This window comes from Notothenia rossii (assembly GCF_949606895.1).
Source record: "Notothenia rossii genome assembly, chromosome: 3".
In the NCBI taxonomy this organism is placed as follows: domain Eukaryota; kingdom Metazoa; phylum Chordata; class Actinopteri; order Perciformes; family Nototheniidae; genus Notothenia; species Notothenia rossii.
In genome coordinates this window covers 53,897,811-53,958,758 of record NC_136901.1, presented here as the reverse complement: position 1 = coordinate 53,958,758, position 60,948 = coordinate 53,897,811, and the positions used below count along the sequence as shown (strand labels likewise).

The 60,948-nt window shown below is 42.5% G+C and overlaps 1 long non-coding RNA gene across 1 annotated transcript; it reads left to right on the top strand.

Moving 5' to 3' along the window:
- Positions 1-9,587: 9,587 nt before the first annotated feature.
- On the top strand, positions 9,588-11,297 carry LOC307033568. The gene is made up of 3 exons (XR_013806556.1): positions 9,588-9,831; positions 9,984-10,155; positions 10,373-11,297. It is a non-coding gene; the product is annotated as an uncharacterized lncRNA (long non-coding RNA).
- The last annotated feature ends 49,651 nt before the right edge of the window (positions 11,298-60,948 follow it).

Below are 60,948 nucleotides of genomic sequence, written 5' to 3'. Positions count from 1 at the left end.
CAGTACTGAGCTGCAGACGCCACATGCGCATGTAGGCAGCCAAGATGCCCATGTCCTGGTTGAGACCCTGTTCCACCGCTGACCATGTTGGTTGACGCAGCATGATGGCCAGATCATCCGCGTAACCATATTTACTGGATGTTATCTCCGGGAGGTCGTGGATATAGATGTTAAACAGCAGTGGTGAGAGGACAGACCCCTGTGGCACCCCGTTCCTCAATCTTCTCAGTCTGCTTCGCTGGCCATCGCTGGTCCGAAGGATGAAGCTGCGGTTGGACAGCATCTCCATTAGGAACTTCACCATATGCCGGTCTGGGATTGTCCTCAGCAGCTTCAGGTGAAGTCCACGGTGCCAGACGGTGTCATATGCGGCCGTTAGGTCGAGCAACACTACCCCAGCTTTGTCTTTGGCCTGAAAGCTGTCCTCGATGTCCTGGGTGAGCAGGGTTACTTGATCTACTGTTGATCTGCCCCGCCGGAAACCAGCCTGTTCCCTTGGAAGCTGTGGGTCTACTACTGGCTCTATGCGGCTGAGGATCATCCTCTCCAGAATCTTTAATGGGACGCAGAGCAGCGAGATGGGTCTGTAGGCCTTGGGGTCTTCCGCAGTTTTGCCTGGTTTCAGCAGAGCGATAACAGCAGCACGGCGCCAGGTCTTTGGCAGTTTGGACCTCTGGAAGCAGGATGTAAAAAAGGAGCAGAGCCAGGCAGATGTTGTCTCACTCTGGTGGGTCATGAACTCCGGATGGATATTATCATGCCCCGGGGACTTGCCTTGCCTAAGGTTGCTAATGGCCGCCCTAAGTTCAGCTGTTGTAAATTCCCCGGAGATGTCAGCATCAACACTGGGTGCCCTAGAGATGGAAGATACCTCGCGCAGCGTAAAGCGGGCGAAGTTCTTGTCTGCACCTTGGAATTGGCTGTTCTTCAGGAGCTGGGCTGCAATGGCATCTGCTGTCACAGGGCACTTGGGGGTTGTTGTTTTCCTGCCAGTGAGCTGGTTAATAATCTGCCACGCCTTACGGCTGGAATGGGTGAAATCGATTGAGAGAGCGCGTTGATGGTTTGGTTTATGGCCCGGCTGACTGATGGTTGCGATTTTCCTAAATCGTCAGCATTGCAAAGTTGCATTTTCCCTGTTGCTAAATATCGTAGTGTTGCCAAACATTTTATTTCCGGACTAATCGGGTTATTCCTGTTAGTCGGGGATGTTATTGCATCCCGCACTAATTCCACAACAAGTTTGATAGCCTCAAGATTTAGCCTATATCTCTTGATCAATTCACAGTCTTCCATTGTCTCCAAAACATTTCGTCTCGCAGCCATTTTCCGATTCTTTGTGAATAGGTCTTACTGAGTTAGGAGTCCTCTCGAGGACTTTTAAGCTCTCCTAAACTTAGGTGCTACTTTTAAGCCTAAAATACTTTATGAATTGCTCTTAGTGAATACAATTAGGAGTCCTAAATTTAAGACTGACATGCCCATTATGTTTAGGAGTTTCTTCTAAATTCGCCAGTTAGGAGCTACTTTTAGCCCTAAGATCCTTTGTGAATACGGCCCCTGGAATGCATGTCCAGATTGGTTAGGGCCTGTGGTTAATTATGTAATTAATAGCAAGGCCAGACCTATACAACTAATTGCTGACCTGACCAAACCATTGAGTTGGAAAGGTGGACAAAAAGGGGCCTAATTTTACATCTGCTGAGACCCATACACTGCTGCAGAGTTTAAGGAAAAATTAAGACTCCAGAATTGGTAGCTTTAACAGATAGGGTGGAGCGACTAAAGTGAAGAGCGGAATATGGATGGAGGTGACAGACAATGTGAATGCCACAGGATCTGGACAAAAGAGGAAGGTGGACCAAGTGAGGTTGAGGTGGAAGAATTTGAAGCAGCAAGCTACCAAAGACCACAGCCAGGCAAAGAACCCACAGACGGGTAACAAAGCGTATAAAAGGGGACAATATACAGATGTGGTACTTCATATAATTGGTGGTCAGCAGTCACCATCTTTACATGGAATACCAAACGTTGTACTGGACTACAATTATTATCTTGTATAATTGCTATTTTCATAGAACTAAAGTATATTGATAACTTTCATTTCAGGTCGTCAATGCACCTGATGTGACACACACCATTGAAGATGAGGTCCTCCTAACCCATGTGGATCCAGAACCTTCCGCCAGGCCTGATGACACACAGCAAGAGCCACCTCGAAAGAGAAAATGCAAGCGCACCAGAAAACCAGAGCAGAGGGATGATGCCTAAGAGACACTGCTGAGCCGTGACACGGAGAGGGCAGAGATTCAGATCCGTCTGGCAGAAGAACAAATACAGCTGTGCCGGCTTCAGCAAACTGAAACCTCACTGAGAATTCAGCTCCTCAAAGCATGCCTGAATGATCCAGCTGCCTTTGAATTAATGTTTTATTGTTGTTACCCTAGTGGGAGTATTTTTTTAAATTACAATTCCATTATGATTTGATGTCCTTTATGTATTTAAAAATATAATTAAACATTATAGAGGTCTCTGCAATGTGGTCTCTTGTCTTCCTTGTATTATTTTTCATATCCACTAGATGGAGATCGGTCGGATTAAAGCACTGATATTCAGGATCTAGTAGTCTTGAAAAGTCTGAATCTGGATAAGGGTGATCCTATCCTGAATTGCTTTGAACTACAGCAGGGATTGGCAAATGGCGGCCCGGGGGCCGCATGCGGCCCCCACCTCCTCTTTTTGCGGCCCTCAGATTAATTTATAAACAACTTAATTAATACAAAAATATATATATTTTAAATTGTTTTACTTGTAGTACTGATACCGTCCACTAAACTCATAGTTACGTCGCGAGCTGCGCACATGATTTCAAATACCGCAAATTAATCTCTGACGCATTTAGGTGTATTGTGTTTGTTTCCCAGGGAAACCCTCACAAGAAACACCGGCTGTTGTTATGCCTGATGTGACGTTAAATTGCCTTTGTAATTGTAATTATGCCTTTACAAGCTTCAAAGTTGTATTTATCATCTGAATTTGGCAAAACAAGTTTAATATTCTAAAAACCAAGACTTTGTTTATTTGAAATCAGATGAAAACAAACTGTCACGGACCCTGCTCTGTTATCTATGATTACTACGCTTTTCATTCATAATTTCAACGGGAGGGAGGGAAAGCGGCGCTGAGGAACAGCAGAGTGCGAGTGGACAGGTGTCTGTGTGGACACTCCCCTTATTGTGCGTCAGCAGAGACAGGCTACAAGTGTCTTAGGTTCAAGTTAGACAACTAATGTCTGGGTTACTGTTCATGACTTCATGTTTATGTCATCTTAATGGTTAATCTCAATACACACACATTTTCCGTGCTTTCCAATAGTTTAAAAATAGTTGTATTCCACTGTTTAATAACCTGTTCAATACACACATGCCACTTACAATACAATTACTTACATACAATTTCTGTGAACTGATATTTGTTTAGTGAGTTTAGGAGATGTTCCCTTTGATTGTAAAATGTCAATGAAGATGTCAGACTTAGTATATTTGTTAATAATTAAATACAACACATGGAATTTTTGTGTGCGTGTCTTCCAAGTGAATCTGCGGCCCCCTGGTGGCCAGTACATGAATTATGTGGCCCCCATCACCATCAAAGTTGCCCATCCCTAAACTACAGGGACAAAATATGTCCGAGTTGTCTGATCCTGGATCACAAAAAATGGGACTTCAAAATCTGATCGGATCTGATTGAAATTAAAAGTTTTGAACTCCTGGGCCCTGGATATGTTTGAGTTATCCGGCTTTACCTAATCCAAAACAAACGCACTCTCGCTAAACTGTCCAATGACGCTGGTTATCAACTCGTTAACTCAAGCCAGGGTTTCTCTGTCCGGCTGATTGCGCGTTCACATTAAAGTTGCGGGGTTAGCAACATTTGACCAATTACAAACATGGAGAAGCGTACTGACAGGGAGAACCTCTACTCCGCGCCGTTCCTATATGAGCGGGTTTTAAAAGAAGGAAAAGTCAAAGCACCAGGATAAGGGTTAAACAATAATCTGTTTTAATGGTAAAACCAACACAATACATCACCTAATAACCTAATCACGAAGCACTCTGCAATAGCAGCTTCAAAATGCAGAATGCTCCGGGCCCAAGTTCTACCACCGCGTGAGACACGTCTCAGGAACGGGCAGTCAAAAACAAGAGCACGATCTTCAAAATAATCACAACATTTATACACAGGTGGGGAGGAGTTTTATCGCTTGCTCCTCCCTAGCTATTTGTTATTGGCGGGTTCACTTCTGAGCAAGCTAGCCAGTGAGTTGGCAGTGTTCCATTGGTCGGTTTCACTTCTGGGCGGGACCCCAGGCAGTGAGTCAGCAGTTTGTTGATTCCATCTGTTTCGCTCCTGCGCGTGTGTGTGTTTGTCCCTCTGCCCTTAGGCAGATCCCCCAATCAATGATTTGGAGTCATGACAGAAGACTCTTTGACAGGACACATACTCATTCCCCCTAAACATCTTCAACACACACACACACACACACACACACACACACACACACACACACACACACACACACACACACACACACACACACACACACACACACATCCTATCATGTATCTTATCACACAACAGTCACCTTTTTTTCTTTATGAAAGCCATATTTGTAAATATCCAAACGTCATCGTCTCATGACATCTTTAGGATTAGGTAAATAACAAAGCTTAAACGGCTTACGAAATGCTTTTAGCACCTGTTAGTGGGCTTAGTATATGATAGAGGTTGCATTTGTATTGTGAAATGTGCCATATGTTTTCTTATTATTGATGTATTTTTTTATAAATCACGATTATAACAGCATACAAATGTTGTCAGTTAGTAACGATCGTTCGTAGCTCTGGAAACAACAACTTCGGTCATTTCCGGCGGTGACGTCATGAGTAGAACACAGCTGAGCAGAACACAGCTGAGTCACCATTGTTTAAATGCCTTGAAGCGGCAAATATTAAAACAAAGGATGCACAACAACAAAACGCGAAGAATAATCGGCAAGCGATGTGTGGTATGGGGATGTGGGGCCGTCTCCAAATCTGGCTATGGGATTTTTTTGTGGCCAAAACATTATCAAATGTCGCGTATATGGACCAAACAAGTGCGTCGTACGAGGGCGGACTTTGCTGGTCCAGGTAACCCGGGGTCGATGAAACCTACAATTTGTGGGCAGCACTTTGAAAGATCGTGTTTCGACCAGTCCACAATGCTCGCTAAGGAAATTGGATTAAAAAAGAATTTCAAACTGAACAAAGATGCTGTTCCAACAATACTGCCAAGACCCCAAATGCCAGCACAAGCCACCACGCCGATTCCTACACGTCCCCCGATGCAGAGTCCTCCACTAAAGAGACGGCGAAATGCATTCGCCAAAAGGGAGAGAGCGAAGGTAAGCCGCGCTACTTGCTTTAAGCATAAAGCCTGAATCAAAATGACATGTCAAATCTCACACATTTATGAGTTGATGAAGTCATGATGCCATATATGATGGCATGCACTTTGCCCACAGCATTTATAGTAAAAGTATACCTCATAGGCCTACAACCGCTTCAAATTATGAAAAATGTCAATATTATTACATAGGTATTGGAAACTTTGTTCAATGAAGCCACTGACAGAACTGAGGATAGCGACAATCTATTGGACATCCACACTGGGGAGGAAGCTGTGTCTACACCAGTAAGTATACAGAACGGACTTTGTAAAAATACAATTTGTATCTTCATCACATGTATGTACATAATTCATATATTTAATTGTTTGATTTTATAGCATTGCTCTCTCAATCATTTCAACCACATGTTGTATTATGAATGCTATTAGATATTATATTATGTATAAACTTGTGTTACCTTATTTACTAACGGTATCTCCGTAGTAAAACCGTAGTTTCAGGTTTCTGACTTGGCTCGTTGTCAGCCGGTGACCAGCTGCCCAGATATTTAGAGGGGAAAAAGCATGAAAACGGGGCTTCGGGTGCCGTGGGAAGAACCTCTGTGTATTCACGTTCTTCACAGTAATCAGTTACATTGACACTGTATTGGATAGGCCTACAGACCAGCACCATATAGATAGAATAAAGACTACGGGGCTATTGATAGGTTGTCAATCTTATGTTTTTCAAAGTAGGCTAATACATTAACTGAAGGGGCTGGGCCGGGAGAGGGGGAGGCCTGCGTCAGAGATCCACTCATCAGACAAGCTCCCTGAGAAAACCGTCATGAAAAGGTTTAGCAATGTTACGACTAGCATAATTTGCCCATGGCTGTGATTGACAACCTGGACAGCCAGTTAGAAGCTAGAATGCCAACCTAGAGAGCCAATCAGAACCTAGAACGGGCTGCAGGGCTGGCCAGACTATTATGTTGTGCATAAAGTTAGATGCATTAGGATAGTCATATGCTCATGATATTCCAAGTTAAATTATATAATATTATCATTTTAAATAATAATATTAAATAATATTAAATAATAAGGACAGAGATTTGTGGCCAATTCACTATTGCATTTATTTTATAGGCCTGAATTAGACAAGCAGTTCCTTTCCGAATTTTGATATTGATATAATATTGGTAATTTAATTGATTGCTGATGTTCTTCTTATGCAGTTGACCCTGAGGAGAGTGAGACAGCTGCAGTTATGGCTTGACTCTGGGGAATCTAGCCATAACAGTATATTAGCATGGATGTATAATTTATCTGTAGGCTACAAGGGTGGTCCGCACGCGTGGGCCGGTGCGTCTGAACGTCCCGGGCTGAATTTGTGTCCCAGTCCGCCCATGCTTTCGTATCTCTCTTCATACCTTCGCACTTCGCCTTGGCCATCACATTTTACACACACACAGACTCCAAAACCCACAACCCCTTGCGGCTGCTACTCTTGAAGTGACAGGCCAAGCCTGTAACACTTTCAATACAATTTCAAGCTAGTTTCAAAAATGTATTTGTAAAGTTGTGCTGTGTTTTGTACATTTCAGAATGAAATTGATGTGCAAATGGACCCCCGTCCACGAATACACCACAAGTCCATGCAGGCACGACCAAGTTTCAGGTCAGCAAGTTCGAATCCATGTTGGTTGTTCCAAAGGTCAGTTTCATAATATTTAAATATTGATATGTAAGATACAAATACACATACATGTAACATGCGTATATATATCATTATATAATATTATATATAATATTTTCAGGAATGGAAGTCAAACCAACTGGGCTTACTGTTGGGACACAAACACATGATGACACAAGTACTGTGGATGCTAGGATTCAGTGCAACCTGCAGCTAAACCTCCCTGAAAGGGACATAATTGATGAGGAAAAAGAGCTTGAGGCCGACAATAGCCAACATGAAGAGGATAATCAAAATGATCATCTTTATAGCCCATCAGATGTGGAATCTGATTCGTCAACTGATGAGTATTGTCTTGTCATGTTTTTTAAATGTTGCTACATTATCATTATGCAGGGTCGGATCCAGCCATTTATTGCAGACTTGATCATTTAACTCTTTGTCCATTTCACAGGGACAGTGACAACCAGGACGACAATGATCCTCTTAGGAGTAAGCTTCTGGTTGTGTTCATGTCTTCCCTGATGTCACTATTCACCCATTGTCGGATGTGTAAAGAGAACTCGCCAGGTCGCCTTCGGAGAACAATGGGCACATTTGTGGAAATCGATCAAAACTGCAAACATTGTGGTTTTCAAAGCTAATATTTTTAAATGATGACCATGCGAAATATGTATTCGAGAATGATATTTGTGGCCATGATTGACAGGTGGTCCTATTCATGAGATACTCATACAGGTTGTATAGTATGATAGAACATTTAATGAATATATTTATTTCACCGGTCATGGCAGAATCAACCTTTAATTGATAAAACTCCTGATGGAAATCTGCTGTTGTCAGCAGGAATTCTTTTTGCGGGTACATCACCAACAAAAGTGCTGAGGGTACTGAAATCCATCAACTGCTACACCATCACAACAAGGACATTTCTGAATCATCAGAACAAATTCATTCAACCTGCAATCAAGACAGTCTGGACCAAGAATCGGCACAACATTGTGCAATCAATCAATCAATCAATCAATCAATCAATGTTTATTTATATAGCTCAATATCACAAATGTTACATTTGTCTCAGTGGACTTCACAGTTTGTACAGAATATCAGTATGACAATACGACACCCTCTGTCCTTAGACCCTCACATCGTACAAGGAAAAACTTCCAGAGAAAACCCACAGTTTAAAGGGAAAAATGGGAGAAACCTCAGGGAGAGCAACAAAGGAGGGATCCCTCTCCCAGGACGGACAGACGTGCAATAGATGCCGTGTATAAATTGAAAAGATAATACATTTGCAACATAGGTAGTCCAAATGTTTGGAAATGCATGTGTGTATAATAGGAAGATGAATCCACGAGGATATCCATCCAGGACTTATGATCCAGGACCACAGCCACGACTCAAGATCCAGGACTCGCAATCCATGACACAGGACCGCAGGATCATCCATGACTCCGGATCCCAGCGTATATAGACACCGAAAAGAAAGACATTTGGGGAAGCTGGGTTAATCGGAACATGAGAGTACACAGGTATAGACAGAGAGAAGGAATAAGTAAGATGTCCCCCGACAAACTAAGCCTATATCAGCAAAACTAGGGGCTGAATCTAATCAGCCCTAACTATAAGCTTTATCAAAAAGGAAGGTCTTAAGCGCACTCTTAAAAACGGATAGGGTGTCTGCCGTCCGAACACAAACTGGAAGCTGATTCCACAAAAGTGGAGCTTGATAAGAAAAGGCTCTGGCTCCCATTGTACTTTTAGAGACTCTAGGATAGGAAACTGAAGGAGATGAACAAACACAAAGAACTGGTGTTAGGAGGGGATGGACGCTGTGATAGCCCTGGTCACTGTGCCAAGTATGGATCCTATACCATACAATACCTCACACTAAACAAGGTGTTGGATGTTCAATTAGTGCAGGTCAGTATTAGTGAATGTATCCTATGTTATGAATAGCCTCCTCCAAATACTTTATAGCCAAACACAGCTAAGAATATTTTCTATCGAACCCAAGACAATATAATTTCAGGAGTGTTTTTTTTTGGCCGATGCATTTCAAGCTCAAAGCATTAACCATGTTCACAAATATGACCGCTGAAAATCAAATGCTCTATAATAGCCATCTTTATAAAATATTATGTGTGTTCTGAATGTATTTCCAGAGTAATGAAGTCCCTTCAAGTGTCCACATGGAAAAAGAGGGGCTTGTGCGATATGTCCAGTTCTTGGAGAGTGAAAACCTCGTCATGAAGACAATTGTGACAGACAGACACACACAGATCAACAAATGGCTGAAGGAAAACCAAGAACATGTGGACCATCGGTTCGACGTTTGGAACCTTGCAAAAGTAGGTTAATTTTTTGAACTATAGTAGAATTATAATTCTCCAATTCACTCCAATTAAAAAAAAAATAAAATACTGAACTTTCTATTTTATAGACCTAAAAAAAAAACTGGTAAAGCTTGCAAAGGACAAGCAATGTACATATTGGGGAATGGATACAATCCATTCTGAACCATTTGTATTGGTGTGCCGTATCAACCCCGGATGGAAATGGAGAAATTATTGCTGAAAAATGGCCGTCCCTCAACAACCACATTATAAACATTCACACTAAACATGGCAGAGTGTTCGAGAAATGTGCCCATGGTCGGCTGCCTGCAGCTCAGAACCGCAAGAAAAAATGGCTCAAAGCAGGTAATAATATTTTCTACGACAATGGACCACTCATCAAATGTTGTGTTGGAATGTTTTTGTGTCTTCAGTAAAGAAAAATTATGTGCAGTGAAGAACTGATATGTTTTCTATTATCGTATATCCTATATCCTTTTTTGATTGTGTATTTTCAGATTCAGTGCCAGCACTAAAGCTGAATAAAGTTGTCAGGCAGAAAGCTTTTGTCAGAGATGTCAAGAAGATGTCACCTTCACAGCAAACCTACGGGGTGGAAGTATACCACAGTATTGTCAACCTGTTTGCCCCAAAGATGTATGCATACTCGTACACTGGCATATATTGCAGGTAAAGTATAATATGAATCTCATCAGAAAATACTAGAGACTTCAACTTTATTTGCTTATTTATCTATTTGCCAAGTTCTTCTTTTTGGGGGGTTTCCCCTCTCCTGTAGTGAGATCTATGGGTTTGTGTGCATGTAAATGGCCTGCAAACGCTAAAATCCCTATGAAATCTCTCTCTCTCTTTCTCTCTCTATACAATAAATGTATTTATTTTGTAGGTTGATCCTAGCAGCACTGCACTACAATGAGAACTCTGGCAGGAAGCATGCCAAAACCAGTAGAGGACAACTCCAATACACTGTGAAATTCCCCAAAGCAAAGAAAGGTGGTCATGTAGTTAGACGTGTGAATACAGCAGCTACATATGGTAAGAAAGTGAAAGTCAGAGAATAATAACATTAATTATACCGTTTTACCAAATTAATGAAAAACATTCAATCTTGGACAACATTATTGTGTAAATATTGAAAATTGAGCTATGTGAGAATGGAGTGTACAGTTTCAACTACAATGATTAATTATACAAAGTGCCTCAGGGCATGCTTTGCTTAATTGGGGGACTAGAAAATATAGTATATCATTCTTGATTATAAAACATATTTTTTGCAGAGTATGTTATGAAGGATTAAGTTGAATTATTTGAAGTATTAAAGTAACGTGTTATGGCAGGAAAGTTCAATCTGGTATATTCATTTTAATGTCACCTTATATATATTCATGTGTGTTAAATTTGAAGGGACAAAGTATATTTTCCCTCCCCAATATATTGAGGTGAAGTCTTTGTGTTCAGAGAGGGATGGGAGCAGGGGACATCCTAATTTGGGGATAGCTCCAAGACTCTGGAATGTTCCCCTCATAAAAGAAGAGGGTGCGTTACACATGCTTGGGGCAAATGTGTGTGTTTTCATTGCAGTAAATATATGTGCTGCGTGATTACTGTTCAACTATACCTCTGTTCTTATTCTTTCATGTGTGGGTACTAAATGGCTACAAACATTGTGGAGAAATTAGCTTAAATATGTTTTATTACTCTATATGAAATGGAAGCAGCTTTTATGACAGGGACGAGAGAGTTGGGGGAGGGGACATTCTTCTTAAGATTTTCAGCATGTCAAATGATCAGGGAAATCTACTTGTTTTAAATAGATGTGTGTGGTTAATTACTTTGTATAAATAATAACAGTATGTGTAAAGGAAGCTGGAAATATACAATGTGAAACCTTTTATTTGAAGTAAAGATGTGAACAATAGCTCAAACAAATGGAAGGGCTGTAGGACAAATGAGTGTGTTCTCTATATTAGGCCTGTGTGAAGTTTGACTATTTGAAAAGCATCTCTAATACTGCTTAAGAGCATAGGTAATGTGTTCCTCGTTATTATTGATATGAAAGTGATTTACATTTATTACGTATATTTAGCCAACTATAACAACTATATCTTAAAACATACTTTTAACTTGTGTGTGGCAGCCTGAGGCGGGAAGATGGACTCAGGGACAAAGGGCCATAAAGGGGATGTGTGTGTGCTGGCTACAAGATGTGAAATAAGATAAGGAAACTTGTTGTTTAGAGCAGGTTCGTACCAGACACCAAAAGGTGTCTGGTCTTCGTCAAACTGAAAGAGACTTTTTGTTTCCGGGTTTCTTCTGCTGTGTCGCACTGATTGGGGGCGACAGGCCATGTGTTGGTCTCTCCCAATAAGATAACCTCTGGGGGAAAGCACGCACACACCTCCTCCTGTGTTTTTAGTATGAAACACTGTGTTTTCCTTTGGTTCGCGCTCTTGTTTTTGACCGGCCGTTCCTGAGACCTGTCTCACACGTGGTAGAACCTGAGCCCGGAGTACTCTGAAGAGTGCTTCGTGATTCCTTTGTATTTGTATTGTTACCTTGTATCATTAAAACAAGATTATTGTTTCACTTGCATTCTGGTGTTTCTTAATCCCTTCCTTTTTACGAATTTACCCAGCTTATCAAACGACACGCGGAGACGAGGTTGGTTTTAAACATCCTCCAAATCTCCAACAGTTACCGAACTCTTGACCGAGACTCTACGCTTGTGCGAAAACAATGTCGATGAGGAACCTTTCGATGTCCCAGATCCACTCAGCAGTCGATGGGAAAAACCAGACAAGAGAGAGGCTGTTGCGCTGTTTAGAAGCAGATGTGATCACTGAACTGACAATCAGTTTTGTTATTGACTCCAATCAAGTGCTGGATACTTGAACGACGTGTAGATGTCAGATGGAAACGTTGCCTGGATCTTTTTAATGGCACATGATGGCAGTGGGATTCTGTGGTTCTTACTGTTAAATATGTTCTTTATTCTCGCGTCCAGGAGAGAAGCTTTAAAATGAGACTAAATGGAGTCTCTGAGAAGATTCAAATGGGATACTTTAATTTAAAAAAGCCACGGTAGTGTTACAGACAGAATATTGTTCAGGCAGAAAACAGCTGTGATCTGGCTCTCATGAGCAAGAGAAGAGAGCGAATCCCTCGTCCGGTGCTGCTATATATATCCTCTGCTGGCTCCTCCCCGCCAGCCGGCTCGCCTCGTCTCTAATGTCCGTTGTTGTATTTCAACAGAGGATTGGTACTTTTCCCATTCAATATATGCTTAACCCGCCTTTTCTCCTCATACAGATAGAGCGATTCATTTCGGACAGTTTGAAACGCGAGGGCCGTGATTGGTACGTGATCTGCCCTCGCTCAAGGGAAAACCTCCAGCTTGACTTGAGACCGCCCCCGTGATAGATAAATGTATTTATAATGAAGCCAGCTGCAATGGATCATTGATCCACCAGGAGGTGCAGTGGGGTTCCACACTGGAGCTCATGTGAAATAAAGTCAGATACAGTACGCTGGATGTACAGCGGAACTTTGTTAAGATCCATATGTCACGGATATCATACTCTGTGCTAAATAAGAGACATGTAATCATTTACAAAACATCAACATGTTGTTATTTAACAAAATAATTTTGTTATTCGAAAAAAACGAACGGGAGGAAATGCAGCCCGGCTCTCGATTTTTAATCCTAATTTAATCATCATCTTCACCACGATCATTTATGTTTATGTTCACCGAATTGACATGAAATCACTGACACATAAGAATATACTGTATTCAACTTCATTAAAACGTTATTAACGTGCCTAAACTCAGTAATTCACCAAAAATATGTATATTTTAATGGAGTTTCGTCGGTCGATCAGGGTCCCAAAGTGTAGCGGAGGGATCCTCATTTGGATGAAGAGTGTTATTTTCCCCATAAAGAACAAGTCGCTGCAAATTATCCCGCTTATTACATGGCCACATTCTCAACAAAGTAACGACATGACTCCCAATATTAATTGAAATGCTTTTATGGATTTAGAAAATGTTTTTATTGATTTAAATTCACATGCATCCGCTAAAAAAAATAGTCCGTTGTTACAGTTTTTTAAACGGTCTGAATGAAACGGCAGCTCTCAGCTGTGTATTTACACAACTAATGGCCCATCAACCACAGCTCTCTCCCCCCCTCCCCCCCCCTGATCTTTCTTCTCCAGCAGCTAAATTAACAGTAGGTTACTCTGAGTGACCATAGACTGTATGTGACAAGCTTACAGTTAGTGACGTAACAACACCATAAAAGCTGGTGGGTTGAAAGCAATACGGGAGGTAAAAATAACTACAATAATTGTGACTTATTTATTGTGGCTTTTATGTTTTTAGGTATAACATTTTATGTAATTCAGGCTTATAGTTCACCCTTCTCTAAAAGCCTTCAACAATGACAATATTCATTGTAATTTAATAAATCCTTCCAACACACATTGTAAAAAATAGCCTACTGTAAGTTAAGAAATCCTTTCAATATGTACATCTTCTGATGTAACAACAATAACATTATAAATAGTAACATAGCTGAACATGGTATTGCACATTTAGCTTTGAGTGTTACTGACCTGAGATGTTTTTATTACATGAATTAAGGTGACTGAGGCTTTTTAACATACAGGGATGCAAACTCATCAGGTATGAAAAAGGTGACAAGGATCCGAGCCCCCGGCTCCCCCACCCCACGGAATGACAGAGGATTTTAGCAGTCAGAACAACTAAAGCAGCAGTGTTAATAATAACAGAAACGCCAAAGAGTCACATCTAATAGAAATATATAAAAGCATTTATTTTAATTGTGTAGCAGTCAGTTTATAATTTTGGCAGCACTGTTGAGCATTTTGAAAATGTATTTTCATGCCTCTGTGCAAGGCTTAAGTCTTTTTATCTTTATAGCCACATGGTGTAAAGTAACTAAGTTCATAAACTCAACAAGTACTATACTTGGGCACAATTTTGAGATACTTGTACTTTATTTAAGTATTTCAATGTTTTGCTACTTTGTTCTTCTACTCCACTACAGTTCAGAGGTACATGCTGTACTTTGACTCCACTACATGTATTTAATACCTTTAGTTACTTTACAGATGTGGATGAATGATGTGAAATATAATCACGTGTTAAATCAGACTTTAGTTCCACCTGGAGTAAATCCACAAGCTACCCTGCAGTATACAAAGTCATTCAAACTAGCTGCACCTTTACCAGCTTTGAGAACACTTTCATGATCAATCATTATAAAACATATCATATCTATTATTCTGAAATGGACCAATCTGCACAATGACTACTTTTACTGTCGCTACTTTCACTATATTTTGATGATAATACTTTTCTACTTTTACTTGAGGAACATTTTGAATGCAGGACTTTTACTGTAACAGAGTATTCCTACACTCTGGGACTATTACTTTTACTCAAGTACAAGATCTGAGTACTTCTACTTTTACTCAAGTACAATATATATACTTATACCACCTCTGTTTATAGCCTATGAAAAAAACTATTAGAAATAGAAGGCTAAAGCTAACGTTAGCAGATAGTGACAATGTATGCTAGCTAGCTAGCTCAACGATTCCTTAAATAATATTGCCACAGAAAAACTGTTCAGTTCACATCACGCTCTGCCGCTCCGACAGGGAGCTCTGCTCTGAACACCTGAACGGCCCGTTCTAACAGCTGTTCACCAGCGGTCCAGTCTGTGCCACAGTGACTCCGGACGCACAGTTAATATTAACGAACGCACCCGTAGGTAATGTAGCTGCTGAAGCTAGACCATCATCTCGGAGCAGCAGAGCCTTATTATACATCCATGAGCAGAGCCGACAGGCAGGAAGACTCGAGCACACAGCTCGTACTTAATTATAATATATAAAAAAAGAACACCATGCGTGTCATGATGGCAAATAACAGCTCACGGCCGCAGATTACTCCGGGTCCCAGCCCCCCCCATACCCCAAAAATATTTTTATTGCAGATCTACATGAATCACACAAACGACTTATTTTGGATTCAAAACGGCGAATTTCGCCGAAAGGTGACAAGTTTGCATCACTGAACATAGACAGAGCACAACTGAAACATAACATCTGAAACGATGTAACAACATAATACACTTGTGGGGATGCTTGGGATGTGAGGAGTGAGGGACACGGCTTAGAACGGGCGTGTCGCCTGGCAGGACAGGAGAGTGTGTGCACCAGTCTGCCTTGATCTATGAATTCATGTCCGTGACACTCACTGCTGCCCACAGCTGTTTTATAGAAGGAAATTCCTTCACTTCATGAAAGTGTTTTAACCACACACACCTCTACACACACATGATGGGTGTTATTTTCCCCATAAGGAACAAGTCGCTGCAAATTATCCCGCTTATTACACGGCCAAATTCTCAACAAAGTAACGACATGACTCCCAATATTAATTGAAATGCTTTTATGGATTTAGAAAATGTTTTTATTGATTTAAAAAATAGTTGTATGTATTGATTTAAAAAATAGTCGTATGTATTGATTTAAATTGACATGCATCCGCAAAGAAAAATAGTCCGTTGTTACATTTTTTTAAACAGTCTGAATGAAACGGCAGCTCTCAGCTGTGTATTTACACAACTAATGGCCCATCAACCACAGCTCTCTCCCCCCCTCCCCCCTTGATCTTTCTTCTCCAGCAGCTAAATTAACGGTAGGTTACTCTGAGTGACAAGCTTACAGTTAGACACAACACTGTCATTGCAAGTGACCCTCAGTTAGTTGACTTTTATGTTCAACTGCTAAATTCGTTACTGATAAAAAAGGGCTTCTACTGTACCTAATTACCTTAATACTAGAACCGCCAGAGGTTTTTGTATAGGCCTACCTAAACCTGTCAAATCCCGCTATTAGAATGCAATTTTTAACAACATAGGGTGCTACATAACACACTTTCAGGAAAAGAGACTTTAATATTTTATTGGAAAAAAGTTACATTGCACACACACAACACACATCACACAAATTGACCCAATTGGCCGTTCTAGTATTAAATAAACTCACTAATTAATGAAACCAGTTCAATACGCATTATTCTTATTCTTATCATTCTTTATGAGCGCAGAAATAGTCTTAAAATCAGATCTGTTTTTTGAAATCTGACGGCAGGCAGTTAGCTCTGATCACCTATGACAAATGCGCCGCACCTAATCGCTGGCCATTCAGCCACAGACACTGTTCGAAATGGGGGGGAGCTAGGAGGAGCTTGGCTCCCCCGAAGAGGGATGGAGCTCCCCTGAAGGCTGACTTTGAGATAAATAGGGGGAGCCCAAAACAGTCGTGCATATTTGTGTCACACAGATTAGAAATGTTGAGTTTCTGTAAATAACAGTTCTTGAAATAAATAATAGTTATTGTTCATTACAGTTTCTGAATATTTGTTTTATATTTGTGAATAAGTCTGGGTGTTGCCATCTGTATGTGGCGGCGCTGCATTCTTACTTACGTTGCTATGATTATGGCGGTTATGCCGGCGCGGTATTTGAAATGTTCATATTGATTATTTTTTTAACTCTGGCTGTGTAATAAAAAAATATGGCAAAACGAAAACAGCCAAGCGTCACAGCTTTTGGATTCACAAGCAAAGAAGCAAAGGAGTCTAAAAATGACAACGTGAACGAAAAACAACTTTTAGTTGGCCGGCTGTAAGCGGCGTTAGGGTCGAGTTTGACAGCTCCACACCGAGGGAGAGGCCTGCCGATGCGGAGCCTGAAGAGGCTTCAACAACGGCCACATCCGCCGGCATAGTGACACCGTCTGTATTAGTAGAAGAGTGTTTTTATAGCAATTGATCGCATCCGCGCTGCTGTGCCAGTCAACAGAGCGTGCGTGTGACATATTTAGTAGCAGGATGTGCTCTGAAAAATAGGGCTCCCCGAAAGCAAATGGGTAATTCGAAAACTGAAAGAGCTCCCTCTATACAAATCAAACTGTAGAAGGTGTGAAAGCACCTATTGTTTTAAATAATGGTCGGAATGTGACCTGTGAGCCTTCTGAATTACCGTGGGACAGCACATTCTAAACTAAAATGTTCAATCAATAAAGTAACATCTTATCTTATCTTAATAATATCTTCAAATTAATAATAATAATAAATCATACAGTATGTGTCCGAAAGGGAGCAGGAGGAAGCAAACACTAAAATATACTGCATATTAAAGCAAACGATTGTAAAGGTTAAAGTATGAGCATAACAAATAAAGAAGTGTAATGTAAACATTTACATTATAATTATGATTATTTAATATATAAAGACTATATATTATTGAATTACAAGATTAGATATACTTTAGTTGATCTAAAATATTGATGTGTTAAAATGCTCTTCAAAACACAACTGAAAGTCCATGAAACTTGTCTTTCTGTATTTGTGAATGAAGCGCCATCTCCTGGTTAAAACCTGAAATTGAAAATCTGGCAACGCCCTCTTGGAAAATAGTGGGAGGGCTTAACATTCCTCTATACTGGTCTTTGGCTGGTGGTAGGCAGGAAGCTGTAAGCTGGAGTCCGAAATTCAGTGCTCCATCTGTATTCTCTTTCATCACTTTTCATGTAACACATTCTAAACGCTGTAATCAATACTCCAAAATATACAGAAAATACTTCACGGCTGGTTTGGTTTCCGGATGTTGTCACATGCTACTCTCGTCTCTAAACAATAATGTATTCAAATAAACTGTACTTTCATTTAATATTCAGCATGGTAGTATCTCGACATCTATAGTTGTAGTGTTAAATCAGTAGGTTTCGGTTTGCACCACTCCATGTCATTTCGCTACTCAATTCACCTCTTTAGGAAATCGTATATTAGCCACATGCTAAATGCTAACCGTAGATGAAGGATTTTCAGAATAAAAGCTTAACTGCTTGTGCACAAAAAATTCTGGTTTTTCAGTATAAAAGAGCGTTTAAACTGACGGTATGTTTAAGCTACATTATACCATCAAAACATTGATTTTAATTTCTAACATTACCAAGTATTCCCCAGCAAAATCTCACTAGCTGGCGGTATGCCACATAGCGATACATTCTGTAAAATACAAGATCATAAATGTCAATGGTAATCACTTCAACCTTATTTGCTTATTTATCTATTTATTCTGTAACTTTGCCAGAGTGACCCAAAAATAATAACCCCAAACAAATGACTTCCCAAAAATACATCAAATTTCTGAGCTCTACAAATTTGTGAACACAAGTAACTTACTCATTACGTGGCTGATCACCTGCTTGTTGTCTGTCCCTCCTTGAATAATGATGGTAGGCTGTCTGCAACACCCAAACATCCAGACAATTTGATTGGAATCCTGGGTGATCTATTACGCAGGTTATGTTTGCACCATCTCCCTCATATTCGTTAAATTCCTCCATTTTGGCCACCATGACATCCTTTTCTTGGCAGCATTGGCACTCTTCAATTGTTTCCATGATTGTACATTTTTCACATGTACACCTAAATGTACAAAAGATAGTTGAGAAATAATTGCATTTTTAGGAGGAGACCTACTTCTGTGGTGAGTTCCAAGCCTAGCAGAGTGTGATGCAGTTACCTGAGCCAAGTGTCTGAATTATAATCAAATGTATACCAGTAAATGGTAAATGGACAGTACTTATATAGCTGCTATTTATTATTATTTATTTACTATATATGAACATCTCTATGAATTATAATCACATGTATACCAGTCTGTGTTCTGTTGCCTGAGCCAAGTGTGCCTGCTATGTATTATTATTTATTTACTATATATGAACATCTCTATGAATTATAATCAAATGTATACCAGTCTGTGTTCTGTTGCCTGAGCCAAGTGTGCCTGCTATGTATTATTATTGATTTACTATATATGAACATCTCTAGGAATTATAATCACATGTATACCAGTCTGTGTTCTGTTGCCTGAGCCAATGTGCCTGCTATGTATTATTATTTATTTACTATATATGAACATCTCTATGAATTATAATCACATGTATACCAGTCTGTGTTCTGTTGCCTGAGCCAAGTGTGCCTGCTATGTATTATTATGTATTTACTATATATGAACATCTCTATGAATTATAATCACATGTATACCAGTCTGTGTTCTGTTGCCTGAGCCAATGTGCCTGCTATGTATTATTATTTATTTTAGACTCTCCCGCATGATCTGATTCCACCACACCGGCATCCTCTTCAATAAAATCCTCCTCTTCTTGAAAGTGCACCGAGTCTATTGACGACTCACTGTCACTCGATGCTGTCGAAATATCCGAGCCAGAGTCCGACATCAGCCATATAGTTAGTGTATTATTCAAAAAGTGTTCTACTCGTGACGTGCGTGACGTCACTAACCGGCGAAAGCTGTTTGGTCCGGAGCGGTCGTGTAACATCGGAAGCGTGCATGGAAAGTTGGAATGAATCACGATTTATAAATACAGCGGGCATATTGTCATTAATGACAAATGATTTCCCATTAATAATAGTATATATGATCCTAATAAGAACAGTGTTGTCCTTCATTTCGTAAGCTCTTTAACTGTTCCCATGGCCTAAGGCTTTCCCTGAACTTCCCTTCACCCCAAAGTCAGCTTACTTTCGAATCAGAAGGACCATTGTCTCTCTAACTTGTGTGTGACCCAATCATCTCCTGATCTGATAAGAGTCTTGCAGGAAACACACATACATTTCAACACCCCAACATCCTTATCGTTTCTTAACTAATGCATGCTGGACATGAATCACTAATTAACAGGACTTTAACTGCATTATATTTGAGGAAAACCCCCTTTGGCTTAATCAATAATAGTTTTAGCAATTAACAGAGGAAGCCAGAGACTCAGGGCCTCTTCAGAGGTCTGGGAACTACAAAGCAGATGTCAGAGGTCATTTGTATTATTCTCAACCACAGATAGCCAAAAAAACACCCTTTTGATGACACATAAAAGTGGAAGAAAAGACTATTGCGCTATATTTATTATTACTAAGTAATGGGATATTGTTTCAGGAATATATGAAAAGCCTCTCTATATTTAAAGAGGAACAATGTACTTTGTCCCTTCAAATTTAACACACACGAGTATATGAGGTGACATTAAAATGAATATACCAGAATTACACCTTCTTGAACTTTCTGTTATAAACACGTTATTGTAATACTTCAACTAATTCAAATAATACTTCACAGCGCAGCGTCATACTTCCTGAATGAAAAGTTAACTATATTATTAGACAAATATGAAGAAGTTAAACTGTAAACATCCATGACTTAAACACTTTATCCAGGATAAAAGCCACATAGCTACACCTGCAAGGTGAATACAGCTGGTAAAAGAAAAAGTGTTTGAATACGTACATTAACAGGTTTATGATATCACTGCCCCGTGTAAGATACGATCTGACTTTAATTACATTTGTCTCGAGTGTTTCGTCAACTTAATGTGTTGCTTAAAATAATACTTCTGCATACAGTATATGACACTGAGTGTTGCACAGACAGATACGGCTCAAGAAGCTGACTCAGAAATCACATTTTCAATCTGTGGTCACTGGACTCCCTTCCTTTGTTTCCTTTATAGCTTCCCGTTGTTCCCACCCAAATTACGTAGAGCTATTCGTTTTACAAAGAAACTACCCATAACATCTACAGTTTGTCTGTGTGGAATTGAATTAGCTGATTTTAGCACAAACTGTTCTCCTCCCTCGATTAAGTAGCTCCAATTAAAGAGAAAAAGCTGAAAGCAAAGGTTAAGCCCTGGCTCAATGAGCACATACAACTAATGAGATGAGAGCACAGAGAAGAATCAGGCAATATGCAACCCAAACCAGATCCCAGCAACACACTCCTGTTTTACATATCAATGACATTAGCTGCCTACAGTGCTATAAGGTGACATGATGGGTCTGCTTTTCTGAAGAAAAGGAGCCGTTTGTATTCCTGTAATGAAGGTAACTTCGTTACTATGGACTGGCGGCTTTGGGGCCTTGTAATATTGCACATGCGGGTTTGCACTTTATATAACAACTTCCTTTGCACGGTAATAATGTCACTCAGCACTTTAGTGAACAGTTTGCACTTTATAAGCGTGATTTGCACAGTACAGTTTGGCATTGCATATTTTTACGTAATGTATACTATTTATTGATGTAGTATTTATTAAATGATTCAACCGTATTCATTGGAATGTCGTCTGGCAGATGCTGGTCGGGTCCTCGGCTCCAACTGAAAGAGAGGGGAGTTAGTGGGAGCTCCGAAAGTCTTTATGATTGTGTAAGAGTGACAGCGGTTGAGATGAATCATTGTGTGCAATAATATGTTTGAGCGTGTATATATCATTACGTTAAAGTTGCTTTAATTGTAAAACGTGAACATTGTGTAAAGGTTACATCTAGTGCTGCATACCGGTACGCCGAGCCGGTACTGGACTTGTAAAAAGTTTCGGTTCAAGTCCGGTTAAAACTGGAACGTCGGGAACCGGTACTTGGACTCGCAAAAAAACTAGCACTTACGTATATTCTCCTTTTTGTTCTAAATCATCTAAAACAGGGGTCACCAAACTTTTTTCTCTGGGGGCCACATTATTGTTCCTGACTGTGATGGGGGGCCGGGGCCGAGTCAGCTCATTGTGTAGAAGAGATTACTAGCCCGGCACAGCCATCCCCACTACTACTTCCACACTACTATATCAACACTTGATTCCTGTCACATATTTGTTTACCATCTTTACTAGTGGTTTACAAAAGTAGCAATTGAGTCTTCACACTTTGCTTTAATTTGAAATACCACAGATATTACATTTATTTGTTTTCTAATAAAAATAACATCAAAGCTGTCAAGGTAAGAAACATCTGCCTAGTTGAGGTGATTGACACTGGCAAAGGTGAGTTCAAAATGATAAATTATAGGTAGGCCTGATGATGATGATAAATATTAAGATTAATAAAGGTCAAATAGGCCTATAAAATAAATAAATAAATAAAAAACATCAAAATTATAATAACATGAGTAGGCTAATAGAACTAGCCAACTCTTATGCCTATCCAGGTGAGCATGTTCAGTTAACATTTTTTCTAGGTCAAGGTGAAAAGGACATGAGCAGTGTAGGCTCAAAACTAAAGCACAACAATAATACAGAATAATGGCAATCAAAATCAGTAGCCTATATGTAGGTGAGCTGGATTTGTACTTGTTGATGAATTGTGCTGTCTTTGGGATGGGGTCAGCAACAGCAATCTCCTCTCCTCACTTCAGAGTGCCTCCTGGAGCCCTGGCATGGAGGGATGACGGATTGAACACAAGAAGCACCATATTCAGTAAATGGCAAGACATGCTGCTGTCTGCTTTTCTCTGTGACATAATTTTACAACATATGTAGCAAATTAAAAAGAGCCTTCACATTTCATATTTATAGCAATTAAAATCAGTAATTGTTAAAATCAGTGTGCTTACCGTATCAGTGTGAACTGTGTGTTTGCTTCTGGCTGATGAGAAGTTCAATGCCTGGTTGCAGTCTAGTGGTAGCCAGTCTCAAGGTCTGATGCAAGTGTTTATCTGTGAGTCTGTTCCTTGTTGTATTCTTGGTTTGCTTCATGCGGGAAAAGGTTTGCTCACAGATGTAGGTGCTGCCAAAAACTGTGGACATCTTCATTGCATGCTGTTTGGGTAGGTTTCCTCTGGGAGCGAAGCATAGAACTCAATGAGACTGTCAGGCTTGAAGGCGTCTTTAAGGATATCACAATTCTGCAACTCGGCTACTTCAAACTGAAGAGAGGGATGGGCATCATTTATGTCGGCAGCAAAGGGGTTCTGGAACAAACGTATTGCTTTACCGTTGACATGAAGCTCACGGAACCGCACACTGAACTGCCCTTGCAGCATTTCCAGTGCATCCTTGCACTTTTTGACTGGGAAGGGGACAGGTGGTTTCTCAGCGCAGTAGCTCTGGGTGGCAGAGAGATGCGTAAAGTCCAGCTTTTCGACCTGTCTCACAAGCAGCACTAGTTTGACCTTGAACGCTTTGATGTGGGAATACAGGTCACTGATTAGCTTCCCTTTGCCTTGGAGCTGCACGTTAAGGTGGTTCAACATTTCAGTCACATCTGTTAAAAATGCGAGGTCCCATTTCCATTCTGGCTCGGTCAGCTCTCGTACCGTTTCACCTTTAGACTGCAGGAAAGTGTTGATTTCGGGTAGCAGGTCGTAGAAACGGCGCAACACTTTGCCTCGGCTTAACCACCGGATTTCTGTGTAGTACAGCACATCCTCGTAGGCAGACTCAAGCTCGGAGAGGAAGGCCTGGAAATGTCTGTGTTTCAGACAATTTTTTCGGATGTAGTTGACACAGTGCACAACCACCTTCATGACAGACGCCCACTTCAAAACTTTGCAGCATAGGGCTTGCTGGTGAATCAGACAGTGGACTTGTAGTGGGGGGGTGAGACCTCGTTCCTCGAATTCGCTGTTCAAGCACCCTACTAGCCCCCTTGTCGTGCCAACCATACTAGGTGCGCCATCCGTAGTGATGCTGGCAAATTTACACCAGTCTAGACCCAACTCTTCCATTGTTTTGCACACTTGGACAAAAATATCCTCTCCTGTTGTAGTTCCTTTGAGGCTTTTTAGTGCTGCCAGCTCCTCAAACACTTCAAAGCTTTCGCTAATCCCACGAATAAAAATGAGCAGTTGTGCTGTGTCCTGCACATCATTGCTCTCATCCATGGCCAAAGCAAAAAACTTGAATTGTGACGCTTTCTCGTTCAGCTGCTCATAAACGTTGTCCCCCAATTCTTCTACTCGCCTGGTCATAGTAGTCTCGGAGAGACTCACACCATTGACTGCCTCTCTCTTGTCGGGACACACCTCCTCGGCCACAGCAAGGATGCATTGTTTAACAAAGTCCCCATCAGTGAAGGGCTTCCCATGGGTAGCTAGTATGTGAGCTACCTTGAAGCTAGCTCGAACAGCAGCCTGGTTTACCTGGGTTTGGCGAATGAATGTTTGTTGTTGTGCTGCCAGTCCGCCTTTCATTCTGCGAATTCTGTCTCCTCTTGCTTGCCCTCGCAAGCTAGCAAAGTCACTGTGGCGGGTTTCGTGGTGACGACGAAGATTATATTCCTTGAAAACCGCCACACTCTCTTTACAAATAATGCAAACGGCACGGTCCTTATACTGAACAAAAAAATTGTCGTTGGTCCACTGTTCTTTGAAAATTCTGCACTCTCTATCAACTTTTCGTTTAACGTTAGCCATTTTTGCTGTCCTGAACACTGACAGTTCTCTACGCGTGCGTTGTCTGTCACTCACTTGATCTCCATCATGTCGGGTGACGACAATTCGGCAAATATAGTGCATTTTATTTTATGACTAAATATAATCTTTTTAACTGAAACAAAATCAACAAAATACCAAACGCATACATGTTATTATTTTCCAAAAATCAATTTGAAAAAAATAAGCCATGACGACTTTTGGGGATTTGCCTCATAGGGCCGGTTCAAGTAGTGGGGGGCAGAGGGGGTGGGGGCCGGTCAAAGGGGGATGGCGGGCCTTAGTTTGGTGACCCCTGATCTAAAACCTTCCATAGATCGAGAAATTTGCGCTGAGAAAAGACGAAAAACATTGTGTCGGCTTCTGATATGGCGGCCATTACTGAACTCACAAAGTCTCGCAAAATATCGCAACTGCTCGCGAGATCTGTGTGACGTCAAGGGAAGTTAGCGATGTGATTGGCTTAGACATAGTCGACAGCGTGGTCGAGTAGTAGTCACTGCAGTGTATACTGTATAGTAGGTGTGTAACAGTGTAATGCGTATAGTCTACTCTACACTCTACCTTTCAGCAAAGTTTTAGGCTCAGTCAGCTCAGGGACTGTTTGGTTACTTTAGTTTGGTAAATGAAATAAATGTTTGAACTGTGTAGTAGTTCACTGTAGTTGCTGTCATAAGTCATTTGTAGACTAAGTGGCAAAACTTTTTTTTTTTCATTTGTACTTTGTAGAGAAATGTAGACACAAGTTGGAAGGGAGCACAATAAACCTGACGAGTTTGAATTTGAGGTGATTATGAGTTTATATTCAATTGATAATTAGCTCACAATAAGTTCACTTTAGCTACTCACACAACTTGACACAAGCCATGGGTTCAGGTCCGGACTTATAACTCCGGACCTGAACCTGAATCTCTGGACTTGTGTCCGGACCTGAACCTGAATGTGAGTCCAGGTACGCAGCACTAGTTACATCCATCCCTTGCCCATGCTGTCTCGTCCTATGTCCGCTCCAGTGTGTTCGGCCAAAAGGTCCTCGGGTGGAACAAACACTGACAAAGAAGGTTCCAGGACGAACCATGTGGCGAGATTTGCGCAGGGGTTTCTTTCTTAGTTGGGAATGTATTTATATTTATTCTGATCAGTTATAATGTTGGTTTTGGGTTAAATTACCAGATGGCTATAAACAACTAATAATGCTATGAACATAATATTATAGATATTCTTTATAACAATTATGATGACATGTGTACGTATTATCCTTACACAAGTCCTCTGAAGAACTTCTATAAATGAGCCAGTCTTCAGTCAGAGGAAGAGCGGTGAACAACTACATGCGGGCTATCTGTTAACCTGTGTGGTGTTTGATAAATAAATGTCACCATGGTTTGCAACTGTTGGGGCAGAATCTCTGCTCCGTGCCGTTCCTATATGAGCGGGTTCTCAAAAGAAGGAAAAATTCAAAGCAGCCAGGATAAGGGTTAAACAATAATCTGCTTTAATGGTCGAAACATACAAATACTTCACCTAATCACGAAGCACTCTGCAGAGTACTCCGGGCTCAGGTTCTACCACCGTGTGAGACACGTCTCAGGAACGGCAAGTCAAAAACAAGAGCGCCGATCTTCAAAATGATCACAACATTTATAGACAGAGTTCACTTCTGAGCGAGCTAGACAGTGAGTTGGCAGTGTTCCATTGGTCGGTTTCCCTTCTGGGCGGGATCCCAGGTAGTAAGTCCGCAGTTGTTGATTCAATCGTTTGCTTCGCAGTGTATGTGTGTGTGTGTATGTATGTTTGTCCCTCTGCCCCTAGGCAGATCCCCCAATCAATGATTCGGAGTCATGACAGAGGACTCTTTGACAGGACACATACTCATTCCCCCTAAACATCTTCAACACACACAAACATCCTATCATGTATCTTATCACACAACAGTCACCTGTTTTTCTTTATGAAAGCCATATTTGTAAATATCCAAACGCCATCGTCCCATGACAGTCCCCGCATCAGTCAACCAACATAAGTTAATTGTTCTCGTGGCTTAATGGCTTCCCTGAACTTCCCTTCACCCCAAAGTCGGCTTACTAGGAATGAATACATTTTATTGATAAGCTCAAAAGGACGTTTATCTTGTTTACTGCTGGGTGACCCAAGTCTCAAGGCCTGCAGGATGTGTAGGAGATAAACATTAATTCTACAAGACTTTAACTGCCTTATATCTGAAAATGTATCCGGGAATTCCCCTGTTGATTGCAAGGACTATTGATAATTAACAGAGAGACCCTAGGGACCTCTTCTTGGTATCTGCTAGGCAGAAGTCAATCAATGCAGAAATCACAAGTTTAACACACATTCTATATAAGGTGACATTAAAATGAATATACCAGATTGAACTTTCCTGACATGACACGTTACTTTAATACTTCAAATAATTCAAATAATAATTCAATTCCCCCTTTTGGTCTCACCCCACGAGACCAACTCACATAAGACATTTGAAACACAACTACTGTCATTCTTTGCTACTGTGTCTGTCCCCCTTCATTAAAACTTTGGGAACAGAACACAACTTTTCATGTCAGTGAAGGAACTATCAGAGTGGTTGCCTTAGTGCCAGAAAGCAGCATCCTTGCGTGTTGTTGAATCCTCAGGGCCCCCTCAAAGGAATACGCCAACAAGGGCAGCTGATAGGGAGGGGGAGATGCGGCCTTTCCTTCAAAGGTGGAACTGATGAATCTGATCAGAGAGAAGTAGACTCCTCTGCTGCCTCGAGAAGTCCCCCAGCCTGCTGACAGCCGCTTCCGAGTCGTCTGCTGTAGGGATGTCCGCGAGGTCCTTCTCCTCCAGTCCGCTGATGACAGCTTCCGAGTCGTCTGCTGTAGGGATGTCCTCGTTGATGATAGCCAGGTCCGTCCTGATGTCCTCCATGGTCCTAGCCGGAGTGTTCCTCGCCGCACACTGGCTCCAGTAGTACCAGATGTCCCCCTTTGCTCCTCGGCGGACGGCATGAGATGTCCTCTGGGTCACTCTGTAGAGGCCGGAGAACCTGGGGTTGAGCCACCTTCAGCCAGACGAACTCCGCTGTGTCGGCCTCCTGCTCCCCGGGTCTCCCTTTTGGCGTCAGGAACCTGTGTGGAGAAATCTGATACCCACCCCTCCAGTCTACGCTCAGGGCTTCTGGGCCCTCAGGTGTTTGACCCACCACTGGTAGGCTGCTTGGAGCCTGTTGGTGGGGTGTCTTAAAACAACAGCTGTCTGTGAACAGGTTTTCTAAATTAGTTGCAGACCTCCTATCTGCCAGTGCAGCTTCAGAATTCTAATACTTGGCCTGTGTCAACAAAATAAACTCCAACATCTTCAGGTGAACTAAATAACATATTTCAATAGCTCTGAATTTCTGACAAGCATCCGTGTTATTTTTAAATGAAATCCTTGAGATCCTAATTAAAATCTAAATATAATATGAACTGCTAATGTTTCTGGTAATGGAACACACTAATGTTATGGATTAAAAACAACTAAAATCATGATACTGACAAAGTGAATAATTTCCTGGTGATACTGCTTCTACCTGTCACTGCTTAGATATTATCAAGCTGTCTCAGTGGCCCCTTGGCCACTGATTCTGCATCTGTGTTACCTGTTATAACTCAATCAATATTAGAAACATGTCAACATTTTTTAGGAAACCTCTCGTTTCCCTTGGAGCTCCAGAATAATGTGTTAGTCTAAAAACATGCTTGGTTAGTTATTGTTTTAGAATCATGCAGTTACACTGATCACATGCAGACATACATTCACACTGTCAGTCAGGGTCAAAGCTCATTTGGTCTCAGTCTTTTTGGCCATGTCGTGCTCTGCAGAGACTTTAATATTCTACTAGCTGGAATGGTACTAGTGACATCATTGTGTTGATGTCAACCAATGCAACAAAGTTTTTCTCGTGTTCGCAGCACCATTTTCTTCAGATGTTTAACCAACAAATTATCAATACACTTTATTAATATACCACCCCTAGGAAACACAATACCTGACAAATGTTCATGCAAGGCATTCTTAAGTGAACCTGCAGAAAAGGGCCTTTTGAATTAATATTCAAAATTAAATCAATAATAATAACAATAATCCATTTTATCAATTTGTTTACCCTTAGAAGTGAACATACCTCATAATGTTACATCAGGATGTTAAACTAAGCTTTGGCCAAATCAATCATTATTACTGTTTCAGATTGAACTGTTGGTTGAACAAACAAAACCTTTTTTTGTTTACATCATGCAAACCACTAACATATTTTCCAATTTCAGCATTAGACTTGTTACTCTAAAATTACGTCTTAAATAGGAATATCAGAAATGAAACACATATTTAATCTTCAGAAATGTTCTGAACAAATGGAGAGTAATGCCATCTCTCTATCTAGTGAATAGCCAACATATTTTTAAAATGTCAGATATACAAAAATAAGCCTAAATAGTCTTTTACTATTAAAGTCTAAAGCTAGACCTAAGCTGAACAGTTTTTTAATGGACAATTTAATCTAAAAACAAAACAAAACTGGACTTGTGTTCTTGTGATGTGTTCTTCAAAATACATTAGTAAATACCTTGTGAAGTATTCACAATATAACTAATCCTCTCTAGGATATGAAATCCATTAATCTTTAACCAGATACTATTTCCCTATTTATTTTTAGTTCATGATAATAATGGTATAACGTCCACATGTTTACCCATAGCTAGTCACTATGTCAAGATTATCATGTGTGACATAATAATCAGATGTCTTGTTTGCCAAACAAGAATATTACACTTTAATCTTTCCAGTATTCCAGACCATCATTAAACAATCAGCCTCCCTTCCTAAACACTAATCATATCGTTCTCCACCACCTTCTGGTAAACTCTTGCACAGTTATGCTGTAAAATCATTGCATGATTTCTTCAGAGTCTGAACAGACTGAGACCAGCCTGTCTCTTGATCTTGTCATATTGAGAACAGTCAATGATTCATTGTCCTCTTCAGCTGTAGTCAGTGGCAGGGCCCCCAAAACACTAGAACCGGTCCTGGTCAGTGCGCTCCAAGGAAACTCTCTCTGGCCTTGGGATGTCCTGAGGGGGAAGGGACCTTTGGATCAATGTGATACAATCAGCAGACACACGTTGTCCTCTGTACAGCAGAAATCCCCAAAAACCGCAGTACCTCTTCACACCACTGTTGCCTTGACAACGAGGCACAAGCAAACTGTCAATACCTCCTCAGAGATGCGTTCTTTGCACAGTTCTTCTGTTTCTGTAATGAGCAACTTTTCACCAACACACTGATTCAGAGTACAACCCAAAGGTGGCGCACAACTATCCAATGCTGCTGTAATCACAGCAAATCAGCTACTGAGAAAAACTCAATGTAAATCTCTCCCCCAGCGGGTGACAAAACAAAACAGCTGAGTGTCTATATGGTCAGGAATGCTGAAACATGTGCATTTTAAACCCATTAATGGTAACAGTCTTGCTATTCTTCATTACTTTAGTTCTAAGTTAATAGGAAAAACAAAGACACCCTTCTTAACCACTATAGATTCATCTTTTATCTACTTGCTTATTTTACTGTTTTTCAAATTGTTTATCTAAGTTGTGTGTTACAAGCATGGTTAGATTTGCAACATAATACAAAACTAACTGTATTCAGCGCTATATATTTAAAACAAGTAATCTGACTACAGTTAATGCATATATTTTTGGAACACTTAAAGGAATTATTACAAAATGTAATCTTCATTATTACTAAAGCTGAAACCTAAATAAATCGTCACGGAACATTTTTCTGTCCTTATTACTTAATTGTTTCAATAAAAACTAAAAAGCATTGTGAAAACTCCCATTTTTGAGAACATCTCTCAACACTTTTATTCCATCTAAGCACGGATGTTTATGACAAACTCGTCCTATTAATCCCAAACGGTCTTTAATGGTATCAATTGTGAACTTTCTTAATATTAATTGTAAATGCAACGTATGTTTTCTTTAGAACAAAGATAGGATAGTTGCAGCTGAAACTGGTTAATAGCAATGTTCTGTTAACCTAGATAAGCCTGTTGTTCTTATATTTAGTAAATATATTCTTATTTTATGTTACTCACAAAACAATATGACATTTTCCAGAATAGTAGTAACTATAGGTTACTTACGTAACCCCAGTTCTCAGAGTAACATGAAGTGAGATGTCTCACTATGGGATGCGCCTCATCGCGGAGCAAACAGAAGCATCAATCTCATTACGCCAATCCTGATTGGCTGGTGATCTTGACGTCAGCGTCAGGGAATCTACCCCCTATAAGTAGCTTGCGTTACGCCGCATGCATCATTCAAAATAAGCACCTCTTCTCGCTTCACCATAGCAAGGAGGGCCGTCTGGTGAGACATCTCACTTCATGTTACTCTGAGAACTGGGGTTACGTAAGTGACCTATAGTTCTCATTCGTAACACTCCGTTCGATGTCTCACTGTGGGATATTGTAGCTCCCGTATTGCCAGACGAGCTTATCTCGAAAATCACCAAACCCAACCAGAATTTAACAGTTAGAGCTCTAACTCAGCAGGGGGCCCAGCACTGCATGGGCCACACTGGGAGCAGAGACGTCTAATCTGTAAAAGCGGACAAAAGTGAGCGGCGAGGACCAGCTCGCCGCTGCACAAATGTCTTGGATGGGAACACCCCTGAACAAAGCCCAGGATGTAGCCAGACCACGAGTCGAATGAGCACGCAAACCCGAAGGTGCCTGCAGACCCTGACTCGTGTAAGCCAAAGCAATTGCCTCCACAATCCAGTGAGAGAGCCATTGCTTAGTAACAGGCTTGCCCTTCTGAGGGTTAGCCCAGGACACAAAGAGTTGGTCATTATGACGAAACTCTTTTGATCTGTCCATATAAGTGCGTAAAGCACGGACTGGACATAGCAAATTCGGCTGCTGTTCCCCGGAGGGACACAGTGGCGGAGGAAATGCCTCAATGTCAATGGGGGTACATGAACCAACCACCTTAGGTATAAAGGCAGGGTTGGGCTTCAGCAACACTCTCGTTAACCCTCGGGCGAACTGAGTGCATGAAGGATGTACAGATAGCGCATGAATGTCACTGACTCGCTTGGCGGATGCCAGGGCCAGTAACAGCACTGTCTTGAGTGACAGGTGCTTCATGTCAGCTTCTTCCAGGGGTTCAAATGGGGCTCGAGTGAGCCCATCTAAAACCACTGTCAAGTCCCATAAGGGCACCAGTGACCTGGAAACAGGAAGGAGCCTGCGAGCTCCCTTCATAAAACGGCAGACCAGAGGATGTTGGCCGGCCGTCTTACCCTCAAAACCCACATGGCATGCAGCAATAGCAGCCAGGTAGACTTTAATCGTGGAGAAAGCTCTGTGTTTATCAATTAGGTCCTGTAGAAATGATAAAATCACTCCCACGGGGTATTGAAAAGAGGTGTGCCCTTTTTTGAAGGCACCAGTCCTCAAACACCCTCCACTTACAGTCATAAAGACACCTAGTGGAGGAAGCTCTCGCACTCTGAATAGTGTTTATCACCTTCTGCGGGAGACCCACTGCATTCAGATTATACCACTCACGGGCCAGGCCCATAGGGCCATGCGCTCCGGGTGTGGGGGAAAGATCGTCCCCCCCGCCTGAGACAGTATGTCTCTGCGTAGGGGGAGCTGCCACGGCTGGCCGCACAGCTGCTGATATATCTCCGCCAGCCAGTACATTGCAGGCCAGTGCGGAGCTATCAGGATCATTGTGTGTCGCCGTTCCCTCACTCTGGCCAGAGTTGGGGGTATCAGCGCCAGGGGTGGAAACGCGTACAGGAGGACCGGAGGCCAAATGTGCGCGAGCGCGTCCACGCCTAATGGTGCGTTTTGATCGCGCATTGAAAAGAAAAGCTGACAGTGAGCATTTTCTTTTGATGCGAACAGATCTACCGCGGCTCGGCCGTAACGCACCAACAGCTGGCTCACAACCATTGGATGTAGAGTCCAGTCTGCATACAGTGGTACACCTCTGGACAGCAGGTCTGCCCCGAGGTTCATCACACCCGGTACGTACGTCGCTCTCAGAGAGAGGAGACGGTCGCAGCTCCACAAGATCAGTTTGCGTGCCAGCATGTGTAACTGGAGAGAGCGCAAACCCCCTTGTCGGTTTATATACGATATTGTGGTCGTATTGTCCGTCCTCACGAGGACATGGTGTCCTCTGAGAAAAGGTAGAAAGCGTTTTAGGGTGAGGAACACCGCTAAAAGCTCCAGGTAATTTATGTGCGACTGCTGGAGGTCTCTGCTCCAGAGACCCCTCACCGGACGACCTTCGTAAATACCTCCCCAGCCTGTCAGACATGAGTCTGTGGTGACCACCTTCCGTGAAAGGAAAGCACCCATAGGCACGCCCCGTACCAGAAAAGTCGGGTGCAGCCAGTGGCGCAGTGCCATTACGCATTTCACAGTAACCATCAGTCTCCGCACTCCATGACGCGCGGGGTTTAGTTTTAGAGCGGCTACCCAGCGCTGAAACTCCCTCATGTGTAACCGTCCCAGTCGTACGACCAGGATGGCTGACGCCATGAGCCCCAGTAACCGCAGGCATGATCTGAAAAGAACATGTTTGCGCAGCTGGAAATGAGCGAGGCAAGCTCTGAAAGCTTTCACTCTTTCCGCTGAAAGGCGGGCTGTAAAAAACACCGAGTTCAGGTGTAAACCCAGGAAGAGTACAGTCTGTGCCGGGCACAACATGCTCTTTTCTGTGTTTATTATGAAACCCAGGTTGAGCAGGTGCTTTACGAGGACATTTGTCTGCGTAATAGCCTCCTGTTCCAACTGTGCGAGAAGCAGCCAGTTGTCTAGGTAGGTTGCCAGGCGAATACCCTGTTGTCTTAACGGGGCTATCGCGGCTTCTGTACATCGTACAAACACTCTTGGACTGAGAGACAGACCGAAGGGAAGTACTCTGTATTCGTAACAGATCCCCTGAAATGCGAACCTCAGATATTTCCTGTGTGGGTAATATACTGGGATGTGGAAATACGCATCTTTCAGGTCGACTGATGTAAACCAGTCGTTTTGTCGCACGAGACGCAGCAGAGATGTGTGAGTGAGCATTCTGAATTTGTATCTTTTTAGATATTTGTTCAGAGCGCTCAAATCTAGTATTGGCCGAATTCCTTTCCCTCCCCGTTTGGGAACGAGGAAATACTTGGAATAAAAGCCGCTCTGACTCCGCTCGGCGGGTATTATAGATATAGCCTCCTTTTCTAGAAGTGAGAGAATCTCTTTCTCCAGAATATGGGCTGACTCTCCTCGGGCTTGTGAATACAGAACGCCCGTGAAGCGAGGGGGGGTGACAGCGAATTGGAGTCTGTAGCCCCGTGTTACTGTCTTGAAAACCCAAGCAGACGCTGTGAGCATCTCCCACTGTTTGCTCCTTAGAGCCAGCGGAGATGTCACATCTCTTACCCTCTGAGTCTCTATTTGTTGTGTTATGGGGCCCTCTAGTGTCTGAACAAGATGGTACCCCATTTCGATAATCCCCACAGAGACTGCGCATGCGCGTGACGGTAGCGGCTCTATAACCCCAGTCGTCACTGCGCATGCGCATGGCGGTGGTGCCTTCACAGACCCGTCTATTATCCGCCTTTTGAGAGAGGCCATAGCTGCTCTCAAAAGAGGGACAGGCGACAGACTGTTTATTGTTTTTATTGTCTTTCTTTTCATTTTTTTGGACTGCGCCCTCGGCTTGAAGCCTGGATGCGACAGTGAAAAATGGTTTATTTGAAAACAACAACAATTGTGACATGTGTTTTTGTGACTTAGGCAGATAGCAGAACTCGCTGTCTCTGGTATTAAGTCTGTTTCCCTTCTGGCGCGAACTTGAGGATGGCGTTGCGGCATCACTCGAGTCGGCGGGAAGATGGAGGCCTGGTGGCACCCCGAAAACACATCTGGAGCTGGGGAACAGGGAACTTCCAGCTCTGTCACCGAGGAGAGGAGAGGAGGCTGTCAGGCCGCCCGCTTCTTTTTCCTCGACTGGTGACAGAAAATCTGAGTCGGCTGTGCCTGAACAGCGGATGCCGAAACCGGAGATTTCCTCGGCCAGCTCGTCCTCGTCTCCTGCCTGGGCTGGGGACTCGGGGCGGGCTGTGGCCTCTGCTGCCTCGGTACCTTGAACCGGGCAGAACGTGACCGGTCTGCCTTCAACGGGAGCGTGGGGTTCCTGCTTGGTGTCAGAGCCAGCCTCGGTTGGAGGTGGGCTGCCACCAGCGGTTCCATGGGCGGCATGCGGAGCAGGCCGAGCCTCTCCATACCGTCACAGTCCAGGGAGGAGGCACCCTGATTGGGGCCTTATTACTGAAGCGGCAGTCTCTCCACGAGACCGACACCTCATCCAGCATCTCCGGGAAGACTGGAAGGAGCTGCCTCTTTGTCCTCGCTGCGTGGGGCAAAGTCTTCCCCTCGTAGCGAGACCTGGAGGTCTCCTTGGCCATTTCAGGCCATGGGATGTCCAGCCTGGACGCGGCATGTTGACACACGGCCTGCAGGTCCATGCTCAGACAGGGCGAAGCTGGTGCGCTATCGCCCGGGAGAGCAGCCATCGCTCCCGGCTTTGCAGCCTGAGCTGATGACACGAGTCGGACAGGAGGAACTCAGAGGTATCCTCTTCGTCCTCCATGTAGTCCAACTCCAGGACATCATCCGCGGGCGAGACCATGGTGAGGTCCAGTTGGGAGCCCCAGCTTGACACAGCGCGGGGCTCCGCTCTCGCGGCTGTTGCCGCCACCGGGTCCCAGCCTGACACGGCGCGGGGCTCCGGTTCAGCAGCTGCCGCTGTTATTGAGCCCCAGCCTGACACAGCGCGGGGCTCAATCACCGCGGCGGACGCCCCCATGTCAAGATTGCCGGCCAGCGAAACAGCGGACATGAGGGGGTCCTGTCCCGACAAGCTAGCTTGGCGTGCTAGCCGTCGGCGGAGGCTCTTGATGGTGAAGCGGGCACAATGCCCGCACGAGCCGGGGTTGTCGATAGCCTCCTGGGCGTGTTCCAGCCCGAGGCAGGACGAGCAGACCTGGTGTGAGTCTGTGCCTGATATCTTCAACCCGCAGCCGCAGAGCCGAGCCTCAGAGTCCCTGACTCCTCTGGTGTGAGGGAGAGAAGCGTCCATCTCGTTCGCCGTGGTGAAGGCGTGGAGAGGACCCGCTCGTAACAGGTACGTTGCTGAGAAAAAATCCTTCCCCACCTGTCGTTAATCCGGAGAAAAAATCGACGGTGTAGAATTTTATTCTCAAAGAATATTAACTGGTGTGTTAATACCCTTTTTATCTTCCCCTCCTCTGGTGTGAGAGAGAAAAAGAAAAAACCGTCCCCGCTACCTTGGTGTCGGTAGTGAGGAAAGGCAAGCTAGTAACAGGTGTGTTACCAGCTTGAAAAATCAAAACCTTACCTTTAATTCCGAAGAAATAAACAGCGAGGTAGATTGCAACACTAACTGGTCTGTTAGTATTAACAGTCTTCTTGCAGAAGTATATATAAAAGTAGCCGGCGAGCGCCCGTCGACCGAAGTTAGCTTGGATAGCTTGGTTCCGTCTGTGGACTGTGTGAGCTAGCCCGGCTACCAATAGAGATGTGCTCTGAAGCGAGAAGAGGTGTTTGAATGATGCATGCGGCGTAACGCAAGCTACTTATAGGGGGTAGATTCCCTGACGCTGACGTCAAGATCACCAGCCAATCAGGATTGGCGTAATGAGATTGATGCTTCTGTTTGCTCCGCGATGAGACGCATCCCATAGTGAGACATCGAACAGAGTGTTACGAATGAGAACTCTATATAACCTGTACTCTCTCTATACTTCTTCAAACCATCTGACTTTTCTCTCTCTCTTCCTCTCTGCGCCCTGCAGCTGCCGGCCCAAGCTTCTCTCATCAAAACCTCTTTTGTTCTCCAACTGTGTGAGATGGCTTTTAGCCTCGTGCAGCACCTCTGTCATGCTTAAACATTAACAGATTCCCTCTGACTGACTTACAAAAACCTTCTTTTTACTTTCTACTCCTTCTTCATAAACTTAAAAACACCATTGTGGTGGATCGTTTACGTTTTCAGTTTCCTATATACTTTAAACAACCATCAACTGAGAGTAACTGTATATGATAAAAAAAAAAACTCCTAAATAACATTACAATATATATTTCTTCCAATGAGTTCGTCATTTCATGTCTAACAAATTCTCCTCTTTCTATGTCGTATTCTAGATGGAAAAATCCACCTATCATATTTAATTTGAATAAAACCTTACCCTTAATGTACTTCATATACTCAGTAAATCTCTTTTTACTTTCCCCTAAGGTTACTGTATGTAATATAATTTTCCTTGAAGTATAATTAAGTATAATCCTTACTTAATGACAAATACCATAAAATTCACAACGCAATGCAACGGTATCAATCAGTTCTCAAAGACTATGTTTAAATAGCAGCAAATCATTGTTTCTTATTTATTTCAATATATCTACCACTTCAAATCACACATTGATCTGTTAATTTTCAATGTATTTCCTTCCAACTTCAGGCATTAGAGAAAAAAGCAAGCAGGCACACTCCGGGCTGCTGCTGCTGCTCTCAGCCTTTTTAGGAGAAGGGGGGCTTCCTTCAACAATTAACACTTCTGCTATCCTTTTATTCAATTTTTCTGCTTGAACCCACTGTTCTCGTAAGCTCTTAACTCACGCTCCTCTTATTCAAATTCTCCCTTCAATATGACTTCTTATCTATTCATCTGACTTACTGTCTTTGTTACCAGTAAATATTCACAGAAAAAATACCCCGTACAGTCTATTCAGCTTTTATTGTCCGATGTTTATTCCAACAAGTTTAGCGAGCCTCTCAGCGCGCTTCAACACCGTCTTTCAACGATGTGACGCTGACATGGAGTCGTAACCCAGGCTTACAGAACTCTTTATCGTGACGTTTGGCTTTATAGATTCAACCCCACAGAACAAAGGATTAATGAGGTCCGGTACCTTCAAAATTGCTTTTTGAAGGTTGCGTTACTCTCCTTTGGATTTACTTATAACTCAACTTCGATTCCTATGAACCTAAGAATAGTTATTCAGATTTGTTCCAGGATGGCGTCTGAAAACAGCCACTGAACATCCCCCAACGAGTCTTCAGCCGTCTCCTTTCTGAAAAAAGTACGGGGCCTTTCACCTTCGTCTTACATACCTCGTTGATTCACTTTTATGTTATATAACTTTCCTACCTATCTAAAATATGTATTTGTATATTCCACCGCAACAACTATGACACCGGAATATGTCTCTGATATCTCTAAAATGTAGTTTAGCCAATTACAGACCTTCGATAGAAACAGGCTCGTCTGCTCACCTTTTAATCGTAGGATCCTCGTTTTAGTTGTCAGAGATTATTCTAGGCCTCTTCTCCGGACCATTCGTCCGCTGGCTGCTGATTTTCCTCTCAAAAACCCTACTCATGACGTCACCACGTCATGACGTCATCACGTCGGGGAAACACCATTTGTTGGGGCAGAATCTCTGCTCCGCGCCGTTCCTATATGAGCGGGTTCTCAAAAGAAGGAAAAATTCAAAGCAGCCAGGATAAGGGTTAAACAATAATCTGCTTTAATGGTCGAAACATACAAATACTTCACCTAATCACGAAGCACTCTGCAGAGTACTCCGGGCTCAGGTTCTACCACCGTGTGAGACACGTCTCAGGAACGGCAAGTCAAAAACAAGAGCGCCGATCTTCAAAATGATCACAACATTTATACACAGAGTTCACTTCTGAGCGAGCTAGACAGTGAGTTGGCAGTGTTCCATTGGTCGGTTTCCCTTCTGGGCGGGATCCCAGGTAGTAAGTCCGCAGTTGTTGATTCCATCGTTTGCTTCACAGTGTGTGTGCGTGTGTGTGTGTGTGTGTGTGTGTGTGTGTGTGTGTGTGTGTGTGTGTGTGTGTATGTTTGTCCCTCTGCCCTTAGGCAGATCCCCCAATCAATGATTCGGAGTCATGACAGAGGACTCTTTGACAGGACACATACTCATTACCCCTAAACATCTTCAACACACACAAACATCGTATCCTGTATCTTATCACACAACAGTCACCTGTTTTTCTTTATGAAAGCCATATTTGTAAATATCCAAACGCCATCGTCCCATGACAGTCCCCGCATCAGTCAACCAACATAAGTTAATTGTTCTCGTGGCTTAATGGCTTCCCTGAACTTCCCTTCACCCCAAAGTCAGCTTACTAGGAATGAATACATTTTATTGATAAGCTCAAAAGGACGTTTATCTTGTTTACTGCTGGGTGACCCAAGTCTCAAGGCCTGCAGGATGTGTAGGAGATAAACATTAATTCTACAAGACTTTAACTGCCTTATATCGGAAAATGTATCCGGGAATTCCCCTGTTGATTGCAAGGACTATTGATAATTAACAGAGAGACCCTAGGGGCCTCTTCTTGGTATCTGCTAGGCAGAAGTCACTCAATGCAGAAATCACAAGTTTAACACACATTCTATATAAGGTGACATTAAAATGAATATACCAGATTGAACTTTCCTGCCATGACACGTTATTTTAATACTTCAAATAATTCAAATAATACTTCACAACTCTACCTCCTCTCGTTGTCGATTCATTCACTGGATATCCAGCCGCTAAAGGGCCAGTCTCACAATTCCCCTACTTTATTGTCTATTAAAGATACTTTCACAATCTAAAAAGCCACCTCCTGTACCTGTTACCCTCTGCCTGTAAAGCGCTGTAATGGTAACCACTTTCATAAACGACTTCATTCTTAGAAATAACAATGTATTCTTTATTAAAGGTGGTGTATGTAAGTTTGAGAAACCGGCTTGAGATACACTTTTTGTTATATTCCATGGAATGCTCTTAACATCCCGAGAGCAATGAATATCTTAAGTGCTTTGACAACAAATCCATAAAAAAACGTCATCTGTGGAAGCCGTAGTACTGTAAAAAGCACGAACAATCATCTGAGCCGGCCCGGCTAAAATAACTGGATGGCCTACCTGCCTGTCAGCCTTCCATCTGTGCACAAACTTATTTCGTGCCCTCATTGGTCATGTGCGCGTTCGTATGTGTTGGAGGAGGGGCTCTGTAAGGAAGTAGCCGATTTCTTCTGGCTGTGTATTTTCAAATTCTAGCGCACTCGAGCTGGTTTCTCCAAAATTACCTACCCCACCTTTAAGTGTCCAGAGTCTAATTTATTTATTATCACTATTTCCTGCTTCTTTAGCAAGTCTTTAAGTCTATGCAACAAAGTTATTTTTGATAAAATAATTGTATAATGTTTGATGGATAATCAACTACTTTACTTTGAATATTATTGATCAAGATGCATAAAGGGGTCCTTCCCTATGAAATGTATATAATGGTACTCAATGAAGTGTACGAATTGTGTTTAGTTTGCTACAAAACATCATGACAGAGTTCTGTTGATTCCTGTGAGTACTTCACAATGAAAGCCACCCTGTGTGTCACCAGTTGAATGGTTTTGACGCTGAAATCAACAGAACTGAATACTTGCACAGGCATGGCTGACTTAAAGGCCCAGTGAAGTGCATGGTTTTGCACCAAAATGAAATGGCAGTTTCATTCCTTACATATCATTGTGCCTGTTCATGGCTAAAATATTTTTTAATAATTCATAATTAATGAATTAATGAATTATTAATTTTGCCGTCTGAGCCTAACGGAAGTTGCAGACGATAGTGGCTGTGACGTCACAAGATGTACCCAGTTGCGATTGTAAACATGGCGGAGACTCTGGAAAGTGATACTAGTGTGAGAGAAATGATTGATTTGGACAGCTTTTCGGACAGGATAGATGAGGAAAGTGATCAATCTGGTGCACTTTGAGGGCAACATTAAGAGATTTATGGATACAGCTCTCAACACTCATATGAAACATATATTTCAATAATCAAAAAACATTGGAAGGATTTCTTAACCTATTTTATACAAATAATATTACATAGATGGAAATATTTGTTTACATAGATGACCAAACCCACTGAGATAACTTAGGCTACAGTTTACCTCCCTGAGCTGACGTTATCTCTCTCAGTCCCACAGGAGAGCACTCTCCCTCTCCTTATTGTTGAAACAGCTAATCTCCGTTAGCTCCGAGCTAGCACCAGATGCTAACAACAACCCTGTAACTCTGTCAGTCTCTCTTTCTCTCTCTCTCGAATCGACCACTGGCCTTTATTTATCATGATCAATCAAATAATCTACGAAACAATGACACCAGCCAGGCTCACCTTCATCTTTTGGGAACAGAAACATCGCCACTTCGGCAGACTTGACATTACTACAGCCAGCGGCAATGCATCGTTTCCCCTGTGTTTTTCATCCCTCTTTCTTCACTGTCGCCTCCATTGTCAGGTTTTCTCGATTGGCAATCACTTCCAGTCGACTCCGACACACTTTCCAGGAAAATACTAGCTCAAAAACGTTGAGAAATTCGACTTTGAAAAAGAGAAAAAACGAACGGTGGTGAATGTAAACAGTGCGGCGGCGTCCATCTCGTGACGTCACGCAGTAGATCGCAAGCCACGCCCACGAAGGCGAAGGTCGACTGCAGATTTCCCCGGAAAATTCAAGACTCGTCAAATTTGTTGCTATTCCAACATTTTTTGATATGGGTTCCAATGGACAATTTTGGTCATTACTATACGTATTAGCATAACAGATCATGCACAGGTGCACACTTCACAGGGCCTTTAAGCACGAAAAAACTATTACTTAAAGAGGTAAAATCTGAACATGTAGGAAGGCAGTGATAAGAAGGTAAGAAGTTTTGACTATTGAAACTATTGTGCACCTACAATCCCTGTACCCCTTGTGATTGACAAGCCATCAGGGAAGCTCTTATGGCCATTTACTCAAATACACTAGCACTTCTAGAGGAACCTGAAGATTGAGAGGGCTCACCGGACTCCCACCACTCTCCCGAGGCGGCCAGATCCCCGCGATAAACCAAGGAGCATCCTGATTAAACTTCTGGATTTTCAGGACAAGAAGACGATCCTCCGTGTCGCCAGGGAGAAAGGGACACTTAAATTCCATGACTCGATCATTTCCATCTACCCTGATTTCAGTGTCGAGGTGATGAACAAGCGCCGTCTCTTTGACCCAGTCAAACGCAACCTCCGTGGCCGGATGAAATACTTCATGAAGTATCCTGCTACACTGTGTGTCACCGTGGATGGCAAAATGCAGAGTTTCACCTGTCATAAGCGCGCTGAAGCGGCTTTCATGTCCGAACCGAACTCACCAGCTGCTGGTATGTCATATTAGTCCATGCTTGTCTTTGTTTACTTCCTTGTTTCTATCTGACGTCAGAATAATGTGGTCTTGCCGTTGGCTAAACTGCCTCACGTGACTTGTGCTGTCAGTAGTGGCAGGTGATACTCCTCTCTAAGCTACACATTTATTTAACTGAATGCAGACTCGAGTTTCGAGTTTCTCCTAAGTTTGTTTGTTTATTTACTTTATCTGTTTTTATTGTATTTCTTTTGTAAACTTTATCTCTGGCTAGTTTGTTCACTCATGGGACTGCCTGGGGATCAGCCCCTGGGCCTGATGGGCCTCTTGTGGGGAATGTTTGTTTGTTTTTGTTGTTGTTGTTGTTTTTGTTGCGGCTGTGTGTGCTTGTATGATCGGGATTTTGATTTCTGCCTATTAATTAAATCGAAAATAGACTTCAGCCTTGCATCTAGTTTGACCTTAGCCTACAAATGCTGTACTCACAAAACACTGCTATTTCCTATGTTACTGAAACCTTATGAATGAGGCAAAAGGATTAAAAATTATTCATCTTAATATCAGGAGTTTGGTGTCAAAAATTAACCAGCTTCGTGTATGGGTCATTATGCATAAGCCACACATTATCACACTTTCGGAGACCTGGCTAGGTAGTCATATATCAAATAATGAAATTAATTTGACAAATTACAATTTATACAGATCTGACAGAGTCTCATTGGGTGGAGGTGTGGCCATTTTTGTGTTAGCAGAGCTCGCTTCTGAATTGATTACTCCCCCTGTTGAAGCTTATCTTTTTGAATGTATTTTTGTTAAAATCACACTGCATGAAAACAAGCGACTGATCATTGGAAGTGTATAGACCACCATCATCCCCTGCTGATTCCTTTAATAATATAATCTCCACCATCAATTCCATCAATTCTATTTCTCAGAAAGACGAACTAATAATACTTGGTGACTTTAACAAAAATTGGCTTGATAAATCATGCTCTAAAGAAAAAAATCTACTAAATAATCTAAACCTAACTCAACTTATTAAAGAGCCTACTCGTATTACACCCCGGTCTCAAACTCTTCTTGACTGGATACTGGCTTCTCATCCTGACAGATTTTCCAAGTCTGGTATCATGTCAGACTGTTTTAGTGACCATTGTGTTGTTTACTGTGTGTGGAAAATTAAAATTCCGAAAGTGCCCCCTAAGTTGATTAGTATCAGACAATATAAAAAACTGAATCTTGACTTATTTTTGAATGATTTACTTGCTATTAACTGGGACAGATTTCAGTTAATACCTTATGTTCAAGATGCATGGGATTTTTTTCTCTCCGAGTTCACAAAAGTAGTAGATAAACATGCACCATGGAAAACTATTAAGGTAAAGGGTAGACATCTCCCCTGGATCAGTCCTGAACTTATTGACCTCTTTAGGAAAAGGGACAAAGCATGGACAACATACCATCTGACAAGAGACAATGCTGACTGGGAAATATATAGAAAACTGAGAAATTTAAGCAAAACTAAAACTTCTAATGCCAAAGCTATTTACTACAGAGAATGCCTGACTGGTGACTTTAAAAATCCCAAAGAATTCTGGAGAAAAATTAAAACAATTACTAACATCTCTGAAAAACATTCAATTAATCAAATTAATCAAATTAAGCTTGATGGCAATATTCTACATGATCCACTATCTATTTCCCAGGTCTTCAACAATCATTTCTCGTCTGTCTGCTCCTCGCTTCTCCCTGACAGTCAACCGACTACCAGTTCTCCTGGTAATATGCCACCTTGTACCAGTTCTTTTTCCTTTCGGAAAATACGACCAACTGAAGTGCAGAAAGTAATTTGTGAATTAAAGGTAAGCAGTGGTGCTGGACTTGATGGGGTTGAAAATCGTTTTCTCAAGCTAGCCGCCAATATTATTATGTACCCTCTTACTGATTTATTCAACCTGTCACTTGTCTCCAGCGAACTACCACTTATCTGGAAATATGCACGTATTATTCCTCTTCATAAAAGTGGTGATCAGCTTGATTGCAATAATTACAGGCCTATCTCCATCCTATGCTCTGTTGCCAAAATATTTGAAAAAATCATCTTTAACCAACTTTCACTATACCTTAGTATTAACAACATTCTCACACCCCTTCAATCTGGTTTTAGATCAAATCATTCTACAGCTACTGCCCTACTTAAATTCACAAATGATGTGTTCTCTGCAGCTGATAGAGGGGAGTTAACTGGTGCCATCTTTATTGATCTTACCAAAGCTTTTGATGTTGTTGATCGCTATTTACTACTTGATAAATTATATGCTATTGGACTTTCTAGAAGTGCATTACTTTGGTTTAGCTCATATTTACATAATCGAAAACAGTGTGTTATTTTGAATGGGAAAAGTTCTGATCTCCTTATACAGCATAGTGGAGTACCTCAGGGCTCTACACTTGGACCACTACTTTTCACCATTTATATAAACAATTTGCCCTCCATTTTTCAAAACTGTAATGTTCATCTATATGCAGATGATACTGTTATTTACACATCAAAACCAAATCTCTCTCAAATTCAAGTTTCACTCCAGTCAGATTTCACCCTCCTGCAAGACTGGCTATTCCAGAACAAGTTACTTTTGAACAAAACTAAATCCTTCTCTATGATCTTTGGTACCCGACACAAACTCAAATCTTTGACTGGCTCATGTGATATTTCTTGCAATGATGGTACAATTCTGCATAGAGTTGACAGTTTTAAATATTTAGGGGTATGGCTTGACTCTAACCTTTCATTCAAACCTCATATTGATCATATACTGCATAAAGTAAACTTTGGTCTCGGTACTCTTTACCGCTCTCGGCACTGTTTTACCTTAAAAGTTAGGAAAAAACTTGCTACCCAACTGCTATTTCCCTTATTAGACTATTGTGACGTTGTTTATCTCAATGCTCCGAAATCTGTTCTAGCCCCGTTAAACATTGCTTACAATAGAATGTGTAGATTTATTCTCGGTTGTGATTTCCATACACACCACTGTGCACTGTACCTAAACCTCAATCTCCCTTCTCCTGATTTGAGAAGACATTTGCACTGGCTTGAGTTCATTTATAAAAGTTTCAACTTTAATTATCCCCCATATTTGAAACAGTATCTCTTTCGTTTTACATCAACCCACCAAGTTAGACATACCTCTCAGCTCTTCTTCACCGTTCCTCTAGTTAAAAAGGACATTGGCAAAAGAGCCTTCAAATTTAAAGCTCCTGCTGATTGGAATAACTTACCTGCTACCATCAGATCTCTCCCTACTTTGACTTTGTTCAAGCGTGCATTGTCGTCTCACCTCAAGGTTGAATGTTTTTGTATGACCTGAAGTACTTTATTTATTGTTTAAGGGTTGTTGAGGCTCCATCTTATTTCACCATCTCCTCATGAGATGACCCACCTATTGCCCATTTCTAAGTCTTTATTTCTAAGTCTTTATTGTTATGATTTTGTATATATAGTACAGCTACTCTACTTTACTCTACCCAATGATATGCATTCAATGTAACCGCCTATAATGTATTACCATGTGCTGTATGCTTAGGCTGAATGTTTGTAATTTCTTGGTTATTTCTTCCGATGTATGTGTGTGAATGTTGTTTGTATGTTGTACTTGTTTGTTATTTGTTTTCTTGGGACCCCCTTGAAAACGAGGTGATTCACCTCAAGGGGTTTATCCTAATAAAGAAATTTGAATATAACCACTGGTATAACCTGTTTATGTGTGGACCCCAAAGTAGAGATGGGCACCGGTAAAGAAAAAAGCAAACAAAAGCTGGCAGTGGAGGAAGGAAGCTGGCTGATTAGCAGGAAGTGTCTCAGGAGAGCAGAAGGAATAGTCACTAGGCCAAAAAAAACACAAGGCATCGCACAGGAAAATTGAACAACTGGAGACAAAAGGCTTAAAGCTACAGGCAGGCACACTAGATCCTCCAACAAGACGGAGTTATCTGGCAGAGTAGTGGAGTGAGGACCGGGCGCTGATGGAGCAGGTTGATGAGGTCATTGGAAACAGGTGTGCCTCTCGTCTGCAGCCCTGAGAATGCTAATCACGAAGAGGGAACAAAAAACGGCCAAATACATCACAGAGGAAAGCTCAAGATGCAGGAAATGCACTTTCTGTAGTGGCCAAACAATGGTCTTGCAACTTGTGGTAATCACGTAATGCCAATGGGCCGAAAAATACTTTCTCCAATTGTCTTACATTGGGAAACGGACATATGTAAATAATTGTTTTGGAGGAAAAACGACTTTTGAACAGTTTGAACCTTTGAAAAGCTCTTACTTTAGTTCTTATTTTGAATTTATTCAACTTAAATCTAAAGTCAAGTTAAGGATTCTAGCTGTAAAGTCAGCGTGTAAGTCATCACATTCTCACCAAATGTTTGGATAAATGTTGATCTGAACACACCAGTTGGATTAAGAACCAGAGCTGTGAGCAGGGATGTTCTCAGAATCCAAATACATAATTCACTCTACCTGAAGTTGCTCGTTATTATCCGGGGGGGGGGTCATGATTGACATGTCGGAGCTAGTTATTTTTCACATTTATTACAAATCATTGTGGATTGCCACAAGATGAAAATGTCCAATTTGTTTGCAATATGGGACTTTGATCTCACTAACTAGATGTTTAATTTAACACACATTATTGAAAGTGAGCTACATTCTGTATACATCCCCAGCCCTCCCACCAGCTCACAGCATGCAGCTGGCCGACGGCTGAGCCGACACAGCTGGAGTTTGCAATCAAAGTGAAGCCTAGAACTTGAGGGGTGTAGCTGTATGTGTTTATCTCTTCCCTTTAAGAAAACAGTCAAATGGTTGCATTTGTTACACATTTTTGACTAACTTCACTTTGGAATTGCCCCAATCAAATAAGGCTGATTAAAGTAATTCGATGAAATTATAGTTAGCAAAGGTGGTGATATTGTTTGTTACATGGAAAGTTTAATTTTTTGTTTGCAAAAAGCCTGCAGTCTATACATCCAAATATAGCTTAGAACCCGCAGTCTTTATCTGCATTTTATCATTTCTTCCATCTTAAGGAGCCAGTGGAAACATTAAAGACTTTTTTCAATTAGTATTTCAGTCTAGAGTCATCCATTTAAGAGGTTACATGCTGTCTATCAGCCAAGGACTTAATTGAGTTAAAAAATGAAAAAACAAATCTGTCCGAGTTCCAGTCATCTTTCTGAATACAGATACTTTGTCGGTTGAACAGACACAGATAATGATGTGGTTGTTCACTGTCAGTCCTGGTTGTCTTGTGCTTCTTTTTGCGACTTTGTCTCTAAATGTGCTTTGCAAATAGAAGTAAGACAACAGGAACATAATCCCTCAGCGTGTCCTTGTGTTTACTGGCATTTGCATTTCTCTCTACGGGGTTTGGAGCTTCAGAATATTGCCAGGAAAAAGCATCACACACTGAAGTGAGCTGCCAGGAGCCGTCAGCACAGCGACCCGAGGCCTGTGGATGTCATTTAGCATGCGGTACGCGCGCAGAGAATTTCCCTCTGTTTGCTGAGACGAGAGTGAAGGATGATTCAGACGAGTGTGTGACCTTTGCACAGCCTCCTAGACTAAAGCCTCTGGTTTCTGAACCACCAGCAAAACTGCTTGTTAGGTGTAATAAGACATTTCAACACTCTAATCTGAGTATATCTCTCTGTTTGAATCTGTCAAAAAACATCCGTCTCTTCCTGTTCATGTCTTACAACGAGTTCATGCTTGCAGTCAATGGGTTCAGAGCAAGACCAAAGGAAGTGAGCCAAATGTTTGTGGTGGCCAAACGGGGGTACTACAATTACGTGAAAGTCACATGACACATTTTGGGCCCAAAAAGATGTGGTCACATTGACGTGCATTCGGAAAGAGTGCTTTTTATTTAAGAGTATCTAAATCCAGAGTTATTTGTACTCTCCAATTCAGTTTAAAGAAATTGCTAATGCACATTCCACACAAGCCCCCCTGCCCTGTATTATATCTCTCACAGGCTCCGCCCTCTACTGGACTCTGAAGACGAGGGAGAGGGGAGTGAGGCGCAGCGGCTGCTAACCAGAAAGCCTAATCTAGAAGAAGAAGATGAACCTTTAGGGCAGTGGTTCTCAAACTTTTTCTGTCAGGCCCCCCCTTTGGAGAAAAAAAAAATTTGGGCCCCCCCAACACAAATAGTTCGGCTCAGTGGCGGCCAGAGATTTCTTTTGGGGGTGCTGTGGGGTAGCTTGACGTTTCATAGAGGGTGCTCAAACATTTAGGGTTTCCCATTAATGTACCGGTCGCTACAGTGGAATTTTTTACTGTTACAATGAAGGCTCGATAATCAGCTCACGGCATATAGGTGTAAGCAGGGGTAAAGTGCTATTTTTATAGGACCTCACATAGGGGGGTCCGGGGGCAAGCTCCCCCCCGGGAAGATTTATTTTTAAATATTGAAGTTAAATGCATCAATCTGGTGCACTTTGAGAGCACAATTAAGAGATCTATGGATACATTTCTCAACACGTAATAGTACTGTACTGCATCATATTATTTTTGAATCAATAATTTGTCAAATTATGATTTATTTATTTTTAACCATTTTTCCTCCTGGTCTCTCGCGCCCCCCCTGGCATGCCTCTGCGCCCCCCACTTTGAGAACCACTGCTTTAGGGGGAAATTCTGTTTTTCACTCTGACTTCTATTTGTTTGGTTTGTTAACACACACACACACACACACACACACACACACACACACACACACACACACACACACACACACACACACACACACACACACACACACACACACACACACACACACACACACACACACACACACACACACACACACACACACACACACACACACACAGTATATCTACCTGCTACCACACTTCATTCTACAATGTTACACTTACATATTGAATTTTATAAATACTGTTGCTACTTACCACCGGAAATGTTAAATACTATGTGCATTCCTTTTATCTAATAGTGTTCCATGTTATTTCTATTTTTCATTTATCTATACTTTACTGTAACAATGTTGATTTCCCCTCTGTGGGATAAATATAGGAACTTTGATTCTGGTTCTGAAAATGTGTGAAAGTTCGAATTCAGGGTGAATAGATACACTTGTATAACACTGAGAGACTGTTGTATAGGTTCATGTTTATGAAAGTCGAACTTTAATTTAGAAGTATGAAAACAGCCTCCACAAAGACAATGAAGGACTTTGGAATTAATTCCTCCAACAGTGACCACTTATCCCCAACGTAAACAAGGAAAACAAAGCAGATGACCATCCAGTGACAGCTGTTGGTTGAATGAGAGCTGTGCTTAACGTTGTGTCGCTCCCTGTAGAACAGCAGGCAGATAATAGAGACAAAACAACACGCACCGAGCGCCCAGTGTCGTGTTGTGGTTGGCTGTTCTCCATCTTGCTGATGTGACTCTCTGTGAGGCCACCGTACATGAACACATTATGTTGCATTTCACATCACTGAATTGCATTATGTTAAATAAAAGTGCTGCACAGAGAGAATGTTCCCACACTTCTGCTCACGAGCTTTCTAATGTGCAGCACTCTAAGATCAATAAATCATAAGCATATTATTTCCTAGACATTAGTGCAATTATCATAAAAAAGTGAGACCATTATGGAGACTCGCAGACTCCATTTAAAAAGAGTCTGCTTCGCACAGTGAGGGCCATAGAGTGGAGAAGTGTGGCAAGGTTTTTGTGTAGAGACAGAATTAAGCTGTCAGAGGATAAGGAGTTCAAATGTATGTAGCGACAGCATTCAAGATGGGTCCACATTTTTGTACTGACGGAAATATTTCAACAACTAATGGAAAGACTGCTATGATCTTTCGCTCGGAGATTCATGGTCACTATGAGGATGAATCTTTCTGAATGATTGAATTTGTGCATTAGCTGGTCAAAAAAAGTACTGGTGAAAATCTAAACGGAGCCTACATTTCTACTTGATGAATTAGCATAATATTTGATACCTGGGTTTAAGGCAGTGTCTCCAAATTCCTCTGATGATCCATTGGATCTTCCTCTAACACCACCATTAGAAATGACATAACTACACCAAGGAACTTAGACGGCAACATTGACAACAAACTGACAGAGAACACTGGTAAAAACTGGGGTTACGTACTGTAATCCAGTTTCTATGAGTATAGGCGCAGCCCTCTAAGGCTATCGCTATTGGGTAAATCCAATGCACGTGTGCAGCACTGACAGACTTAATCCACGCCCACCTATGACGTGGGCCCCACCTTCGGACTCACTTCCGTATAAATAGGAAGTAGGCCCTACAATCCACTCCCACACAAACAACTTTTCTTCAGCTATTCGCGGAGCCAGTGGGGCCCGAACCTTAGAGGGCTGCGCCTATACTCATAGAAACTGGGTTACAGTACGTTACCCCAGTTCTGTATCGTATAAGGCTTCGCCCTCTAAGACTATCGCTATTGGGTTAAGGGCGAAGCAGGATGTAGTCTACGCCCCACTGGTTCCGTCCGTTACCAGAAGCACAAAACACACCTACTCAGTTAATAACCCATGTCCATTTCGCCATGCGTAATTGAGCATCACATTCCCAGGGAATATAGCATTTAAAAAATGAATATTCTCCATAAGGGAAAGAAGGTAGGCTAAATAGGCTACCTGTCGTTATAAAAAGTAGAGACCAAAGTCCCACTTGTTAACACGATCAAAGAGGGGGGAAAAGGGCAGCTCTCTAAGTGCAGACAGGCAGGAGAGAGGGCAAGCAGTTGAGTCCCTGACATTACTCACTCTGACAGGGGGAAGACCAAGATGCAGCAGTGCAAATGTCCTTCACAGTCATTCCTCCGTCCAACGCCGTAGAGGAGGAAAATCCTCTGGTGCTGTGCGCTTTGATGTTCTCCGGGGGATCCACCCCAGAGGAGACATACGCCTGTGACACAGCTTCACACAGCTAGTGTGACAGGCGTTGTGCAGACAGAGGCTGCCCTATTGAGCGCTCTCTGTAATGCACAAACAGACGAGCTGCGTAAAGCAGCTGTGCGTGCAATATAGCATGACAGCGTTCGCACGGGACAGAGGAGATGAGATGTGGCTTCTTCCTCTAATGTGTGAGGAGGAGGAAAGAAGCCATCCAAAGTTATCACTCTCGATCTAAAAGAGCTTGTGATAACCTTTGGCATAAAAACCGGGTTAGGGCGCAAAACAGCTGAGCTGCCATCTCCTTGGATCTGGAGACATGACGGAGCCACAGAGAGAGCAGACAAATCACTCACCCTTTTAGCTGATGTCAGAGCAAAGAGCAGAGCTACTTTGGCTGACAAAAACTTCAGGGGAACCTGATCTAACGGTTCAAAAGGAGATTTACTCAGTGCGCGTAATACTAAATCCAAAACCCATTGAGGCGCCAAAGCGCGTGACACAGGTCTGAGTCTCTGTGCTTCCCGTAGAAAACGTTTTGTGAGAGGGTGACGAAACACCGTGCTGATCCCAAAACCTACGTGGCAAGATGAAATGGCAGCAGCATATGTTTTGACCGTGCTATAAGCCGATTCCTGTCCAGCAACAGCTGGAGGAACGACAGCACGAGGCAGGGGGCCCGTAACGGGGTCCAGGCTTTTCCCTACACGCCAAACGGAACATTGTCCATTTGGCTGTGCAGAATGTGTGTTCAGCAGCTGCGCTGATCGCTACTTTGTTGTCTGTTCGAATCAACACATGTTGATTGTACAGCTACGGGGCGAAGTGCTGGATTACTTTCCATACGGAGAGTAATTCCAGCACGTTTATATGGAGAGACATGTGACCCGGCCACTGTCCCCCCACTGCCTGCGACATGCACGTTCCTCAGCCTGCGAGTTATGCGTCTATGAACACTGTGGTGTGTGACATCACTCTGCTCAGGGGCACCCCCACTGACGTGGAGATTTTTCCAGTAGGTTAAATCCAAACCCACGGAAGGAGGAATGTACACCATGCGTCTCCTCTGACGCACGGGGTCGATACACAGGCGAATAAACCACCTCTGGAAGTCTCCTCACTGTGAAGGAGACCCAGGGGGATCACCACGTGACCAGCTGATATCACGGAGAGGGCTGTCACTTTCTCCATTCTCTGCTGTGAGAGTCGTGTTCTCATGCGGGCTGAGTTCAATTCCACTCCCAGTTAATTGTCTGGGAGGGAAGAGGACAGCTCTTCTTCCAGTTGATAATGAAACCCAGGTTTGACTGCTGAGATACGAGCTGTATCGTCTGAAAAACCGCTTCCTCCCTGGAGCGAGCCATCCACAGCCGGTCGTCCAGGTAAAATAACACTCATCCCCATTCTGAGTAGCTGCTCCCACCGTCTCCACCCACTTTGAAAAAAGTGCGTGGAGCCAGGAATGAGAAACGCAGGAATTTTCTGTGTTTCGGGATGATGGTTACGTGGAGGTAAGCATCCTTCAGGACTATGGATGTGAACCTCCCTGGTGAACACACTCCAGCACCTGTTTGATCATCAGCATGGGAAAAGGCCATTCCCTTGTTGGACACTGGCAGATCGAGGATGGGTCTCATTCCCCCAGCCCTGTCTCCTTCGGGACCAGAAAATAGCGGGAGTAAACAACCCCGATTTTCTTCCCCTTGAGGAACCCTGGCAAAAGGCTTTCTTTAATCCGAGTTCCTGCCGCTCTGCACGGAGCGCGAGACACTGTTCCTGGGATGACAGGACTTCCTGTATCCCTTAGAACTGCGGGGGGGAGAGGCGAACTGCAGATATTACCCTCTGCCCATCCGCCTGCTCATCCATCTGTCGATCAGACACACGCGCCGCCACCCTGAGTACTATTCAATACTCTGATAGCGCCGGGTGTACTTTCTCTGGATGTGCTGTGGTTGGTGACCAACCACGCCAGAGCCCTCCACACGCTGCATTTCACACAGGCTCTCGTTATGTCGTCGTTTAGGAGAATACTCGCAAACCGCGCATTCCCGCTCAACACCACTAAGGGATGAGCGGAGGTGTGTGCAGTGCTGTCCACATGATGCGTAATAACGGCCCTCCGTGGGCTTATTACGACCGTGGTTAGGAGGTTTCTGAGACAGAGGAAAAATCCATGCTGCCTAAACCCAAAAAGTTTAAGGTAGACGGATTTGATTAGCAAGCCTTGCTGTTTTATTAACCGATAAGTTAAAAAACCCAGCCGGCTTAGGCAGCGAGCCATGCTGCCAAGTAACCAATAGGCTATTGGCAGCCGGTTTAACCGGGAAGCCTTGCTGCATATTAACTTCCCTGTGCCCATCTAAAACATGCGCCGTCACTCAAGGCGCGAACCTGCTCTGGATGTGCTGTGGTTGTCATGGTGAGGAGCCATGCCAGAGCCCTCCAGACGTTGCATTTCACACAGGCTTTCCTTATGTCGCGTTTAGGAGAAGGCTCGTAAACCGGACATTTAAGGTGCGTTCACGCTCAACACCCCTGAGGGATGAGCGGAGGTGTGTGCAGTGCTGTCCACACTATAATAATGGCACTCGTGGCTCATTACGACCGTGTGTAGGAGGTAGGTTTGGAACAGAGGAAAAAAATCAGAGCTGCCTAAAAACCAATAAGTTTTAAAGACAGCCGGTTATGCAGCAAGCCATGCTGCCTATAACCGACAGGTTTTATGCAGCAAGCCATGCTGCCTATAACCGACAGGTTTTAGGCAGCCGGCTTACCCGGTGGGCCTTGCTGCTTATTATCATCCATCTGTCCATCGAACACACGCGTCACCACTCTGAGTAATACTCTGAGAGTGCACAACATGTTTTGGATGTGCTGTGGTTGTCATGGCGACGAGCCACGCCAGAGCCCTCGCCGCCGTTGCCCGTGAAGCAGCCCAAGACGGGCTCGGACCGAAAAGGCTGCGAGGGGGCCTCCACACACTGCATCTCACACCGGCTCTCATCCTGTCTCTGTTTAGGAGAGATGATCTCCGGGAGTTCCTAGAGAATACCGCCTATCGACGGCAGAGCCGTGATGGCGGATAGAGGGACCCGGTGTCACCCCGTCAGCCGAACCTAGGCTCGGCTACCGGGCCAACATCGGGCCCCCGCTCCGTCTCCCCCGCCGGAGGAGAGGGAGACAGGGCGGGGGGACCACATGGTGATCCGTGAATGGAGGGGAAGGAGTCGCCTGACTGCTGCCCGCCACTCGGATCCAATAAATAAAGGGCTTGGTCCACAGAGTAAGACTCCCGGACTAGCCAATCATCCTCGGCCGCAGCAGCGAGAGCGTCCGCTCTCCACTGTCTGTGGGCCAGAGGGAGACGGACACAATGAGTGCACGACACCTGGGGAGTGAGAGCCGCGTCTGCGTGCTCTAATCCCTGGCAGGACTCACACCGTGAGCTCCGGTCGTAACTCATATGTCGGGTTGACACCGGGCCCACGCCCTGTTTCCCCCGTCCGGAGGAGAGGGAGGATGGGCCCATGGGAACCAGGAATGTTTGCTTTTTAGTAAGCAGCTCTGAAAAGACCTTTGTGCCTGACAGTGCTTCTGCAACGGAGTGCTGAAGAAAGGTGGGAGTAGATTGTAGGGGCCTACTTCCTATTTATACGGAAGTGAGCCCGAAGGCGGGGCCCACGTCATAGGTGGGCGTGGATTAAGTCTGTCAGTGCTGCACACGTGCAGTGGGATTACCCAATAGCGATAGCCTTAGAGGGCGAAGCCTTATACGATATAGAACAGACACACACAAAACTAATCGCATCAACAATTGATAACAATTATTTTAACATTTGGAAAGAATCAGGGCAGGGAAACAATTACAAAAAAGCAAAAAATTCATAATTTATACTTTATTTTACAACTTGAATTGCCCCTGTTGACCATATAATCCACCAGAGGTGTGGACTCACCAATTTGATGACTTTGGACTCGACCCGACTTGGACTTGAACACCAATGACTCGGGACTTGACTTGGACTTGAGTCTTCTGACTTGAGCTGACGTCATACTTTAATTCAGGGATCTCCAACACGTCGATCGCGAGATGCCGCTAGAAGAGCAGACTCCCGTCGGGGAGAGCCTAATCTTCAGCCGCTCCTACTCTTGCGGGGGAATCCAACCGTGCAGGCAGGGGCGGGACGTTATTCTGCTGGGCCACCATGTGGCAAAGACTTGAGACTTGCAAAACAATGACTTGGTCCCACCTCTGGAATCCACCAAAGGCGAGTGTATGATGTATGATCATCAAACACTCTTGTTCTGCACCCTTGTTTGAATCAACTTGCCACTAAAGCACAACAAAGTCCCGGGTTGTGGTCGAGGTCAAATTGCTAAATCGTTTATTTGTTTGAACGGTTGGTGAACTATGGACATTATGCTAATTACTGTAAAATGATAAATTCAAGTCAATATTAAATGGCGTTTAATGAGATGTGTAGGGTTTCTTTAACATGTTTGAATGGTAATATGCACAGTGATAGATGTGTTGGCCTAGCAACATATGCATATTTGCATAAAGGTATTTTATTTTAAAGTCATCATTGGGATTTGTGTGGATTAACACGAGTGGGCTGACGGGTGAGTGGGAGAAAGTATTACGTTTCACTTTCTTTTTTTGACTTCAAAATACTTTTCACTTTTTTCCAAATTCATAAATCCCACATTGAACGACACCATTAGAGAAAACAGGGTGATTATAGGAGTCGGCTGTACAGAACATTGTAGTTTCCCCATGCCATATACATCAATAACTTCCGAGGGTGCATCACGATTAAAGGTCACGTATTATAATTATTTAAACAATATATAATAGGTCTCAGATATAAACAAAACGTGTCTCTGAAGTTGTTTTGCTCAAAATACCAAACAGATCATGAATTATAGCATCCCATAAACCCCTCTTTCTCAGCCCTTTTCCAAAAGTGCTGATTCTATAGCTCTAAATGCAAATGAGCTGCTGCTGGCCACACCCCTTTGTGGACGTGTCTCTGTTTCCCTGAGGTCAAGTTATTGGGTTAGGAAATGACATGGGATCAGATGTTTTGACAATTCAACAGCAACCACTGTCTTTCCTCCCTTTGCAGGAGGAAAACCCATCTTTTCCAACTCCACCTCCAGCGCTCAGGTTTTTTATCTCTGTAGGGAATAAAGCCCTGTAACTCTGCAGACACGTCTAATGATTTGTTTGGAATTGTATGCACATATAATTTTAGATGACACTTTAAAGTTTAAATGCACTCATTGCAAGTCACTTTGGACAAAACTGTCTGCCAAATAAATGTACTGCACAGTGTAATGAGCAGCCCTTAAAATAGAGTTGTTTTTTTGTGTATTGTCAACAGTAGTCAAGTTTCTTAGCGGTAATTAAGGCAAGCTGTCACAATTCTGGATACACTGTAAAAACAGACTACAAAACACTCAGTTTTTCTAACGTTTTCTTGTAAATTATTATCAGTATGCGAAATCTGAAAACGTGTCTATTTGGTGTGCAGCTGCCCTTTTGGTGGAAACAATGTGCCGTTTGACAACTAATTTGTTATTCATGTTCCAAAAATACGACACAATAAATAATTGAAAAGAAGATAAGGTCAAACAGATGCAAATGATACGTTACTAACCCTCTTACACATTCACAGAGAGCCTATTAAACAGATTAATACACACAACATCAGCAACACAGGTGTTACTGTGGCATTTATCCTCTTTATGCTGTTTGGCAGTCGCTCTTATTTCCATTTATCATTCAAACAAATAGACTTATGAAAGTACACCGGATTTGAAAACCATGACGGATGAATGAACCACATGTGTGTGTGTTTGTGTGTGTGTGTGCGTGTGTGTGTTTCACCACCTGTGTATGCGTGTGTGTACGCAGATGTCTGTGTGCATTGTGTGTCTGTTTATGGGACGGTGTGATTTGTCATTGGAATAAATACGGAGCGATTTGCATATTAAGTGATTTGTCAGAGAAGTGTGGATGGGTGATAAAGTAAGTATTAGAATCCTGTTGGCTCATATTCATCGGGATTTGTCATTGTTTCCTCTTCTCCTCCTCCTCCATTGTCATTTTTTCCCTCTCTTCTGCAGGCTGTTCATTTTATGACCCAGATTTTCTTTTTTCTCCCTGCTTTCTCTCTCTCAAAACTTTATTTCCTATCACAGGATGTCCCTCCTCCTCTGAAAGCAATTCAATTTGTTCTCCCATTATGTGTCTGTGCTGTAAATAAGTCATTGGCAATTCTTCTACTTCTGTACGGTCGGCCTGGTTTGGACAGTTTGAGCAGCCCCTGTTTGTGTTGCTGAAGGGCAGCCGGCTGTAAGCAGAGAGCTGTCCGTAGTGAAGGATGTAGGAAGTGTGGGTGGATGACTCACAAGTTCATACGCACTTTTCATGTCTGGCGATAAATTAAGTTAAGACCACAAATGTCACGTCAGAATCACATTATGACACAGAAGAGATTGATTATGGGAAGCAAACCCAGACATCACACAACGTAGCTTTACGGGACCAAAACAGAAAATAAGTCTTACCTTTGCTGTTTTCAGACCAAAAGTTGTGTTCAATGTCATTAAAACGCTACTGAAGGTTAATCCAATGTCTCTGTGTCACTTTCTAGTGATTACTGATAATCCATCATTCAATTTGTCAAAAACTGAGATTTCATATTAGCACTATGAGAGCTACAACCTAGCTTCCGGTTTTGGGCATTCTGGCTACTACATGGGTAATGTTTAGATGGATTTGAGGAACTTCCCCTCGATTCTATTGGCCCAAATGGTTCAAAAGAGATGTCAATCATCAAAATCGACCGAGGAGGGCCAGAGATATGGAAAATGCACATTTTTTTGCTCAGGGCTCATTTAGACGCTTCTTGTGAGACTTGACTTGCTGAGTTTCTTCCCGTTAAGTAAAGGGAGGGAATCCTCAAGACACGCATTTAAAAAAAATTATCATCCGATAAAACAGACCAGTCTCTGCCAGTCTTTTTTTTTATCCGATGACGTTATCAGTGATTTTAAGCTGATTAATTACCGAAATAACATCAACCCTGTGGGCGGCGCCATTTTGACGAGTCACATGACTTATTTTACCGGACGTGATGTGAACTATTCGTTTGGTGTCGAGGACAAGTTGACGTATGTGCTTTGTTCATGTTGTTTACTGTAGTTACTCTCACAATTATATTTAAATATGCCTCTGTGGTGACACCATATTGGGGACCATAATTCACCTTGTTTGTGTTGTTGCTACAGGGACCCTTTATGGGAAACACCGGTAGCGTTAGCTAGTCATTCCTGCTAGCTTGTCAATGAGAGCAGTTCATGTATTAACTTCTGAGTGTTTAATGGATAATAAAGTGTGGAAGTCCATTCTTAATATACCGCCTCCGACTCCCTTTTCACGGCACTACACCTCATTGTATCGTCAAACATTGCCACAATTAGGATAGGAACAATCCACGGGTTGCTCGGTTCCATCTATTGCCAATGGGGAAGTACGTTCGGAGGCAGTAGCTAGCAAAATGTGCTCGGCCCGAACCGAAAGATCCACAGGCGCATGTATGCAGCGAACATTTCAAGTTTCCGGACGACTACTATAAGAGTATGATGAAACATAAATGGGATTTATTAATCAACCATTACTTACTGGGGATGCAGTGGCATTATTTTAAAGTGTCCGAAAAAGACAGTAAAATAGCGGAATGCAACGTGTGCTTCGGTGAGCGGAGCGAAACACACAAGAGTTAGACCTACACTCCGCTATTTTATCTACCTCTGGAACAAGCTAAACTAGTTATAAATATATTTATTATTCACTGTCGGGTCACTCATTACTGGATCAGTGAGCTGCATGAGATACTGACAGGCTGTCAGGAGAGGGAGAGAGAGGGGGATTCCCCTGTGTGCAATCCAAGTCGTCTGGGAACAGTTTATTTTCAAGCTCTTCAAGCTCATGACAACATATGTTCATAAGAGGATTGTCCATGGCTACTCACCGATCGCAAGTACACCATTCATGTACAGGTATCCCTAACCGAAATCAATTGCACTAGTAAAGGGATCGTCTCCAACAAGATCACTGTGCTGTTCATCCTCATCGTCACTGTCCCTGGATTCCTGACGGTTCTGGCCACTTGGCTCGAACCTGTATGGCTGAATTCCCCCATCCAATCTCTCCACATTGCTCAAAACCTCTTCCTCGGCTGATGAGTCCGAAATCAAATACTCCGCCATGTTTTCGTCGAATGAGCTGTTCGTGTGTTTAATAGACTGTATATATAAAGGGTGTGTTTACAAAGTGAACGCATAGATGACGTCACAACCTAGTTTTTCGGATTACGTGACTACTGAAAATGGAAGCTGCCTGACGGAATATACAGGTTTTGATAAAAAAAGAGCTATAAAATCATTATTTACCGGGGAATATCGCTGATTTCTTCAGGGTATGGTTTAAACATAATGTTTCACTAAATACTGAAGTTTTGATTAAATATCTAATGAGTGGAGCCTTCCTTTAAGTGGGTATGACACATTAATAGGTTTCTAAATGTTAAGAAGCCCTGAGACACAGTTTCGTGACGGGCTTAACAGGTTAACAGGTTAAAGCAGCAGCTAAATTGTATGTGCACTGTGCTTTTTCTTCCTCATGATCCTTTTTATCTAAAGTTAGGAGAGGGGAGGATTAAAGAACCCAGAATTGAACGAACAATTACTCAATGAAGGATAAATTAACAAAGAGAGATAAAGGAGAGAAGATATCATAGACAGACAAAACTCAAGGGCAGATCATATGAAAAAGCAACCTCACATTTTTTTAAAGTAAAATTAAAAAAATGGTAATATGGTAGAACCCGAAAACAAATATAAAGAATAGAGTTGTGCAATAATGACATATTTTTATATGCTGACCAGGAAGTTAGCATCGTAAGGACTCCCTCGACAATAAGCATGGGATCTGAGATTTTGGAATATTGTGGGAAATAATATCTGTGTTAAACACATATTTATGACACTAACACATTGTTCAGAGGGATTACCTCCACAACACTTTAATAAAAGTTTAAATACAATGAAATGATAAATGCTATCGCCATACTTTACATTATTATCACTACAACTAAATAGCTTATATAAGGCAAAGGAACTACACTACCATCACCAAACCTTACGCCTAAACCGGTTAGCTAAAGACGGCTAATGTTCGGCCTGTTGAGGTTTTGTAGTCTCATTCAGTCTCTTGTTAGCGACTGCTGTTTTTAAGGCTAAACATTTGTTTTTTTAGACCTCCACAGACCTTATTTTGGTAATATAACCAAAACTCAACCATTAACTTCGATACGACGGAGCTGAGAAGTGCTAACATGTCAACTAATTTCCAGATTTAAGACTCATCCCTACACTACTACTAATAAAGTATGTGTGTTTAATTAAGGTTCAGGTCGTGGTAACTTCAGTAAGACACAATCATCAGAGCCATTGCAAAAGGTTTCTTAGAGTATAAGGAAAGCGTACTTATTGTTGGACACGTTAAAAAACTAGTTTGAGATGCTTTTTGTACTACTCCAGAGGTTGGAGTTATCAGATAAACTGCAGTGGCACTGGTCCAGAGTCCTTTCCAAGAGAGTTTAACTGAACACATTTATCCGTATCATAGGGTGTTCAGGCCGAAGCTGAGCTTCTCTGGGTTCATCACCATCAGTCCACTCTGTAGATAAAGTCTGTCTACTCCAAACTTAAGCAGATAATGTTGCCACTACAGAGAGTTCTGGGAAGACGAGTCACCCA